The sequence below is a fragment of the Dromiciops gliroides genome, chromosome 3 (genome assembly GCF_019393635.1).
Source record: "Dromiciops gliroides isolate mDroGli1 chromosome 3, mDroGli1.pri, whole genome shotgun sequence".
Taxonomy (NCBI): domain Eukaryota; kingdom Metazoa; phylum Chordata; class Mammalia; order Microbiotheria; family Microbiotheriidae; genus Dromiciops; species Dromiciops gliroides.
This window is the reverse complement of record NC_057863.1, coordinates 477601942-477674030: the sequence shown is the minus strand read 5'-3', so window position 1 is coordinate 477674030 and position 72089 is coordinate 477601942. Positions and strand designations below refer to the sequence as shown.

The 72089-nt window shown below is 37.9% G+C and overlaps 1 protein-coding gene across 2 annotated transcripts; it reads left to right on the top strand.

Moving 5' to 3' along the window:
* Positions 1–32536: 32536 nt before the first annotated feature.
* USPL1 (ubiquitin specific peptidase like 1) lies at positions 32537–61661 on the top strand. 2 transcript variants are annotated; one of them, XM_043995896.1, is made up of 9 exons: positions 32538–32752; positions 34670–34843; positions 35358–35486; positions 36272–36920; positions 49451–49564; positions 50901–51030; positions 54755–54880; positions 56356–56516; positions 59240–61660. In XM_043995896.1, the coding sequence occupies exons 2-9, from the start codon at positions 34745–34747 to the stop codon at positions 61159–61161; spliced, it is 3330 nt and encodes a 1109-aa protein (XP_043851831.1). In that variant the 5' UTR covers positions 32538–32752; positions 34670–34744; the 3' UTR covers positions 61162–61660. The 2 variants fall into 2 exon arrangements, with proteins under 2 accessions (XP_043851832.1, XP_043851831.1); XM_043995897.1 differs by lacking the exon at positions 49451–49564 and having other exon boundaries at positions 32537–32752; positions 59240–61661.
* The last annotated feature ends 10428 nt before the right edge of the window (positions 61662–72089 follow it).

The following is a 72089-nucleotide window of genomic DNA, read 5'->3' as shown; positions in this document are numbered from 1 at the left end:
GCGAACATAAAAGCATACCTGTAAATACAAAGTAGTGCTGGTTGGAGAGTTGTGGACATCACAGAGTGTTTTATAGATATATTAGCTTTATAATAACTATTTCAATAGACTAGTAAATGGCCAGTGGATTTTGGGAAATGCTGGTTAGTGCAGCTTCCCAGTGGTATGGTTCTAGCTATACTGCTACCTTCCTGTGTGATCCTGGGCAAGGTACTTTGTTTGTAATAAAATGCTACTGTATTTTATTTTTTCCAATCACATGTAAAGGCAATTTTTAACATTCTTTTTTTTTAAATAAAATTTTGAGTTCTAAATTTTTTCTCTCTCTCCCTTCCTCACTCCCTCCCTAGGATGGTAAGCAATTTGATATAGATTATATATGTGCAATCATGTAAAACATACATCCATATTAGTCATGTTGTGAAAGAAGAAACATTTTGTAAAAAAATTTACAGTTTGTAAAAGGAAAATACTATGAAAAAAATAAAGTGAAAGTATGCTTTGATTTGCATTCTGACTCCATCAGTTCTTTCTCTGGATGTGGAGAACATTTTCCATCATAAGTCTTTTTGAATTGTCTTGGATCATTGTATTGCTGAGAAGAGCTAAGTGAATCATAGTTGATCATTGCACAATGTTACTGTTACTATGTACAATGTTCTGGTTCTGTTTACTTCACTTTGCATCAGTTCATGTAAGTCTTTCCAGGTTTTCCTAAAATCTGCCTGCCTGGGGGCAGCTAGGTGGTACAGTGGATAAAGCACCAGCCCTGTATTCAGGAGGACCTCAGTTCAAATCTGGCTTCAGACACTTGACACTTACTAGCTGTGTGACCCTGGGCAAGTCATTTAACCCTCATTGCCCCACCCAAAAAACAAAAACAAACAAAACCTGCTTGCCGTTTCTTATAGCACAATAGTATGCCATTACATTCATATACTACAACTTGTTCAGCTATTCCCCAATTGATGAGCATCCCCTCAACTTCCAATTCTTGGGCAAGGTACTTTGTGAAGACTGAGACTTTTCACTTTAGAGAAGAGATCAAAGGGAATAATAATAATTAAAATGATAATGATAACTAGGATTTACATAACACATTGAGGTTTGTAAAGGGCATTACTAATATTATCACATCTTTACCACAGCCCTGTAAAGTAGGCACTGTTATTATCCCAATTTTACAGATAAGGAAACTGAGGCAGCAATCAGGTGACATGTTCAGAGTCACATGACTAAGGCTAGAGTTGGAGTCAAAACAAATAAACTAATTTACTAAATTTACTAAAGGTAAATTACATAACAGAATCTAGGAAATGTCAAAGAGGATGGGCTTTTTTTCATTTAGAAAAGAGAACTTGACTAAATGACTTTTTGTTTTATTTTATTTTATTGCAGGGCATTGAGGGTTAAGTGACTTGCCCAGGGTCACACAGCTAGTAAGTGTCAGATGTCTGAAGCTAGATTTGAACTCAGGTCCTCCTGAATCCAGGGTTGGTGCTTTATCCACTATACCACCTAGCTGCCTTTAAATGACTTTTTCATGATAAAATCATGAAGGACAGTTTACTTTCTTTATCACATATAGACTGAAAAGCAACAAGTTAACTTATAATAAAAGTGGTTCATGCTTGACATAAAATTGGAGTGGGAAACCAAGCAAAATTATGTAACTGTTTTCTTAGGTCTTTACAATAGGACAAACTCTAATTTGTGAGTGATTAAGTAAAAGTTGGGATGTCATTTGGCATCTGGGTAACCCTTCCATAGGTAGCTGAGAGGTGGTTCTCATCACTGGTGAAATGGTGACTATAACACTCAGAAAAACACATCTTTAGTTTCCCTACCTCCAGTTTTTCTCCCTACCAATGTATTCTATTTATCTATCCATTTATTTATTTGTTTGTTTGTTTTGTTTTTTTGCTGGTAAGTGAGGGTTAAGTGACTTGCCCAGGGTCACACAGCTAGTAAGTGTTAAGTGTCTGAGGCATGATTTGAACTCAGGTGCTTCTGAATCCAGGGCTGGTGCTTTATCCACTGTGCCACTTGGCTGCCCCCACCAATGTATTTTAAACATTGATTCCAGCTTAGCCTAAAGCAGCTCTGAGAGGCAGTGTGATCTAATAGAAAGAATCCTGGTCTAGGATCCAGTTTGACAAGCATTATTTGTGTACCTACTATGTGCCTGACTGTAAATGTCAGTGACAGAAAGACAAAAATGAAAATAGTTCCTGCCCTCAAGGAGCCTTACTGTTTACTGGGGGTGAGGGGTGGGAGTGGGTAGAAGAAATCAATACAATTATGAGAATGCTTTTGCATAGGACAAAAAGTATTCTCTATGAAATCATGAGACATAAATAGATAGCCTTTTACAGGAAAAGTTCCATAATCCACTATACCTTAATGATAAAAAACTGAAAGGGAAGGAGAATATGGTTTTACTAATATGGTCTACTTAATTTAACTGATTCCAGTCAAGATGGTAGAGAAAGCCCAAGTCTCACATATATATTACTGAAAAGGTTTCTTTTTAAAAAAGAGTGCCAGGATGAATTATGATTAGGAAATAGATGTTTTACATGACTATACATATATTTGTAATGGTTTTTGTTTTTCTTGTCTTTTCAATGAGTGGAGGAGGAGAGAAAGGAGAGGGAGAGAATTCAGAACTGAAAATTAAAACTGAATTTAAAAAAAGAAATAGGGAAACTCTAGCAAATACCACCATTAAGTCTATGTTAGCAAAACAAAACACCTAAAAACCTTCAAGCTTAATGCTTAAAGGGTCCTAGCCAGAAGAACTGGGAGAGATGAGGCAAATTCAGTGGTAGGAGGTCTCCTAGCTAGGACAGCCAGGTAGCCCAGGGACAGAGAAGCAAGCTTTTCTCTTAGTAGAAAGACCCGAGTGCTCCATCAAGGAGGCCCCAGGGTGGGTAGGTATTTTCAGAGCTTTGGGCCCCAGAGAGGGGGATGGGAATCAGAAAAGTGGTAAAGTTCCTACCAACATGGAAGCAAATAGTCCAAATGCCCTACAGACTCTGAAAATTTGTAATGAGATGGCATGAGCCATCATTGATAGTCTTAAAGAACTTTGTACCTGGAGAATACATGTAAACGTGGTCCCTGCCAGCACTTTGTACATAGCAGACACCAGTGGAAGGGGATGGCAAAGGGGAGACAACAAACAGTATATATTGGGGCCTACCATCCCATTTAAACATTTAGAACCTGTTGAAGCCCGGACTTGAAAAAAAAATCCCAATTCAAGAAGTAAAGGTGGAAATTGGGATATGGAGAAGATACAAACAATAAAGAAATGTTATAGATCCAAGGATGTCTAGATTATAAGCCTGAGCTATAGTTTTGTATCTCCAACTATATCTTGGACATCTTGAACTGGATATCCCATAGGAATCTCAACAAGTCAGAAATAGAACTTTCCCTTCAAACCCTCCTTTCCTTCTTCTGATGTTTCATATTATGATCCAGTGTGACATCATCTTCCCAGTCACCTAGATATTATTCTTGATTCATTCTCATTTGCTCCATATCTCCAGTCGATTGATAGATCTTGTTTCTACCTTCACAATATCTCTTGTATGTCCCCTTCTCTCCACTCACACGGCCACAACCCTAGTTCAAGCACTCATCACCTCTCACCTGGATTACTTCAAATAGCTTTTCTGTGCCTTAAGTCTCTTCCCACTCCAATCCATCCTCCTCTTAACAGCAAAGCTGGTTTTTCAAAAGCACAGGTCTGACCATGTTACCTTATCCCTCAATTCCCAGCTCAGAGAGCTCCAATGGCTTCCTGTGACCTCAAGGATCATATATAAAGTTCTCTGTAAAACTCTTCATAATCTAGGACTCTCTAGTCTTCTCACAATGTCATTCCACACACAGAGCTATGGTCAAGCTATCTTGTTCTACTTAGTTTCCTAAAAACAACATTCTATCGCCTATCTCCTTACCTTTGCATAGGTTTTCTCATCCCTAGAATGTCCTTCTTCCTCACCTCATGGCTTCCTTCAAGACTCAGCTCAAATCCTACTTTTTTTTCAGGAGGCCTTTTTTTCACTGTATCATACTATATTTAAAATTTTTTTTAATTATTTTTTTCCAAATACATGTAAAAATAATTTTCACCATCCTTTTTTAAAAATTTGAGTTTCAAATTCTCTCCCTCCCTCCTGCCCCCTCATTGAGAAGGCAAGCAATTTGATATAGGCTCTATATGTATAGTCATGTAAAACATTTCGATATTGTCATGTTGTGAAAAAACACACAGACCAAAAAATAAAACCATGGAAAAAAAGATAAAATAGTATTCTTTGATCTGCATTCAGACTCCATCAATTTTTCTCTGGAGGGAGATAGCATCTTTCATCATAAGTCCTTTGGAATTGTCTCGGGTCATTGTATTGCTGGGAAGAGCTAAGTCATTCATAGTTGATCATCGTACGATATTACTGTTACTTTGTTCAGTGTTCTTCAGGAGGCCTTTTTAGTACCCCCATCTGCTAATGCCTTCCTCTTTCACATTAAGTTCATCTCATCTCTTTACAGGAATATTCCAAATGGCTTAGTGCCATTAAAACTATTAAAGCTGAAAACTGCACTGAGATTTTTGGGATATTCTCTATATCTTGCATGTAGAAAATTATTTACACATTGTCTAACCCACTAGAATGTAGATTCCATGAGGATATGGGATATTTTTTGCCTTTTCTTGCATCCCATCATTTTGTGTGGTGCCTGTCACATAGTAAGTGACCAATAAAGGCTTGTTGTATGATTAGTTGACACAGATTTACAATAAGGAGTTGGAGTAGAATTTATTAAGCTTCAGATGAACTCAAAAAAGCAAGTGTCCCTAGTTATGATCCTGACAAGGCAATAATAAAAATGTACATGATTAAAAGAGATAATTAGGGAAACTGTTGTACTTAAAGGTACTGAAGACATCAGAACATCATCAAAACAGAACAAAATTACCTCCCTGGGCCCTCTATTTTTCTTATTTAACTCCCTCTATGAAAGGAGGTGAAACTCCGCAGACCCCCTCAGTGGTTCTTATTGTTACATTTCTTTTTTTTCTAATAATAAACATTTTTATTTATAATTTTGAGTTCCAAATTTTATCCCTCCTTCCCTCCCTCCCCTTCCCCCTCTCTGAGGTGCTAAATAATCAGCTATTGGTTATACATATGCAATTATATAAAACATTACCATATTAGTAATTTTGTATAAGAAAACTTGAATAAATGAAAAAAATGAAAGTGTATTGTTACCTTTCTAATAATGTGTTCTAGAATTTGCCCAGAAATAAAAGTCAAGTTGGCCTACAGTATGAAGTCTATAATCTCTTTCCTCTTTTGAAAATTGGGCAATTTGCCTTTCTCCAATATTGCAGCACTTTTCCTATTCTTTAAGATCTTTAAAAAAATCACCAACATCTGAGTTGATTCTTCTGAGTCTGGTGGCTTTAAATGGAGAGGTAACTTGATGTCGTAGTGAGATTGCTAGATTGGGAGGTGAGAGAGATCTGGATCAAACCCACCTCCTTTTCCTCCTAGTTGGGTGACCATGGACAGGTTACTTAATCTCATTTATCCATAGTTTCCTCACTTGTAAAATGAAGATAATAATGCCTTTACTACTTCATAAGTGATATGAGTTTGGGGTAACTCTCCTTGAGAAGCTAAAGGACTGGTACACCTAAGAAATAGGGGAGATAAGCCCATTAGGCATGGCTACTGCCTGATTGGTGCCAGGAACAGAGATAACTCCAGAAGTCAGGACCATCACCGCTCATTCAAGCCTTTCCTATCCCACTCCTCATTAAAGCTTTCCCCACTCCCAAAAAGAACTTTCCATTGTCAGGTGGTCACCCCATCTATCTATAAAAGCTTTGGCCTTTCATTCATTATTCGAGGAAGAAGACGTCTCCAAGCCATTTTCCCTCTTGGTCACTTTCTCTAAGTGTCCAAATAAAACACCACTTTACTTTAATTAGATTGTATGCGAGAGTTATAATTCTTTAAAGAGGAATACCTAAGGATCCCTGCCACCTATTTTCCCCATGACAATAAGGTTGTTATAAAGATCAAAGGAGATAATGCACTTTCAAGACCCTGATGTTTTTTTGAAAACCATAAAAAGATAGGTAAATGTCAGTTGTGGTTATCATTGGATAAAAGGCAGCTAGATTCTGTCTTAGTATCTCCTTATTTATTTCTGCTAATCAAAGATAAGTCTTAATATACAATACTACTCTGCCACATCTTCTATCTTTTCCATAAGGTATACCCTAATTTGAGAATTGTATTCTAGTAATGAGTAACATCCCACTAATTTTCAGTACTATGTAGAAGTTCAAATTTACAACATAACAGGAACTTTAGTTCCTCCTGCTTATTGTCCCTGTTTTATGCATTTATGTGTTTATCCTTTGTTTGGAAGAGGATCAGTGATATCATGGAATGACCTCTTGATTGCACGTGAATTACATTTAAGTGAGGCCTAGTTGCACGGAGCTGTCAGCCTCACTCTCTTCCAGAGTCACTGAAGCAGTGGCTTCAAGAGTTAAGATGATTGCCGAAGGCTCAGGGTGCAGCGGATGACCATGGCGTTTTTGAGCTCCAACCAAGCTCAAAGTGCTCCACAGCACCTACTTCAGCCACCTTCGTGGCCTTTGGAACAAAGTATTCTCATCCACCCATTCCACCAGGGGAAGTCTTTACCTGCTTGGGGTAGACATTCCCCTAACTCACCTATGGGTTTGAGGCCTGTCAGTTACCCTCAATCTGCTTTAGCTCATCTGCTGAGACAGTTTTACTTGGGTGTGACTGCTGCTCATGCTATAGCTTCTTGGAGCCACAAGGATGAGTGGCCCTGAAAAGGGCTTGGCAAGCCCTTATAGCAGAGGTGCTAGTCCTCCCTGAATACCCCCTATACCCCATAGACATCTGAAGCTGTACTTTCTCTTTCTCTCTTCTGATCTGTGAATTATGAATGTTTCTACTGCTACTCTCTATGATTCTAGGCATGACAGATTTATGTGGGCAGTTTTCTTCCTTTCCTTCCTTTTTCAAGTTCTCTTGATAAGATTAGTGAAATTCCAGGCTAATGTATTTTTTTTACTGTACCTTATTAAGAATATTCCATCTGGGGCAGCTAGGTGGCACAGTGGATAAAGCACTGGTCCTAGATTCAGGAGGTCCTGAGTTCAAATCCAGCCTCAGACACTTGACACTTACTAGTTATGTGACGCTGGGCAAGTCACTTAACCTGCATTGCTCCATAAAACAAAAACAAAAACAGAATATTCCATCCATCATCAAAAACCCTTTATTATCATATTTTAAGTTGTGGCATTGGCAGAAACACACACATAGTGTACACATTGTATGTCAGTACAAAATTCTCTTTCCTATGTACTTCATTGAAGCCAGATCATCGTCTCTTTTTTTGGTAGCTTTCTTGGCTAACCCATGTGGTTAACTGCTGTAGCCAATTGCCTGTTCCTAATGCCTGTTGCCTGGGCTGAAATCTTCATGTAGGTTGACTTATGTAATTAAGGTATTGATTTTTACTATTACCGTTCATTTTCAGGTTTGGTAATATAGGGTCTGCCTACTATAGAAGGCATAGCATTAGCTCATCTCGATGCTAGGATGCTATCATGACACCTACGCTAAGGGTTCTTCTTCCCCTAGGGAAGACAGGAAGGTGCTACTTTCCAAGCTCCTAGTAATACAGGTATTAAAATAATTTCCACTCTGGGCAGTGGAGGTAATGATGAAAGATCCAGTTTTCTGGGAGTAGAAGGTAAAAATATTAGGATGGAAAAAGTAGAGGGGACATGGGGTTACAACCACAATAACATTTAACTAAGAAAAAAGATTCCTCAATCTGTTCATTTTAAATATGAGGTGCCGTGACTTAACTTGACAATTCTGAAAAATATAATTCAGTTTTTACTTGTTTTCATTTTGAAACATTTTTGTTGTGAAAAAAAATTAAACACCATGTGTAAGGGTAGAAAATGGGCCCAAACCTGAACTTGCCAGTTTGCATTTACAGTACAGTAATTGCATGTGTATTTGTTACAATGTTGTCACATATGTCTAAAAACATATATTGTACCACGCTGACCTGAATTTAAATTAACTTTAAATAAATTATGCTTCCTTGTGGGTTTTTGTGCAACAGTAACTAGAATCTAAAAATGTAATCATATAAGAATAGTGGTCATTTGACCTGATCATTTGGTGGGGCTAGCCTTTAGAGGTAGAGTAGGCAGTTACCTGCATGTCATAATTTAGGGGACACAGCATGATTTGAAGAATCTAAAAGACCTCCTTCCTTAAAGTATCCTCCTTTCAATGGTAAGCCACAATTCTTGAAATTATACCATTACAGATTCATATTTTGGAACTAAGGCAGTTTTAAATTTAGGAAATCCCTATTAAAATGCAACTTCTCAAGAAAAGAATCCTCTTGTTTGTTATTATTTATTAACACCTGAGGTTCCAGGGAAAAGGGGCAATTTAAAGGCTCTGAATGATATGTAAAAGTTGCACCAATTAAGAGGACAGAGTAGTACAGAAATCATTTCATCTAGCATACACTGAAAAATAGCAGGGGTCTTTTGCAAACTGAAGTGTGTGACAGGTATTTATACTGGTCAAAATAAGTCTGGAAGACTTTTCTATTTACCATCTTTGCATATACAGATCAGACTGTATTCTACCCAAAGGTTCTAAACATTATAAGGGAAGACAACAAAAGATTAGAGATAGTATTACCTCATAGATGGTGGATAGAGTTGGGCCAAGAGTCAGGAAATCCTGAATTCAAATCTGGCCTCAGACACTATGTGACCCTGGGCAACTTACTTAACCTCTGTTTGCCTCAGTTTCCTCAACTGTAAAATGAGGGTAATAAGAGCACCTAATTCCCAGGGTTGTTGTGAGAACCAAAAGAGATGGTACTTGTAAAGCACTTTGCACAGAGCTTGGCCCATAGTAAGTGCTATAGGAATTCTGGCTATTATTATTATTATTGTAACAGTGAAAAACAGGAAGCTTCCTGTTGGGCCACAGAATTGCCAGTTTTGGAATACTTGCTAATTCTCATTGCCACTTTCAGAGTCTCCCTCTATGACTTGTCCTCTTTTGAGTTTTATAGTATTCAAATTTATCACTACCCAGATCCTAGTGATTATCTATTGATTCCCTATGACATTCTCCTTCCTTTCTCAATGAGTTCATTGCCCGGTTCACAGTCTTTCTTTCTTTTTTGTCTGGTCCTCATTGTAGGGGCTTTCAACATATTTATTGATGGTTCCTAATATGCCCTGATTTCATGTTTTTTCAATCTATTCAGTTCCATTGACCTACTCCTTCTCAGATATACAGAGGTGATCATAGCCTTGATCCTGCAATCACCCAGAAATTTTTCACTTCTTTGTTCACAAAGTCCAAAATTCCTTTATCTGGTAATAATAATCTTGTATTATTCCAACTTTCCCTAGATCTTATAACCTTCAACCCTGTTCTTCATCTTCATTCTGACCTCCATCCCTTCAGTTCTTTTGAGGCCATCACCCCTGCACTAGCCACCTTCTCCTTCTTTCCTATCTTGATCCCTTGGTGAATCACCTCAGCTCTACATTGTCCTCCATTTTTGAATCCTTTGCCACCTTTCCAAACCCAATCCTGGATTACTCCCACCACCCCTCTTCTTTGCTTCTATTTGTGCTGCTGATCAAAGCTGAAGAAAATCACAAAACTGCTTACTGAGTTCACTACAATTCATGCTATTTAATCTAAATTGAGTACTTCTAAGCATAATCTTAATTGAGTACATCTAAACATTTTGTTCTTCACAAACCAACCGGCTGTACAACTCCTCACAAGTCTCAACCTTGTCTCTCCTCAAGACTCTCAACAGAACTCTCTTCCTCCACCCTCTGAGCTCAGAATCTTGTTTCCTACGTTACTGAAAAGAATTGAGGTCACTTGTGGGAAGCTTCCTTTTCTTTCCTCATCACCTCATCTCATTCAGTCATCTTCCTCCACTTTCTTCTCCTTCACTCTGATCTCAGGTGAAAAAGTGGACTGCCTCTCTGTCAAAGCCAACCTCTAGACATCCACACTTGATCCTATCTTCTCCTGACTTCTCTGGCAGGCTATCCCCACATCATCCTCATTCTCTCTATCTTCAATCTCTCCTCATCCACTGGCTTCTTCCCTGCTGCCTACAAACATGCCCATGTATCTCCCTCACTTGATCATCATCCCTGCTAGTTATCATATCTCTCCTCCCCTTTACAGCTAAATTTGCTCAAGAAGTGAGTTAACAGTTGGTTCTCCCACTTCTACTCTTTTCTAAACCCTCTACAATCTGCTTCTGCTCTCTTCAAAATTAGCAGTGATCTCTTAACCACCAGATTTGGTGGCATTTTTCTCCAGTCTTCATTCTTCTTGACCTCTATAGCACTTGCCATCTTTTTATGGATATTCTCTCCTTACTAGGTTTTTGGGACCCTGTTCTCTCTTTTTCAATCTTTCTGACTACTCCTTTTCCATCCCCTTTGCTGGTTCTTCATCCGTGTCATATCCACTAACCACGTGAGTTCTGTAAAGGTCTTGTCTTCTCCCTGTTATCTTGTTTTGTGATATCATCAGCTCCCAAAGGTTCAATGATTATTTCTGTGCAGATGATTTCCTGACCTGTATTTCGAGGCCTAACCTTTTCCCTGATCTTCAGTCTCTCATCACCAAACTGCCTTTCGGGTTTTTCCATCCAAATGTCCCATAGTAATCACATAATTCACACATCCACAAGAGAAGTCATTAATTTGTTCCCCAAACCCTCTCCTCTCCCCAACATCCCTGTTACTATGATGGGCACCACCATTCTCCTGGCTACCTAGGCTTGTAACTAGTTTCACTTTCAATTCCTCACTTTCGGTTCTCCACATATAACCAATACATTGCCAAATCTTGTCAATTCTACTTTCACAGTATCTCCTGTGTGTCCCCCTCTCTCCATTAATAGAACCATAGTCCTAAGTGAGGCCCTCACCACCTTTTATACAGACTATTGCAAGAGCCTTCTAATTGGTCTCCTTGTTTCAAGTCTCTTCCCATTCCTATCCATCCTTCTCAGCTGCCAAGGTGATCATTCTAAAAAGGCCAGGATAGGTGTCTTCTATCTGCACAAGGAGTCCAGTTGCTGCCTCACAGCCAGCTTCCTCAGGCAAGAAGACCTAAGACCCTGGGCGTAGTAGTTCTGTGAGCCTTCCATCTCCTGCTTGGCCCAACATGTTCCCTGAGAAAAAGCTGCTTGGGGCCAGGCTGAGAATCCTCCATCTGCCCCAAAGCAACCATTTCCATTTGTTCTAGCTCAAGGCATCTTTCACTCTTGCCAGCCCAGTCTCCAAAATGGGATGTAGAAAACCTCTTGTACAAAGAATAGCCACGCTCCCTTTGACTCTGGCCTTCCAACTTCTGTTGTGCTTTTCCTTTGAGGGTAAGAAGAGTAGCACCCTCTACCCCATGATGAACCTTCTCACATCTGGTCATATCCTTCACATCCCATTGACTCTGAACTCCTGTAGATCATCATCCAAAGCCACTCCATACCTCCTACCACCTGATTCCTCATTCCCATCCTCCTCAACCCTCTCCCACCCCAAAGCTTCATCCTAGCTCCACCCAGCCCTTCCACTGTGCCCTCTGGAATGCTCCCATAGGCATCAAACTTCCCTTTATCTTAAATCTATTCCTCTCCTAGTCCTTCTATCTACTTTCTTTTAAAAAATAATAAAAATTTTAATTATAGTTTTGAGCTCCAAATTTTATCCCTCCTTTCCCTCCTCCTCTCCCCCCTCCCCAGGGTGGCAAACAATCAGATACAGGTCATACATGTGCAATTATGTAAAACATTGCCATATTAATAATTTTGTACAAATCAAACAATGAAAGAAAGTGAAAAAGAGCATGTATTGAATCAATATCAGTTCTTTCTTTGGAGGTGGAGAGTGTGCTTCATCATTAGTCCTTTGGGATTGACTTGGATCATTATATTGCTGAGAATAGTTAAGTCATTCACAGTTCTTCATCAAACAATACTGCTGTCTCTGTGCACAACATTCTCTTGGTTCTGCTCACTTCATTATACATCAGTTCATACAAGTCTTTCTAGGCCCTTCTGAAATTATCCTGCTTGTCATTTCTTATAGCACAATAATAGTCCATCAACCATCATTTTTATCTACTTTCAATCACTGAATCTTGGCTTTGCCCTGATGACACAGCCTCCCTTGTCACCCTTTTAGTTCCAGTTAGAGCTTCACCCATTCTCTATGGCTCACTCATCAAGGCAAGGGAGTTGGAATACTTCTTGCTCCCCACTGCCACTTCCAGGTTTTCCCCTTCCTCCATCACTCAGTAACCTCTTTCCCTTTCAAGTTCATATTATTTATATGTACCACCCAATCAAAGTCCTGGCAGCTGTTGTTTATAGACCGCCTAGGTCACTCCCCTTCCTCAATGGATTTGATACCTGGCTTACAATTTTTCTCTCCTTCCCTCTTGCCCTCATGGTAGGGGACTTCAACATACCTGATTCTCCCTCAAATACCCTAACCATTCAGTTCCTCCATCTACTCACTTCCCATGAACTACTTCTATTCTACCCCCCTCAGCTACACACAAAGACGTTCATAACCTTGATCACCCACAAATGTGCCATCTCTGTATTCAAGAATTCTGAAATCTCCTTATCTGGCCATAATTTACTGGCTTTTCACCTGTCCCTCTGTCTTCCCTTACAAAACCCTACTCTTCATCTGCACTGTGACCTCCATTCACTTGACCCATGTGATAAAATAATGGGATTTAGCAGATACTCAAAGACCCACCTGGAGATTAATCTAAACTGATTGTATCAAGTGAGAGTGATTGACTGCTGATTAGCCTACTTCAAAGTTAACTAGATTGTAATCACACCTGGCTAGCCCTTAAATGGATTTGGAGGACACCAACCAATCAGCTTGAAGCAGTGTGTAAGGAACGCCTCTGTTCCAAACCTATAAAAAGCTTCCACAATCAGTTTGCTAGTGAGTTTGTGGTTGAAGCAGGCTGGTGGTGGAGGACTTGAGGAGGAACCAGACCAGGCTGGAACTCTACACTAGGTAGGCTTTCTTTTTCTTAACTTTCTGAACTCCATGTGAATACCTGTATGCTTTTAATAAATGTTTAATGGTACTGAAGCTTTTTAATTTAAGGTGATCACACAATTTAGATTTTAAACATCACACCCCTCAATTCTCTCCCTGGCCATCTCCTTGAAAAGGTCACCTACAATTGATGCCTCCACTTTCTCTTTCATTCTTTTTAAAACTCCTTACAATTTGGCTTCCAACCTCATCATTCCACCCAAACTGCTCTCTCCAAATCACTAATGATCTCCTAGTTGCCAAATCCAATGGCCTTTTCTCAATCCTTATTTTCTTTGACCTCTCTTCAGCCTTTGACACTGCTGATGACTCTTCCTTGGTACTCTTTTCTCTCTACATTTTCAGGATACTACTCTTCCCTGGTTTTCCTACTACCTATCTAGGGCAGCTAGGTGGCACAGTTGATAAAGGCCTGCAGTCTGGAATACCTGAGTTTAAATCTGACCTCAGATACATACTAGCTATGTGACCCTGGGCAAGTCACTTAACCCTGTTTGCCTCAGTTTCCTCATCTCTAAAAAAGAATTGGAGAAGGAAATGGCAAATTATTCCAATATTTTTGCCAAGAAAATACCAAATGGAGTTGTGATACAAAGAGTTGAACATAACTGAAATGACCGAACAACATCATCTATTTGTTCCTTTGTCTCCTTTGACGGCTCCTCTTCCATGTCACTTTCTAATTTTAGGTATCCCTCAGTTCTAGGCCCTCTTCTCCTTCTTTACTATTTGACTTGGTGATCTCATCAGCTTTCATGGATTTAATTACTATCTCTCTGCTGATGATTCTCAAATCTACCTTTCCTGCTGTAGGGACCAATTTTTAATTGGGGAGTGTTAGCTATGTGGCTCGCTGCAATATTGGGGCAAGGAAGGAGACTGACAGCCTCCCTCAAAAAGAGAACAGGATTTATTAACAAGAACGAACTTAAAAACACAAGAAAGACCAATAGAATTAAGGGAAAGGAAATAAAATGGGGGAAGGGAAATGATACGACCTGAATAACACCACCGCCCAGGAATCAGCTAAGGACACAGGGCTGCATCCTGGTGCCTTCCAGCTTTAAGCTAGAATGGTGAAACTCCTCCATTCTTCTTCCCAGCAGACCCCAGGCTGACCACACACAGCCCCAAGCCAATTGGCTGGCAGCTCTGACTGACAGTCACATGACTGCCCTTACTGGGCTTCCAGTCATTATAATTTTGCCAGGCCCATGTAGGCGTCAGTGAGTGGTGATGATGTGAAGTGTCAGCACCATGGAGACAGCTACAACCAGTGGGTGGAGCACTGTGCCATTTGCAGAGGCGCTGTGCCTGAGCCCCAGGCCAGTGTGCATGCTGGGGTTTTTTAAAATTCTAGCCAAAAGATGGGGTCATAAAAACCTCAAATAACAATAAATTCTTTACACTGCCCCAATCTCTCTGCTGACCTCCAATCATGCCTCTCTAATTGCCTTTCAGACATCTCATACTGAATATGCAGTATACATCTTAAACTCAAAGTATGCAAAACAGAACTCATTAGCTTTCCCCCTAAATGCTCCTCTTCCCTCCTCCTTCCTTTCCTGAGAGCTTAATAAATGTATATGGACTAATGGATTGGTCTCAAGGATCAAATAGAAACTCCTCTGTTTAGCATTTACATTTCTTCATAACCTGGCCCTTTCCTGCCTTTCTCCTCTTTTTATACCTTCTTAGATTCTCTTTCCATGTTTGAACCACTCTGGCTTTTTTTCTACTTTCTCAAACATGACAATCTATCTCTCATCTCCATGCCTTTGCACAAGCTGTCTCCTGAGTGCTCTTCCCCCTCACTTATCTTAGTCTTCTCTGACTTTTTTTCAAGGATCAGTTCAGATCCCTTATAGTTCATATTCTTCATACTAGAGGTCTTTCCTGATCTCTTTAAGCTGCTAATGCCTGCCCCTCTTTGAATGTCTTCCATCTGTTCTACTTATCTTGTATATATCTAGTCATTTACATATTGTTTTCTCCATTACAATGTAAATTCCTTGAAGGCAGGGATTATATTTTTCCCCTTTATTTGTAGCTCCAAAGGTTAGTACAATAATTTGTACATAGTAAGAGCTTAATGAGTGCTTCTTGTTGTTGAAGCCATAACAGCTAATGGATCTAGTACACAGAACTGTAACTCTGGGAGTTCTTCCACCCACTCAGTGCAAGAATCTGGACAACTCACTATCTTGTTGGTAGGAAAGGTTCCATTCCCTTCTTGAGCCAATCAACTGCTTTCTGCAAAGCTCTAAAAACTTCCTGGAATGTAATGTTATTAAGTGTCTAAATGTCACTGCAGAGCTGTGAGCTGCCTTCTCAGGTTTATCAGGTGACAGGTGACTGGGTTATTCATTCCTTGGGTGTAAGAAGGAGGTTGATTGTGGATTACAGTTTGAGATAAGGCTGTGGGAGCTCTAAGTCCTCCTGGGACAGGAACAATTAATTTAGGGGCAATTAGGAAACCCTGAGGGGAGGAACATCCCAAAGGAAATGGGGAGGGGGGGGATGATCTGGGACAAAACTCTTATAAATGGAATGTTGTAGTAAGCCCGTAGTCATAGAGGGAAGGGAACAAGTATTTACTAAAAGTTAGAGATTGATTTAGAAAACCGCAAATTAACGGCATCTGTGTCATATTGTATTTTTTACTTATTTCATTAAACATCTGGTTGTAGTAGCCCATGGGTAGTCTGTACAGCGCATGGGTGGGCTGTGAGTCTGACACCTTTGCACTCAGACCAGTAGGCTATGAAGAGTATCTCATTTGATCTTTATTATGGCCCTGGGGGGTAGGTTCTATCATTATCCCCATTTTACAGCTGATTAAAATGAGGCAGAAGGCTCAGTGACTTGCCCAGGGTCGCACAGTTAATAAAGGTCTGAAGTCACGTTTGAACTCGGGTCTTCCTGACTCCAGGCCCAGCATTCTATCTCCTGTACAAGAAATTCAAAGACAATCAGCTCAGGCGACTAGTCACTGAATGGATTCTGAATAAAGTGGTGCAAAGATAGTGGTAGTGATGGCTGGAGGCTAGAGGTAGCTCTACAGAGAAAAAAGCCAGAAAGATCCCACTGGGAGAGAAGCACAAGACATCAACAAGTATCTGCTTCCTGTTAATGCTCATCCAGAGTCAGTGATCCTTTAGAGCAGTGGTGCCAGACATACATATCCCCTCTATATGTTCCTGCTTCATGTTTTTCATGGACCTGGACATATTAGGCCTTAGACAAGAGACTTAGAAATATCTAATCCTGTGAGAATGCTACACCAAAAAGGAATGGTCATCACAATCTTCATTTCATAATAATTTTTAGGCTATGTAATTCAAGATTTGCTTTTATAGCCTGTGAGTTCAAACAACTAATGTAAAACATTTACCCATTTCAGTTTTCTTCATCATAAATTTAGCTAAATTACTGCTTTGCTCCTATGTTGAAATAAATTTTAATCTGATTAGTCCTTATAAAATGCAGAGTACAGATAAGAGAAAAAAGTCATGAAGAAAAACTCCTCATAGGCTTTTTGTCTAAAAAAAACCTCTAGTATAAAAAATGAATTTAAAAGACTTTTAAAAATATTAAAATGCTGCCAGAGTTGTATATAAGATGGCAAAATCATCTTCTAATAAGCTACCACATCCATTAGTTTCCATTTTTCTAATGAAATGAGCAATGAAAACCACTTGCATTTCTAAAGCATAACAATCCTATGGGTTGTTATTATAAATATTATTACTCCCATTTGACAGATGGAGAAATTGAGGCTCAGAGGGATTTGTGACTTTTCTATGGTCACGTAACTCATAAGTGCCAGAACCAAGACCGAAATTTAGGTCTTTTGACTTCGAAGTCAGAGTTCTTTCTCCTACACCATGATATTAAAGATTAGGTGTGGTCCTATGCCCTATTAATTCAGTAAACATTTGTTCAGCACTTACTATGTTCAGGATACTGTACTTGACCTAGAGGGGATAAGAAGTTTGGACAAGAATGGACTTAGCCCCGATGGAACTTAGTAGGGTCTGTGCTATGTAATATGAAGAAAGAGGATGAGCTAGTTTCAGAGATACTGTGGCCCACAGAATTGACAGCAACAGATGTTATAATAACAATATGCAAATAACAGTATTTTCTTTTCAACAACCTTATCAGGTATATAGTACAAGTATTATCATCTCTCTCCTACATTTAAGGAAGTTGGAGCCCAGAGAGATTCAGTTATTGTTTACAGAACTAGTAAGTATTGGAGCTAGGATTTGGGCCTAAGTCCCCAGGTTCCAAGTCGAATACTTTTTTGAAAATATCAAAGAATCCCAAAGACATTATCTTCAATTGTATTTGTTCTCTGTTTACTCAAGGACAATTAATTTACCTGTTAATATGCCACTTTTTGACACATATTGACCAAGTAATGCCAGATAATTTGCATGCCCCAGGCAATGCTCTAAATTAGTGATGTTAAATAGGAGGATTCCTATGCCACATATTGACTTAGAAAACCACAAATTAATATTATCTGTTATATTGTATTTTTATTTATTAAATATTTCCCAAATATGTATGTTTTATTCTGGTTCTAGGAGCACATAGGTGGCAGTGGGCTGTGAATTTGATACCTTTGCTCTCAGACTAAAAAAAATTGCAGAACAGTTCCTTAACTGCATTAAAAGAAGGAGTTCCTTTACCTAGCTCCCAAGACCCAGTGAAAACACAGGTCCAGTCCAAAGATAAAGGAAAAAAGAAAAGTCATTACCTACTTCGTTGCTCATTTTTTAGAGTGCTAAGCACTTTTTTTTGGTGTTTGACTATGGTTATATGACTACATTTTAATGATTTCCTTTCAATTGTGATCTGTGTGTATATATCAGTCAAGCAATAAAAAGTGACTACTACATGTGTGTCTATATATAGATACAGACATGCATACAAACATATGTAATACCTTGTTATAATCATTAGTTCATTTTAAGTCTATAAGGTAACATAATGTTCCCTAAGATCTACTTGGTTTCATTGTTTCAGCTATAGGGAACTTATTTTTTTGCGGGGGAGATTTATTTTAGATGAACAGTTCTGAGTTCAGTCACAATTTCTCTGAGTCTTTAGTTAGGAAAATTTTTTTTTTTTTAGGAAAAATTCTTAAAACTTAGAAGTTAGGCTCTTTGTCTAACCTTACATTTATAATAATCTCTAGTTAACCCATGGTCTCTGTGGCTAAAGCATATTTCAGTTTATTGGAAACATTTGGGTAGCAAAACAGCAGATTATATTTTTTGTGTCTGTGGATAGATGAGGATGGGTGGGTGGGGAGGTTGGGGAAAGAGCTGGTCTTTGCTGCTTCCCTTAACCTAGATCATTTTCTGAGAGGATACAGCCATATACTATTCTTGTTATCTCCCTTCTCTACCATAGCTTGTTCCTCCCTTTTACTCCATGTTTGCTCCAACCTTTAGAGCAGACTCAGAATATTTTCTTTCCCCACTTTGAGAGAGCTCCTTCCTTTTATATAAAGTGCTTAGGGTTGACCCAATCTCTCTTACAGTGGCTGTGACTAATTCAAGGAGGCACATAGACCCTATTCATACTTAGTTGTGATTGCTTGATTCATTAATAAAACAAAAGAAAAGGATTTTTACCTAGTCAAGGCAACCAGAGCCAAATACCACACACACACACACACACACACACACACACACACACACACACACACACACACGTAAACACATATGTATATACACGTTCAGGAGTCCCCCAAGTCTAATTTTAAACCACACTAAGACTTTTGGGATATTATATATATATATATATGTATATGTATATATATATGTATATATATCCCCTTTCATTATGCACAATTAATGTTTCTAGTATTTATAGGTTCCCCACTCTTTTTCTATATATCTTTCAGAAATAGCAACCAGTGACTATTCTTTCCTCTTCTAAAAATTTACAACCTGATCTTTTTTTTTTTTGGTGTCATTTAGTAATGTCTAATTGCACACATGACCTGTGAAAAGGAACTTCAAGGATCCTGTGCCCCTCTATGGGAACACTGTGATTCTATCTCTCATAATATGAATTCATAGGAGAACTCATCTTAAAAGCTAATCAGAACCCAGGTCAGAAATGATTTTATTGATTAATCATAACAGATTGCATTTGGAAGCTAAAATAAATTTCCCAAAATCACCCTCCTGATTAAGAAAAGATAGCAGAAGATGAAGGCTGCTGTCAAAAACACTGATGAGTCTCTGAAAAGGGCAGGCACACTGACTTTCTGACTGCTAAATGAGTTACCTGTGTGGTGGTGGTGGCTATGATTGTATCCTTTATCCTGCCACAAAGTAAATCAGGTTTTGCTGTGATGTACTAGACTTGATTATATTAATACTTCTGCTTATATAACTAAATATACATAGTTCTTAAAGCAATTTAAATATTCACTTACTAAATGCTCTTCATGTGCAAAATTCTACAAGATACTTGAATACTATGTCAATTTACTTAAAATAAATCTGCCATTAAATTGAAATTACTCCCTTTACAATATTTATAATGGGGGAAAAGCATTAAAATACAGGTCAAATAAATTTTAATATTTTAAAATTCTATTACTATCTCAGTTAAGTCCTCTTTAACCTTGAATATTCATAAAACCTAAAATTATTTAGCTTTTAGAATATCATATGTAAATTCCACTATACTCTTAACCAGTTTTGGTTCACTTGCTTGGCTTTCTTAAATCTCTACTTAGATTTTAAATATTTAAGTAAACCATTTTCACCTAAGTGAGAATATTGATTCTTTTTTTTTTTTTGGTGAGGCAATTGGGGTTAAGTGACTTCCCCAGGGTCACACAGCTAGTAAGCATTAAGTGAGGCTGGATTTGAACTCAGGTCCTCCTGACTCCAAGGTCGGTGCTCTATCCACTGTGCCACCTAGCCACCCAAGAATACTGATTCTTTTTTTTTTCTTTTTTTCTTTTTTTTTGCTGGGCAATGGGGGTTAAGTGACTTGTCCAGGGCCACACAGCTAGTAAGTCAAGTGTCTGAGGCCGGATTTGAACTCGGGTACTCCTGAATCCAAGGCCGGTGCTCTATCCACTGCACCACCCAGTCACCCCGAGAATACTGATTCTTAAAGTTAAATTCTTAAACTTTCATCAAGAGGCCTTGATGGAAGAATCAAAAAGTAATTGAAAACTAAATTATATAAAGGATGGGTACATTAAAAGAACAAATTACCAAAAAATAGAAAATTTTATCAAAGAAAACAATGAGACAATATACCAAAAATTATGGGATGTGTACCTAAAGAAGTTCTTAAGGGAAATTTTATATTTCTAAATACTTTTACCAATAAAAAAGAAAAAGGGCAAATCAATAAATTGGACATGTAACTAAAAAAACTCTTTAATAAGAATAACTCAAAACACTCCAACTAAGCAGCAAAGTAGAAATTATGAAAATTAAAGAGATTAGTAGAATTTCAAGCAAAAAATACCTAAACCCCAAAACTAAACAAATAGACAACCTATAGTATTAAACTGATAAGGTCTAAAGATTGTTTTTTGGGGGCGGATTAGTTCAGAAGCTAATAAAATAGGTAAACCATCTGATTGAATGAAAGAAAAACCAAACTGTATCAAAAATGAAAAAAGGAGAATTCACAACAATTGGAGAGAAAATAAAGAACAGAAATGTTCTTTCACAATAACATACTAACAAAACTAATAGTAATGGATGAATACTTATAAAAATACCCAGATAAACAAAAGAAATAAATTGTTAAAATAATCTGCTATCATAAAGTTTGACAAGCCATAAATGAACTCCCAAAGGAAAATAAATCTCTAGGACCAAATGGATTTGCAAGTAAATTCTGTCAAACATTCAAAGAATAATTAATTCCAACATTACCTCAATTGATTTCAATAAATCATTCTAAGATACAAACATGTCCTTGATACCCCAAACCAGGGAGAGACAAAACAGAGAAGGACACCTATAATCCAGTATCCCTAATGAACACTGACACACAAAGTTTAAATTACATTTTAGCAAACAGACTATAAGAATCTATTAGAAGATTATATGCTAAGATCAGATTCAATTTATATCAGGAATCCAGAGTTCTTTCAACATAAGAAAGACTATAAATACAATCAATTATGTTAATATAAATAATAAAAACACTTGTTAATATCAATAGAGGCTTTTGACAAAATTCAATACCTGTTTCTGCTATAAACACTATAAAGCTTAGGGGAAAAGGGGGGCCTTTCCTTCATATAATAAACCTTTCCTATCTAAAACCAAGAACATACATATGTAATGGAGAAAAGTTAAAGGCCTTTAAAATAAAGACTCAGTAGGGGGGGAAAAGCCCATTATCGCTACTTATATTCAGTACAGTTTTAGAAATGTTAACATAGATATAAGACAAGAAAGTAAAATCAAGAAAATAAGCATAAGAGGAAAGAATTATGGCTTTTTGTATGACGATTTACTTAGATCATCCACAAGACTCAATATAAATTAATTGATACAATTAATAAATTTAGCAAAGTTTTAGGATAAAGTCCACATAAATCATTAGCATTACTATATATTACCAAGGAAATCTAGAAAGAGAGATCCCATTCCAAATAAATATAGAAGGGGCAGCTGGGCACTACAGTGGATAAAGCACTGGTTCTGGATTCAGGAGGAACTGAGTTCAAATCCAGCCTAAGACACTTGACACTTACTAGCTGTGTACCTTGGGCAAGTCACTTAACCCTCATTGCCCTGCAGCGGGGAGGGGGAAGAATTTGGAACAGAATAAATATAGAAGGTATAAAATATAGCCAGGAATTAAACTATCAAAGTATTATTTTATAAAGCTCAAAAAATAATAATGAAAATCATATGGAAGAACAAAGAGGGAAGAACATAAATAGTAACAACGAAAGAATGGTAAGCAATGGAGAGTGCTAGATATCAAACTATACTATAAAGCAGTTATTAAAATATTTAGTATTAGTTTAAAAACAGAGAGGTCAGTGAGTAGAACAGATTAGGTATTGAGAAATTTTAACTGATTCTGTATCTTTTTTTATTGATCCTATTTACAATTAATTGATTTGTCCTGTAACTGCCCAAGTCAGGGTTTTTTGTCTCTGAACTTAGTTCAGAATTCAGCTGACCTATAATGAGTTAAGTTTAGAAATCCAGTTCTCTGGCTAATCACTGTTCTATTCTTGTCTCAAGGAATTTAGATAACCTTGGGAGATGCCACTTGCCATAATGGAGTTGGGTTTAATATCTTTATACCACCAAGCTCTCCTTCAAGAATGTCTGATTTGCTGTTCAAAAAAATCTGGTCTATTATCTTTAGACATTGCAGTTGTACTCAATGAACACTTCTTAGTCGTGGGTGCAGGGCAAGAGGAGGTGGTTGCTAACCCCTCATCATCAAACTCCTAATCAATCATGTTGTTTCCATTACCTCAGCTATGTAGCCAATCATGTTGTCCTCAACTTCATGATGTCACCTATCTTATACTATTCTTTATGCTTTAAGCTGCATTTTCTTTTTTTTTTTTTTTAAGTGAGGCAATTGGGGTTAAGTGACTTGCCCACGGTCACACAGCTAGTTAAATGTTAAGTGTCTAAGGCCGGATTTGAACTCAGGTCCTCCTGACTCCAGGGCCAATGCTCTATCCACTGTGCCACCTAGCTGCCCCTAAGCTGCATTTTCAATTTGGGGTCTTTGACAAAACTTGAGGCAAGCCACTGACCCATCTGATTCTCAGATGACCAACTCTAATAACAAAATGTTATCTTGCTCAGAGATACATGTCTCATTTTACCTTTTTATTAAATTTCACTTGTGACATTATGCAACATAGAGAAGCTAGAGAACATAGTAACACAGTATCCAATAAACCCTCAAATCCTAATTACTCAGGAAATGATTCACTAGTTGATAAAAACTTCTGGGAAAATTAATAAGCAATTCTGCAGAAATTGAGTAGAGACTAACACCTCACACTATATACTGAAATACATATATGAAACTAAAAAGGTTTTGGACAAACAAAACTAATGTAGTTAAAATTGGAAAGGAAACTGATAATGGGGAAAAATCTTGTCAGTAAGTTACTTTCATATAGGTCCAATAACTAAGACTGATAAGGAATTGATTTAAATGTATATGACTAAGAACCATTCCCTAAAAGCTAAACAAATTATGAATAGGTAGTCTTCAAAGGAAGAAATCTATAACCATATAATCAATAACCATATAGAAAAAATGCTCCAGTCACTAACAGAGAAACTCAAATTAAAGCAACTCTGAGGTTATACCTCATGCCCACCAGATTAGCAAAGATAAAAATAGTGGAAAATGATAAATGTCGGGAGGACTGTGGGTGCACTGTTTGTAGAGCTGTGAATTTTGATCCAGTCATTCTAGAAATATGCCCTCTGGGGGCAGCTAGGTGACACAGTGGATAAAGCATGGACCCTGGATTCAGGAGGAACTGAGTTCAAATCCGGCCTCAGATACTTGACACTTATTAGCTGTGTGACCCTGGGCAAGTAACTTAACCCTTATTGCCCTGCCCCCCCCCCAAGAAATATGCCCTCACTCACATTGCACAAAGTGCATTTTTTGACCTCTGAACCTCACATATTCATTCAGCTGCTGAATCCTCCTATTTCAACCTCTACATTTCCTGTATCCCCTTCTTTCTTCTCTTAGTTACCATTCTAGTTTCAACTCTCATTACCTATCCCCTGGAATATTAGAATAGCCTGTAATTGGCCCTCCCTGCCTCAAGTCCCTCCTTTTTCCAATCTATCCTCCGCACAGCTGCCAAAATTGTTCCTAAGGCACAACTATTTTATCCTTCTTAATGTCTAGTTTTTATATATTTTATAATGTACACAATTATTAATGCATATATACATACAATTTACAAATAAGTTATACCTACATTGGGAAGACATATGAAAAATATTTTACTGATGGAGAAGGTATATCTTCAAATGATGTGGAGATAACAACTGTAAGAGATGGGATCAAGGGCACAGGGAAAGTTCTTGGTTTTGGCAAGCAGGACCACATCCCTTCTTAGATACAGGAGTATAGGAGAGGCTAAGTGATGGACAGAGATTTTGAGGTTTGGGGTAAGATTGGAGAGGAGGACATATATGGTAGATGGCTTTTGTTTTCTAAGGCAGGTAGGAGGCAGAAGCATCTGCAGAAGAAGGACTGGAGGAAGCATATGGAGCCTCAGGTAAGAGAAGTTTGAAACAGCTGCTGGAACTGTCCTTAACATGGCTTTGACATTAACACTCCATTACCAGACTCATCTTCCTTATTACAATATCGTTGGAAGTACAACTATGGAGGGAAGTGAGTCAGAGTTGGATTGGGAAGAATTTACCCCATAGGTAAGGCTTGTGTCATCAACATAAAGGTCCCATGGGCAGATAGCCCATCTGAGAAACTTCTGGCCATAACTGTATTTATCAATAATAACATTAATATTATTGTATTATTATTTATGTAATTTTAATATGGGAACAGAAATTGATCCCATGTAATGCTATGATATAGGACCACTGCTCTCTAAATAAAGTTCTGGTACAAAGATACTATGATCTGGGAAGAAAAAATACTGCAAAGATGTTGCTAGTGGTTCTTAATACATTCTGAGATCCTTGTGAGTAGAAATTTTTTTTTTCTTTGCAGTTGAATCCTTAGTGGCTAGCATAGTGCCTGACACATAGTAGGTGCTTAACAAATGTTTATTGATTGGGTAAATACATGAACACATTGATGGCTGCTTGTAACTTTGTGAGAGGAAAACCTATACTTCACCTATTTAAGGAGGCTGAGCTACAAATCTCAATTTATTGACTGCTTCAGTATTCTCTTTCAGGTTGCACAGTTCTTCTCAATATCATAATGACAAGGGGACTACGAATTATAAGGAGGAGGTCAGGAAGACCCAATATCCAAGATGGTATATAGTTAGTGTGAATCTGGACAGGGAAAGAATAGATTTATGTAGGAATCACTGATTCTTAGGAGTTGGAAGGGATCTAAGCCAATACCCTGTACAACACCCTAAACAAGTAGTCACTGAGCTTCTGTTTGAATGCCTGCAGTGGCAGAAAACACATATTCCAGCTTATTAGTATATCTTCTAAAAAACAGCATATAGGTCTGATGAGTATTCCAGACGTGGTTGGAACTGAGCATAGTATAGTGAAACTACCACCTTTCTCACTTATATACTCTCTGAGCCAATAATGAATTCACAGACAATATAAAAATATGTGGAACTGGGCTACTGAGAATGCAACTAATCTTAGGAGCAGGTTTAACAGGCATGTAGTCAGAGTCCTAGAAAAAAGCCACCATAATTACATAATTTATTGCTCACCTCAGAGTATAACAGCTACCATAGCATGTAAACTAGCTCTGTATTTCTACCACTGTCCCACCAAGATCTGTCCGTTTCTGATGAGAGGAGGCAAGTTGCCTGAAGACTTGGTGTTTTAGATTTTCACATCTAGCAAAATGACAGGCTATAAACTCTGTGGAATGGAAAATTACTTCCTTACAAATAATTCTAAATTCCCTCTAGACCTTGTGACTAATAATCAAACTCATCTTGAAAAGGCAGCTATACCACAATTACAAAATAGTGTTTCTCTATGTCAGTTCCAGTTTTTGATTTGGAGGTATCTTGATTGCTAATCAGCATGTTACATGATTACCTGCTCAAAATTGCTAGAGATGTTTCTACTTTTGCCATTCTCTGTGTATAGTGTTTTCTCAACTGAAATGGTGGTTCTAGCAAGGGAAAATACAGCTAAGCACATTCAGCTCTGCCATTAGATTGGCATATGAATTGAGGGGCAGTGTGGCATAATGGAACAAACACTGGATTAGGAATATATGAGATTTAATAATTTCAGTTCTGCTATTTATTGGCTCTGTGACCCTGAATAATCTAGTTAATTTTTCTGGATATGATTCCTCATCTGTAAATTAGGAATAACACCTCTCCTCTCGAGCTTATAGGGCTACTGTGAGGAAAAATTGAGTTTATGTTGCTTTTCCAAAAGTACAGAATAAATGTAAGGAATGACTATTATATATTATTTAAAGTGTGAATTCCCTTTCATATTTTGTCAACAGGAAAAGGGGAAAAACCATGAGTGAGAAAAGGTAACAACTGAATTTAATCAACAAATTACATTTGTAAAGGACCAGGATATTGCAGAGAATGAAGGCTTACTGAAAGTACATGGGCCCTAGGTAAACATTTACAGATTATATTTAAGGTTATTATTTGCTGAAGTTGTTTTTTTTTTAAATCAAGTTCATGTGTGTTGAACTCTACCCACTGGTCAGTGCCCATCTCCCAAATGAAGCTGTCAATTTCAAAACTTAGGAGATCATGAATATCAAGTTATTCAATACAATAATGCAAAGTGAATACATGTGGATAAAATAAAAAATAGTCCTAAAGTGAAAAGTAGCAGGTATAACTTTACACATTTGGTGACAACAAAAGTGAGATGTATGTTTTGGATAAATTAAAGGTAGTTATATTTCCTCTACATATTATTTAAACAGTACCTTCAAGAGCTCTAGTGCTGACTTTTAATTTTGATTTAGAGTTAGTATGTGTACAGAACAGCCAAAAAATGTGCAATCCAACTTTCATATCATTAGGTGTGTTTAAAATTCATATCAGGTTAATTTGTATGTTGAGTCCTAATACATCATGATTATCAATCAAAAGGTATTTACTAAGCACCCATATGTGGCAGGTTGTTCTGTGTTAGTTATTTGGGACACATATACAATAAATAAAACAATAAATCATTGAAAAACTGAGGTACTTTGTGGGACATTGAATAATTGAGACTTTAATTCTCTAAGAGATTTGATTGGCCCTACCAAAGCAACCTTTGAAGGATACTGGAACCAAATTGAAAGTGGGTCACTCTGACCTAGAAAGTCAGGATATTTTCAAGGTCCAAGATAACAAAGCATTCAGAGGGAAGAGATTGTTTCTAATACAGCAGCCTCTCCTGGTGAACTTTGGTACTATGGCATATCAGAAGTATTAAAAGTGATTGGCCAATGAAGTTTAATCAGATGTGATGTGGATACTACAATGATTTTGTTAGCTCAAATGATCTGTTTCTTGAGAAGTACTTGGTTGGAGAGATACAATGTAGGGTGGCAGGAGTATTTTAAAATGACTCCACCTACCTGAGGTTAGAATAGGAACTAGGGTACGAATTACAGAGATTAGAGCCAAACTGAGCTCTCAATCTGGATTAAAGGAAAGCTAAGGGAATATTTTAAAGATGTAATCTCTGAACCCTTCCATTAATCATCTGCCATTACCGGAATGCACGGCCTCCCTACCACTGCCTCAAAGAATTCTTGTTTCAAGACTGAGCTGAAGCACAACCCTCACCATCATCACCACATAAAACCTTCCCTGAGCTCTCCTACTGCTGATGAAGTTGCATGTAATAGTCTGTATTTATTTGCAATTATTCTCTTTATATTTCACATGCATATATTTTATAGGTAAAGAAATAAGTAAATCTGAGGGGGAGATAGGAGATAGGAGATAGTGTGTGCCAGGTATATCAAACTGCTGCTAATACATCTGTTTAAGCCCTCCATGCCTTTAAGAGTGCCAGGAATAGCAATGACCTCTCTCCTGCTTCTAGGTGGTACCGAAAGTCATAGTCCAAGGGAAGCAACCTTTGAGGAGATTCAACCTTGCAAAGGCCCCCACCAGGTGCTACAGCCACAGATATTGAGGCTGAAAAGTTCTTACCACTAAAGTCACCGACACTGACAAATGGTCCTATATCAGAAACAGATAGAGTGTTATCAATGAGACTGACATTAAAGATGCATTACCGGGGCAACTAGGTGGCAGCTAGGTGGCAGCTAGGTGGCAGCTAGATGGTGCAGTGGTTAAAGCACTGGTCCTGGATTCAGGAGTACTTGAGTTCAAATCCAGCCTCAGACACTTGACACTTACTAGCTGTGTGACCCTGGGCAAGTCACTTAACCCCAATTGCCTCACCAAAAAAAAAAAAAGAAAGAAAAAAAAAGAAAATAAGCTCCTCCAGAGCAAGGGCCTTTTTTTAGTTTGTTTGTTTAATGTGCTCTTACTGAAGCACTTCGCACCTAGTAAGTACTTAATACTTTAAAATTCATTGATATGCTTGTAGTTTCCTGATTAGCTCCCTGAGAGCAGGTATGGTGCCATTCTTATTTACATCCCTGTACTTAGCACCATACCTGGCACACAGTAGATGCTTAACAAATGTTTAATAGACAAGAAAAAGGAAGCATGCAGTAAGCGAAAATGAGACTCTACTTGCGTTTCAATGGGTTCCTCCTTTAGTTTCTATTGAATAAAAACATCATTTTGTTGTTCTTTCAACTAGGAACATGCTAAAAAAAAATTTATCAAACGAAATGGCAGAAGCAGTAATGGTGATGGTGCTTGGCAATTCAGGGTATACTTGTGCCCTGGGTTCTGGGCTATCTTCACAACTCTAACCAGTGACCCTCATGTTGCCTTTGATTTTCTTTTGTGGTTACTTAGTTACTTTTCGGTTGTGTCTGGCTCTTTGTGATCCCATTTGGAATTTTCTTAGCAAAGATACTAGAGTAGTTTGCCATTTTCTTCTCCAGGTCATTTTACAGATGAGGAAACTAAGGCAAACGGGGTTACGCGACTTGCCCAGAGTCACACAGCTAGGGCCTGAGATCCTATTTGAACTCGGGTCTTCCTGACTCCAGGCTTGGTGCTCTATCCATGGTGCCATCTAACTATCCTTATTTCCATACAATATTATAAATGAGTGATTGCAAATGAACTACAATAGACTTATTAACCAATCAAATAGACATTTATTAAAGCTACTACTATGTGTCAGGCCTTGGGCTAAGCATTGGTCATATAAAGGCAAACCCCCCCCCCCCCCAAGCTTCTGCCTTCAAGGAGTTATTGATATTGCATACCAACAGAAGAGACAGCACTTAAATAAATAGATACAAGTACAATAGAGTAAAAGAAAGGTGATCTGAGTAGAGGTACTTTTGTAGAAGGTGATCTTTGAACTGAGTCTTAAAAGTTCAAGTCAGGGATATGAAGAGGCAGAAGGGTAAGGACTCCTGCAATTTTATAATGGAAGTGTGGCTAAAACATATCAATGATATTATAAAATGTTGATTTTTCGACCTCCTGGTAAAGGAAGAAAAATGGAACCTGCTAAATAATGGGATTTGAAGCATTTATATTATCAGTCAAAGGAATTTTCCAACAGGAATTGGCTATACCAATGAAATAGAGTCAAAAGAGGGAAGCTTTAGAGTTGGAAGAGACTTCTGAGTGTGAGAAATTAAATGACTTGCTAAGGTCACACAAGGAATGAAGAGCAAAACTGGGATTAGAATTCAGTTTTCTAACTCTAAATCCAAAACTTTAAGGACCACAATTGGATATTTTGCTACAATTCATTTTGCAGTTTTTTCTCGTTTTAAAGAACTATAGTGTAACTTAATTAGTAAACCAATGAGTAGGAAAGATTTTTTTCTATTTTGTTGTTTATTTCAAGTTGGTACTCAGTTAATGTTTATTGTGATAGTGTGTAGGATAGTAATATCAGTAATGAATATAGATCCTCTAAATATTTAGAGGTGGACATTTAAACATAAAAAAGGACTGATATAATCCCGTGTGAATAGAGCATTGGGTAGACTCCTAGCACTCTGGAAAGGCATTCCTTTTACTTCATGGAAGGACATAGATATGGAGGAGTGTAACACAAGATGGACAGACATGTATGGATTGTGATTTGCATCTTTGTAAGGAAAATACGCACCATGAAATCCCAGATCCAACAGAGTAATGATAATTCAATATGGCCTACCCAATTTTCTCCCACCTGGAGAATTTAGACTGATTCTTAACTGAAAATTAAGTAAAACAGTAAATTAGTGAATCAATCTACCACTAATGCAGATAAACAACTTTTACTTTGGGGGCTGGGGAAATTCCCTGATTATTTCTTGTTCATAAATATTAAATACATTTTTAGCAAAGAATAACTGTTAAGTCTATATCCCAAGGAGATCAAAGAGAGGGAAAAGGACCTAAATGTACAAAAATATTGACAGTGGCTCTTTTCAAAGTGACAAAGAATTAGAAACCTGAGAAGTGCCCATCAACAAAATATGATAAACATGTGATGGAATACCACTGTGCTGTAAGAAATGATGAAGGGGATGGTTTCAGAGAAATCTGGGAAGTCTTACTTGTATGAATTGATGCACTGAGAACTGAGCAGAACCAGAACAGTTAATATAACAACAATGTTGTAAAGAAACAATTTTGAAAGTAACACAATGACTAACTTCAGTATAGGATGAAACATACTAAGCACCTCCATGTGGAAAGATGCTCAGAGTGCAGATTAAAGCATACAAATATACGTGTGTGTGCAGACAATGGTAATGTAATTTATTTTGCTTAACTATACATATTTATGATGTTTTGTTTTCCTTACTTTCACAATGGGTGGGGGAAAGAATTCAGAACTGAAAATAAAACTGAATTAAAATAAAATGTCTAATAAAAACATGAAATCACAAGATCTATTGGAATAATAAAAATACAACCTAACCAATTTTTTCTCACCTGGAGAAGTTATACTGAGTTTTAACTGGAAACTAAGCAGTGAATTAATAAATATATCGACTTATAGAGTGGGTAAAAAAAAAACTAACCACTTTTTGGGTGGTGAGGGGAGAGAATGACTCCCTGATGGTTTCTTGTTCATCAATATCAGGGACATTTTTTGACAAAAAGATTAGTTTAATGTAAAATTAGCTTAACTGAAACTGGAGGTCCCCCCCTTTTGTTAAACAGAATAGATAAAAGTAGAGAGCAACCCTTTTCCTCTAACTCAGGAATTCTTAGTGAACTTGATTTTAAAATATTTTGGTTAATTGTAGTCAATCAACGGTTATTTCCTAAATGCCTACAGTATACCAAGATATTGTGATAAGTGCTGTGGACACCCCTTGCTCTAAAGGAGCTTAGTCTAATGGGGGAGAAAACATGCCCGTGCCAACTATGTATAAAGAAGCTATAAAAATAGGAAAAGTTGGAAATTTTTTAAAAAGAAGGAAGGCCCTCCACCTGAGGGAGATGAAAAATCAATACTTCTGGCCCTAAAAATCATACATTTAAAAGCAATACTCTGAAAAGGGTCTATAGGCTTCACCAGACAACTGGGTCCACGAGACTTTACAATCCACAGAGAGCTAACATAAATTGATTTTGGAGCAAACAAAAAACCAATCCCCAAGGACGATAGAGATAGTTTCTAGGCTCTGCTAAAACCGCCACAAAGACAGGAATGGGCTGAATGCCCAACTTGTTCTCCCACGGAGGGCACGAGGGCGATCCTGCAGGGGGACTAGTGGACCAGGCCGCCCTCGTGATGGGTACTGCGGGACCCCAAAGGCCAAGGGGCCATCCGGATCCGCCTGGGCCCGGGGCCCTTCCGCGGGAGGGGCTGCACACGAACAAAGCCCGGCAGCCTCCGGCGAATCCTGGGCGGCTGATACCTTCTCGCGGACCCAGTCCTCCCCGGCCTCGGTGCCGGGACGCCGGGGTTCTGGGCTTACCGGGCGCGCCGCAAAGCCCGCCGGGAAGGAAGGAGGACGGGGGGGGGGGGGCAGGGTCTCTAGGACCTCGAGGTCTCCGTCCATGGCACGCTTCGGTATGTGCCCAGCCAAGCCCAAGGCGTCAGCACTATGCTCACACTAGGCCCGAGTTCCCCGGAACCCGGTTCCCTCGCGTCCCTGTGGGGTCAAGGGTCACCAGGAAAAAAACAAAACTCGAGGCCCTAAGGCGGAGGGCTAAGCGCCGGCCTCTTTCCAAGGACTACATAATCCCTCCGCCGCTGGCTGCGCAGCGGCTGTAATCACCCTCTGCGCCACGCGCCTTCTCGGCCGCTTTATCGTTATTTCCAGCGGATTCCCGAGACGTGACTCTCTCCTAGCCGGAACGCCCACAGAGGGCGTCGGACTCTTCCACCGCCGGCTCCACCCCCCCCCCCCCAGGCGCAGTCCCGCCGGAAGTGCTCTAGTGATCTCTCCATGCTTCTGCCCCGCCCTCCCCTCCCCCTGCAGCTAGACTGGCTGGGGCCGGAACGAGATTCCATGAGCGTGGCGGGGCCGAGAGGGAAGCATTTGAGGGGAACACGAGCAGGAAGACGCTCTCCTCCGCGAGGAGGAGCGGCCCAGGGGGACAAACGTGAGTTGAACGTTTCATGAGGCCGCGCGACGCTCGAGCTGGAGGCCGAGCCGGGGCGGGAGCCGGCGTGGGAATGGTCCCGGTGCTCGCGAGGCGGGCGCGAGCATCAGGTGAGGGAACTGGAGGGGACTGTTTGCCCCTGTTTGAATGGGTGGGGAGGGGAAGGCGGGGAGTGGGGGGGGGCGGGGGAGACCTCCCGAGCGGATGGTTGTGCGCGTGACCGGCTGGAGGCTGGGATGAGGAGGGGCCGAGGGAGACTCAGGTGGGGCGCGGGGATTGGTCTGGGATTCGAGAGAGGTAAATCCTGAAGAGAAACCAGAGTGGTGTCCCTCCCCGAGGCGGGGAGTGCAGCCGCCCCCTCCCCCAGTCAGGCTCCCCGGGGGCTGCTTCTCAGCCGTGTCGGGTGGGGTGTGTTCTTGGGCTTGGGGCTCGGTTCTGCACTCACCTCCGTTCTGTGGCGGCCCCAACCAAATCGTACCGGGAGACGAAGCATCCCCGGTGCCCCGCGGTGCTGGTCTGTGGGACCAGATGGCATGACCTTACGTGCAGCTGGGTCTTGTCAGCTTATCCTGGAGGTTGGGGGGGGGGACTCAGCTCGGGGGCCGCTTAGTACACCCCTTCCTTATGAATATAAGTCACTGATCTTTGGTTTGATGATTCGACAATTTGCATTAAGTGATGCAGCCTATGTTTGCACAGGAATAAAAACCAACCGACGCGATGCTTCTTAAGATGATAAATAAACTACTTGCCCCAACTCTACCAAGTTTGTTGCTTAAAAATATTTTAAGGGCTATTAAGCCCTCATTGTTCAGAGATGCTGGGTTCTCCATTTCAGGATGTGCACAAGACTGGATTTTTAGTAATTTAGCCTATTAGTTTAACTTACTTTTATAAGGGGGAGAAGGATCTTCAAGAAAAAAAAGGAGCACCTGCTTAATTTAGCTGATAAATTGACGTTTACATCAAGGAAGGCATTCTTTCAAGTTGGGCAAAGTAATTCTTCCTTAAGATAGGTCTCTTTTGTGAATTGTAATTCATTTTAGGTACCTTCTAGAATTTTACTTTTTCTCCATAAGTTTAGGATTTGAATTATGTATATAGGGAATATAGAAACATAGCAAGGAAATACATTAAACTGATCTGGCTTGTCTAATATTGAGATGAGTGGAGGGAGGTGTCATTTAGACTTGGATTAAGGCAAAGGTAATTTCCTTAAATCTTCAAGATGTCAAAGAGATGGGTTGAAATTCACTTTGACACTGAATTATTTTAGCACCTATACTTTTTAAATCTTTTCTACCCGTGGGATTTTGAGGATACCACTGGAACAGTGCTTTGCAGAGTTTGAGAACCACTAAGGACACTCCTTAGGGTTCTCTGCCTTGTAACCTGCATAAAATCTGTATTATATGTATTTCTGTTTCTCATATAACTTACATAGATTACTGAACAACAACAAAACCCCTAAATATTTCATTTATGTCTTAGAAAAAGTGCTATTAAGCCTGAGGAAGTCTTATGACAAGCAAGGGGGTGCTCTATACACCCCCACCCCCTAATCCAAAAATTGAAACCCCTTAAGGCTAGTTTTAAAACATGTTCCCAGCATAGTTGTAGCATACTTGTTTCAGTTTGTTATCTATCTATCTAATGTTACTACCTATCTTAAAAGTCCATTTGGTATAGCTTGCTTTTTTTGCTAAATGATAAAGCTCTTTTATAGGTTGAGTACTATTTAAGATGTATGCTTTTGGAGATGAGCCTGAAATGCAGGGGAGAAGAATTTGCCTGTTCCCCAACAAAACAATTGTATAACTAATGTGACAAGTGAATATAAAAGATATGTTAGTTTTAATAAAAAAATTCTCTCAAATTGTCATTTGGATAATAATTTCACAGAATTTTATCTCGATATTACTTAATTTTCAACATATACTTAACACAATCTTTTTCTAAAATAAAATGGCTTTTCTAAAAAGTTATTTGGATTCTGACTTACCTGCCTGTTGACTTTTTTTTTCCAGGGTTCATTGAAAAATCTTTAGTGATATTGACTAAGGACATATTGACAAGTTACATAAATTAGCCAATGACTCGGAATGATGGATTCCCAGAAGATTGGAAATGGTTTGCCAGTGATTGGACAAGACACTGGTATAGGGATATCTTCACTCCACATGGTGGGGTATTTGGGAAAAGTCAGTGAGCTTGTTTTCCACTCTGTGCAAAGTTGTTTTTTTCTTCTGTTTTTGATCCATTAACTAATTTGGTTTTTATTTTTACCAAATAATTTTTTTATATAAATTATGCTTTCCACGGAAATCTTATGGCAATGGCGAAAGATTATTTTCATATATTTACCTCTGTCTTACTGACATAAGAAAGTGTTTAGTTTAACCTCACAAAACTTATGGTTTACCTTACAAATCATGGAATCTGTTTGTTATTGATATTACTTTTTCTTTGCAAATAAAAATGATGAAATTTTAATACAGAAATGTTTTAAAACTACAATGACATTCTTTTTTGACCAAAAACTTAAATCTTAAATCTTTATATGAATTTCTTTTATTTGCCATGTTTTTTAAAAAAACCTTTTTCTAGTATAACTGCTAATATGATAATTGAAAAGATTTTCTAATGTATTTCCACTTCTTTCTTTGATACTAAGCATGAATACATACATTTTACATTATTTTATTTCTTTCTCAGAAGTGTGATTCAGCTAAAGTTATATCGGATGGGTACTGTCCAGCCTGTAGAGAGAAGGGAAAGATCAAAACTTTAAAGTCTTATCGAATCAGTTTTCAAGAATCTATCTCATTGTGTGAAGATCCACAGGTAATGATTTAATTTTTAGAATTTTGCTAAGTAGATCTCTTATGTTTGGAAGCAATAGGTAACCTATTTATTTGAACTTTTCTGATAACATTATTAAGGCCTACTGTGTCCCAGTAAGTATACTGGGGATACAAATGAAATAACTTTTATGAGTAATTTTGATAGTAACCCAAAAGTTTGTGAATGACCTTCAGGAACATCCATGAGATTATGTTATAATAATTTATTCCTGTGTGGTTCACCAAGTCATGGTGAAAAAAACCCACAACGAACATGTTTTTTGTTAACTGATAGTAATAGTATACACTTATATATACCTCTACCAATAAACTGGGTGAAAGAGGACTCCTGAGATAGTGAACCTATAAAAGACAAAAACCTTTTCATTTTTTTGCAAACAAATATATTAGTTTTTCATTCTATTTTAATTTTATTATGAACTCTTCATCAGTGTAAGTACTCACATTGACGAAATCAGGGATTAACTTTTCATTTCCTTTTTCTGGAGTATTCTTGATCTTCAGATTTTTTTGTTTTTTACCCCTCTCCTCTGTCCCCCAAGAGCATAAGACTATCATATATGGTTTTTAAAGAATAAAAACCATTGATTGCTTTTTGTATTATGTATCTATTATTATTTAATCTGTATTATTTTAGCTATTTAAGGCAGGAAAGTATGCACTTTTTCTTTTTTGTATTCCTGATAAGACTAGAGTTAAGACCATTAAGCTTTATAACTGTTTGCTCTGCAGTTTTACCTTTTTTGATTCTTTTTTCCCTCTTAGTGCATCTATCCATTGGGCTATAAATCACTAGATAATATTATAGTTTCTGTTGATTTGGAAAATTATCAGCCTCCCCGTAAACAGCCAAAGAGGAAGAGCTTGGAAAGCAGCAGTGTTGCTTCATCTTTGGAACCAAATTCAAAGAAAGATGGCAGCAACACTTTGTTTGACAGTGAACATACTGTGAACAGTGAGCTTGCTCACAGACCTGATGGATATAATTTGTATAGAACTTCATCAGATTTACCTGTTGTGTTACAAGACTGGCAGCAGAACTCAAGCAGGGCAGCTGAATCTTTGCAGCAGAGTGGGATTTTGGAAGCTGAAATTGCGGACCAGACAACTGAAGAATATCCTTTGATTGTTGGCTCCCAGACTGAGAGTGTTCCAAAACCTAAAGTGGATGCTACTAAATTAGAAATCCTGGAGAATAGATGCCAGCCATTTACTGAATCTATATGTCTTCAGTGGAGAAATGCCTATGCTCTCTGTTGGTTAGACTGTATTCTCTCAGCATTAGTGCACTTGGAAGGGTTAAAGAAAGCTGTCACTGAACTGTGTCCTAAAGAAGAATCTATGTTCCAGCAGTTGTATACAAAGTATAATCAAGCAAGCCTGCTTTTGACTGCCCATTTGAATGGAGCTAAAGGTTGGTAACTATTCTTTTGTTTTTAAGTTATCAGAATATTGATGATGGTTGCACAGTCTATGGAGAAGAATAAGTACTTATAACATTGATAGGTGCTTTCTTTTTCTTGGACATCAATTGTCTTTTCACAATATTTGTTCTGTCCTCAAAATGTGTGTTTTTCTTGGTGATAATGGTAGAAGGAAAAAATAGGAGTTGAGTGATTCTGACTTTTTTGTCTTCTGTTAATATTATACCATCTTTCCTAATCACTGATCCTGGTTTTTCCTTTCATTTTCACGTTTTGAATGTTGTTTTTAAGCCCTTTTTGTTACTAACTTTTGATTATCCTATGCCAGTTTTGATGACATTGTTATTAATTTTTTTGGTATTTGTCTTCAGTTATATGTCCTTTCTCCAGTTTTGGTGATAATTGACATTTATATGGTATTTCAATCAATGCTTTCCCCACAAGAACCATGGGAAACAGATAGGGCAAGTATTCTTGGCATTTTACGTAAGAGTAAACTAAAGTTTTGAGAAGTTGTGATTCATCTGTGTTCATATGGTTAATAAGTGGCAAAAGCCACTCTTCTAACTGCAAAAGGCCAGGATTCAGTATTCTTTCCTTTGCACCAAAATGCGTGGCTTTAAAAAATCTTGAGTTCATCATTGAACTTCCCTAACATGTCAGTTGATTTTAGATTCCTCCTTCATTTCTTCCTGATTGGCATTATTTGAAATTGTTACAGTCAGAATTGCATTGTTTTGTTTTGGTTTGGTTTGGTTTTTTGCAGGGCAATGGGGGTTAAGTGACTTGTCCAGGGTCACGCAGCTAGTAAGTGTCAAGTGTCTGAGGCTGGATTTGAACTCAGGTCCTCCTAAATCCAGGGCTGATGCTTTATCCACTGTGCCACCTAGCCGACCCTAGAATTGCATTTTTAAGAGCATTTATACTCCTTCCCCCAAAAAGGATTCTGTTGGGATCTTTGTTCGTGTGATCCTTAACTTTTATCTGAATTTAAAGAAAAATCTTCTTTTTCTGAATCTACCAATGTCATGCATCTCTTCCTGTTAGAAGCATTAACAGTATTCCTTCCCTTTGCCCTAGAACTACTCTATTTTAGTCTTTTCCTTGAGAGTGGGTGGCAGCTGCTTCTTCAGAAGGTTTGGCTGCTGCGTGCAGTAACAGTATTCCTCATTTTTACTCTAATACTGTTCTGTTTTTTTTTAGTGTTTCTTGAGTGTAAATGGCAGCTCTTTCTTTTTTTTTTTACATATAAGGTATTTTATTTTTTCTGTTACATGTAAAGATGGTTCTCAACTTTTGTTTATACAAGCTTTACAATTTCAGATTTTTCTCTCTCCCTCCCCCCTCCCCTAGACAGCAGGTAATCTTATATAGGTTATATCTATATACATATACATATATATATATATATATATATATATATATATACACACACACACACACACATATATATATACACACATAATAGCATTAATCCTATTTCTGCATTAATCCTGTTGCAAGAGAAAAAATCGGAGCAGTGATGCAAAACCTCAAAATAGGAAAAAAAAAACAACCAGCTCTTTCTTTAGAATATAGCTTCTTCCCTCTTCATGGAAATAATGTCACGCCTGTTGCATAGTTATACTGGAACCAACTTTCTTTATAGTTACATTCTTTCATTCTTTCATTCACCTACCTCTTTATTTTCCCTTTGACCCTTTGGAATCTTTCCTTGGCTTTCTTCGTGTCTTCCATTCTGTCTAGTCACTATTAATCTTCTGCAACAAGGGATAGTATAAAGAGACATTTCTCAAGCTATTTCACCTTGTACCATTACCAGGAAAGCCAGCTTGCATTTGCAGCCTGAGTTAATCACTCAGGCAGGAAATATGCATAGCACATTCCCTAGAAGTCTCCAGTACAAATCCCTCAATATCCATATTTCTCATGCCTCAAAATGAAGGTAGTTCCTTTGGGATTTCCCTAAGAAACTCGATCTATAAACTGTCATACAGGCATAAACATTGTAATATTGTAATTTCTGTTCTTGAAAAGTTCTGCTTTTTTTATAAAATCTTAAGAATTGGAAAGGACTTCAGTGATCTAGTTTAGTCCCTACTCAAATCCATTTAACTTTCCTGATAAAGTTAAACATCTTTGGATGCTCCCTCCAGTGAGAAGGAATTTACCACTTCCTTGGGTAGCCCTAATAAAAGCAGTCCCCAAATGGAAGCTATTCTTCATGTTAAACTAAAACCTGGCTGTCTTTAACTTCTCATACATTGGCATTAATTCTGTCTTCTTGAGCCAGACAGACTAATCCTATTTCAAATATTTAAAGAGTTATTTCCCTTTATCTCTAGTAGTCTTATGTTTAGACTGAATGTGTCCTGTTTCATTCAGTCATGTTCTGTGGCTTTGTTACCTCTCACTATCCCTGTCACCTAGAAATGAATGAAGGTGCATTCTAGGTGCATTCTGACCAGATCATGGCATGCTACTTTTGTTAATGCATCCTGGTATTTTCATCAGGGTTTGGGGTGCTTTTTAAAAAAAATCTGTAATTTCATAAGTATTGGGAACTCTTGAGGAGGTAGCTCCAACTACCAATATAACTTAGTACTTGCTCTGCACAATATAGTCTAATGATTAAGCAATTTGCCTTGGTCCCACAACCAGATTATGTCTAGGGTAGTACTTGAACCCAGGTCTTTCTGACTCCAATGATGACTTGTCCATCTTCTATTCCACATTGCTTCTTTTTTAGCTCAGACCAGTCTATATCCAGGGAGGAAGACCCAAAGGTTGCAAGTATGTTTAAAGTGTCTGTAATCAATATGTTTTATAGTTCACAGAATTCACAAAAGTTATTGTTCTTCATCAAGGAATGAGCCTTTGTAAACTCAGACCAGTAAACCTACCTGCAGCTTTAGTATAAGGACAGGAGTTGGGATTAAAGGGAATACAGTGAGCCAGGTACTGAACCCCTTGAGAGAAAAGGGAGAATAATGTGGGAGTCTGTAAATAACTGCCACCATTATCTGGATGAGGTGTTATATTTGGATAGAATGATTTAATGAGGGACTTGTACAATTTAACAACTGTTCATTAATTCATTTTATCAAACATTTACTGAAGGCCTATTGCGTGCAGAGTAGGTGTTGTGTACTGGGTATGCTAGGACAAAAATGAGGCAGTCAGTCTATGCTCTACATTGTTGAAGGGGTTGTAGTCAGGAAATATAGCATGTTCTCACAGCTAAATAAATACATAATCATTTGAGGAGGGAGAGAACACAAATAGCTGCTGGGATCAGGGAAGTCTTCAAGAGGGGATTATTGCACCTTAAGCCTTAAAGATGAGGATTTTGAAAAGCAGAGATGAATGAATGAATGAATGAATGAATGAATGAATGAATGAATGAATGAACGAACGAACCATTTATTAATTAAGCCTTCTGTGCCAAGCATTGTGCTTGGTGCTGGATATACCAGTAAAAAAGTAAAGAAAGTTTCTCTCCTTGGGGAATATGTTCTGATAGGGAGAAGCAACATGTAGCAAAGTGGTGTCCAGGAAAAGGGTAGGTTATTTTGGTTTGGAAAGTTAAAGGAATTGGGAGATTGACACACCCTTAGGAGTGATGACGGTTGATCTGGTTATGGTTCAAGAATTAGAAGGAGAATGGGAATCTGGGGATATGCTTGCATAGTGGCATAGCCACTATTGAAGAGATGCAGTTAGCGAGAAGGTGGCCAGAGGGTGAAAAGAAGCATGGCTGGAGCTGAACCTAGATGAAGTAGGTGACTGAGAGAGCAACAATCTGCAGAGAAGGCCACAGGGTAGGAGTTTCAGGCATAAAAGAATTAAGTTTCCAGTGTTTGGTTTCCATTGTGGTCCTGGTAAAGAGGGAATGTATTCTAGGTATGGAAAACAGCTTGTACAAAGTACACAGAGACAGAAGATGAAATGCCAAATACGGGAAACAGCTAATAGTGCAGTTTAGCTGGAATTTAGAGTGCAAAAAGGGGAATAATGTGAAATATGGTTGGAAGGTAACTATAATCAGGCCTTAAAAGCTAGTGCCAAGGTGTTCATAATTTTTAAAATGTTTTGTTTATGCCTTTTACTTTTATTTCTTAGTCAAATCTGGATTGACTCTCCCTTGTAACAAAGAAAACAGTAAGCAAAACTAACAGAATGACTGACTATATATAGTCATTCTACACTCAGTCCCCCACTGGAATGAAAGGAGAGAGATTTATTTACCTTTCTCCAGGGCCAGGATTAGTTGTGACAATTATTCATCCTTTGGTTTTATTTTAATGTTTTTGGTTTATATGATTATAGTCATTGCATAAGCTATCTTTATTGGTTTTGCTCACTGCAGTCTGCATCAGTTCATATAAGTGTTCTGCTGTTTCTTTGATTTCTTTATAGTCCTTATTGTGTAACACTTTCATGACATTCATATGCCACAATTTGTTTCCTGATTGATGGGAACCCACTTGTTAGCACTTTTTGCTTTTACTCCAAAAAAGTGTCACTGCACATATTTAAATATATAGGGGACCTTTTTTTTTTTTCTGTCTTTGCCCTTCTTGGGATAAATGCCCAGTAGAAAGATCTTTGGATCAAAGGGTGTGAACAGTCTTGCATAATTCCAAATGGTTTTCCTGAATAGTTTGGACTAGTTCACAGTTCCATGAACTGAATGTTACTGTACCTGTTTTAGGTATTCATAATTTATTTATAGTAGAGACAACTGCTATTGAACGTTTTTGAATATGGAAGTGACAGGTTTTTTAACTTAGGATATAGAGCAGTACTTCTCAAACTTTTTGGTCACAGAACCCCTTTTTCCTCTTTAATTATTGCAGGCCTTCTCAAGAGTTTTTGCTTATATCGATATTTAATTAATCGTCTTAGTAATTATTAAATTTGTTTTTATTAAATGTATTCATGTTATGCTTATTATTACATTAAATTATTAAATCATTAGTAATTATTCAATTAAAATATCTTAGCATTTTGAAAATAATTTGGGCCTCATGAAAAGAGATATCAGGAACCCTCAGGGATCCTTGTACCTCACTTTGAGAACCTTTGGGGTATGTAGGATAGATTGGAAAAAGGAGATTGGAGAAGTCAGTGATAGTTCTGCAAAGATGATGAGAGTTTGAGCTAGGGCAGTAACAGTGTGAATAGAGAGAGGGGGACAAGTGGGAAAGATGTGGAAATAAAATAGTCAGGATTTAGCAATGGATTGGATATAATGGGTCAAGAAAGAGGGAAAATCAAAGATGATTTGAGGGTGATTCAATAGGAAGAGGAGCAAATTTCAGGGAAAGATGAAGAGTTCTGTTTTGTCTGTGGATATCTGGGATGGTAATGTTCAGTAAGCATTTGGCAGTACAATACTAAGACATTAGAGGATAGTTCAAATCCAGTCACAGACACGTACTAGCTGTGTGACCCTGGGCAAGTCACATAACCCTGTTTGCCTTGGTTTCCTCATCTGCAAAATGACCTGGAGAAGAAAATAGCAAGCCACTGCATTATCTTTGCTAAGAAAACCCCAAATGGGGTCCCAAAGAGTCATACAGGGTTGAAATCACTGAACAAACACTACTAAGATATTAGAGCTAGATATATAGATTCAGGAGTTGTCTGTGTAGAGATGTTCACTGAACCCTTGGCAGTTGGTGAGATCACTAAGGGAGGATAGAGAAGAGAAGAGGGCCCAGGACAATGACTTAAAGAACACATATGTTTGAGTAAGAGATGGGTAATAGTCTAACATTGGACACTGATAAGGAGCAGCCATACAAGTAGCTTGAGAACCAGGAGAAAGCAGTGTCATGAAAACTTAGGGAAAAGAGAATCTAGGAGGAGTCGTCAGCAGTGTCAAAACCTGTCCAGAAGATGCACAGAGGATTTGACCATTGGGTTTTATCAGTGATCTGAGTGGTAAAATAAGAAGCCAAATTGCAGGGGTTTGGTAAGTGAGAGGGTGACCGGGAAGCAGATGGAGACAGTTTGAGTCTTTCTAGGAGTTGGTAGTAAAAGGGAAAAGAAATGCAGGGTGATCACAGGAGAGGATAACAGTCAAATGAAGTGGTTTTTTTAAAGCGGGGGCAGAGGGGGCCTTAGAGTTTTATGGGCAGCACAAAAAGGAATCGTTAGATAGGAAGATATTGAAAGTGTGTGTGAGAGAGACAGACAGATAGATACACGGGGAGGGGAGAGGAGCAGATGTGTGTCAAGCTTCTGGAGGACATAAGAAAGGATAAAGGTCATGGGCACAAATAGGCATTGAGTGGAGAAGAGGATTGATTGGCTTTGGAGTTATAGGATCTAGCAAGTCACAATGTTCTGGAGCCTCAGTTTCCTCATCTGTAAAATGAGGGCAAGTAGGATGAGTTAGCTTCTGATGACCCTTCCGGTTCTAGATCTGTTCTCTTAAGAGGGAAAAGTAGTCATCTTCCTCAGACTGGACAAAGGAAGAGAGAGCACAGCTGAACCTCTAGAGAGAGGGATTGAGAGAGAGGAGAGGAGAGGAGAAAAAAAGGAGTCTCCAGCAGATGGCCTCCTTTTTTATTTTTGTGAAGTAGGAGGTGAGGTGGCCTGAGAATGAGAGATATGGGTAGTATAGAGGGACTTAAAAGAGGAAAAGGTTTGAAACCAAATATTTCAATCAATAAGCATTAAAAAATATTTTTCCTAATTACATGTAAAAACAATTTTTAGCATTTAAAAAAAAATTCTGAGTTCTCCCTTTTGTGAGACAGTAAGCAATTTGATATAGGTTATACAAGTGCAATCATGCAAAACATTTCCATATTAGTCATGTTGTGTAAGAGAACAGATTAAAAAAAAAACTATGAAGAAATGGTATGTTTTGAATTGCATTCAGATTCCGTCAGTTTTTTTCTCTGGAAGTAGATAGCATTTTTCATGACAAGTCCTTTGGAATTGTCTTTGGATCATTGTATTGCTGAGAATTCATTCACAGTTGATCATCGTACAATATTACTTTTACTATGTACAGTGTTTTCCTCACTTCACTTTGGATCAGTTCATGTAAATCTTTCCAGCTTTTTCTGAAAGCATTCTTCTCATAGTTTCTTATAGCACAATAGTATTCCATTACAGGGATATATCACAGGTTGTTCAGCCATTCCCTGATTGATGGATATCCCCTCAGTTTCCAGTTCTTTGTCACCACAAAAAAAGAGCAGTTGTAAATATTTTTTGCATATACAGATCCTTTTCTTTTTTAAAAAATCTCTTTGTGATATAAACCTAGTAGTGGTATTTCTGGGTCAAAGGACATGCACAGATTTATATCCTTTTGTGCATAGTTCCAAATCTTGCCCCAGAATGGATCAGTTCACAACTCCCAACAGTGCATTTGTATCCCAATTTTCCCACATCCCCTCCAACATTTATCATTTTTCTTTTCTGTCATATGAGCCAATCTGATAGGTGTGAGGTGGTACCTAAGAGTTGTTTTACTTTTTTATTTCTCTACTATTAGTGGTTTGTGATGAGTAAAATCTATTGTGTGTACCCTTACCTGCCCCCTAATGTTGGTGGGAAACTAGCTAGGATTTACTTATAAATTAGAAACTTCATCAACAGTGTTTGGGCATTAAGAATTTACTAAAATATATTTGAAGTTAGTAAAGATAGAACAAGTGGAGTTCAGAATGTTAAGAAGGAGCCTGTCTATCCTAGGTTTCAAAATGGACTCCTCCTCCTTCCCTCCACCCTGAACCCGAGGTTCAGGAATGAAAGAGACCAGAGCCTGGGAGCCAGCCTCATTTCCTACTCCCTGTCCCCCTCCCCCAGAAGGGGAGGTCCTTCAGGCTGATTGGTTGAGGGTGGTCTTGTGTTGATGTTGTAGTCAACAGCCTCTGAGAACACTCCTTCTTGGGAGTCAGGCAGGTGTGGTTTTAATCAAGTCAACTTTAAGTGAGTTAGTCAGTAGAGTCAGTCTCACTTAATTCAATCAGTCTAGATTAATCTCCTCTGGTTGGGGCCTTTGGGCATTGACAAAAAGCCCATTACAGGTTTAGAGGATTTTTTCATATGACTATAGATAGCTTTGATGTCTTCATCTGAAAACCGTCTGTTCCTCTCCTTTAACCATTTATCAGTTGGGGAATGACTTAGAAATTTGACTCAGTTCTCTAAATATTTGAGAAATGAAGCCTTTAATGGAAACATTTGCTGTATAAATCCCCCCCCCCCAGCTTTCTTCTTTTCTTCTAATCTTGTTTGCATTGGTTTTGTTTGTGCAAACCTTTTTAATTTAACATAATCAAAATTATCCATTTTATCTCTTGTTTGGTTCTTCCCTTATCCATAGATCTGACAGATAAACTATTCCATGTTTCCCTAATTTGCTTATGGTATCACCCTTTATGTCTAAATCATATACCCACTTTGACCTTATCTTGGTATATGGTATGAGATGTTTAATAAACATTTATTATGAACCTACTCTGTTAGATTGTTGAAATGTGAAAATGAAAAATGAAATGATCCCTGCTCTCAAGGTTGTATTCTTTCAAGGGAGACATGTAATCATGTGAATTAGATTCAAAATAAACATGAGGAAAGGCAATAGTATTTGGGGAATCAGGAAAGGCTATCTGTAGAAGATGTTGCTTAAGTTGCATCTTGAAGGAAGTGAGGGATTCTATGTTGTTATTAGGAGGGACTGCATTCCAGGCATGGGGATGGGCAATGCAATAACATGGAAATGGAGGGTGGTGTATGAGGAACAGCTAGAAAGTCAATTTGACTAGACCATGGAGTTCAAGAGAGGGAGTAATATGTAATGAGGCTGGAAAGATAGGTTGGGACCATGTTGTAAAAGAGTTGTTGGTATTTTATCCTAGATACAATAGAGAACCACTGGAGTTTGAGTAGGGGAGTGACATGGTCAGATCTTAAAGAAAATTGCTTTTGACAGTTGTATATAGGATGGACTAGAGTAGGCAAGATTTGAGGTAAGGAGAGAAATTGGTAAGCCATTCCACAATCCAGGTGATAGGTAATGAGAGCCAGAACTAAGGCTTTTAAGATGGTGGCTGTATGAGTAGTGAGGAAGACATGGATGCCAGAGATGTTATAGAGGTAAAAAAGGAAAGATTGGGCGATTGGATGTGTGGGGTGAGGGAAAGTGAGAAGTCAAGAGAAATACAGAGATTATGAACATGGGATATTGGATTGATGTTGCCTTCATCAGAAATAGGAAGGAAAGAGAACAAGCATTTGCTAAGTATCTATTATGTGCCAGGTGCTGTATTAGAAGGGACTATATTCAAGACATGGGAATATACAATGCAAAAGCATGGAAAAGGGACAGTTTTACTGGATCATGGAATTCAAAAGAGGGAACAAATAGCTTTACAGATATCTCATTGGATCCTCACAGTAATCATGGGAGATAATGTTGTCATTATACCCATTTTAAGGCTGGAGAAACTGAGGCAGGAAGAGGTTAAGTGACTTGCTCAAGGTCACATATCTGCTAAATGTCTGAGGTCAAATTTGAACTCAGGTCTTCTTGACTCCAGGCCAGCAGTTATATCCACTGTGCCACCTTGCTGCTCCTAAAGTCAAGTTATCTCTGACTTAAGTTAAGCAAAATAAACAAGGTCATCAAGGCAAAGTTTTTGTGAACTTTGAGTACTTTTGAATTCTCACTTACTTTATTTAGAGAAGTGATATAGAAAGTTAAAAATTAGGGGAAGGTTGAGGAAGGAGAGGTCAGAGAGGGATAGGAATTGAGATGTTGTGGGCCTTAGCTGGATAGAATTGAAAGCCTTAGGGTAAGGATTAATCACTATCTTTGGTTTCTAAGGTCCATGTCTTGGGACTCTGACCACTCTTAGGCTTTCTGAGGGGTGCCCTCTATTTTCACTGCCTCTGGACCCAGAGAATCTTTGCAGGCTGCACGTTTCCTGTCTTTGGATGCCCTAGCTCTGCCTTTGCTTGAGAGCTTCCCCTTTCCTATTGCTGGTAGGCTTTTGACTGACTTTTTGTGGAGTGGAAGAAGTCAACCACTATGGTTAGTTGTTGGATTTCTTGATCATTATTTAGTCTGGTGTGAATTTAAGGGTTTTGCTGGCCTGCTTCAGGCACTGATTGTGAGAACCTGGACGTTTAACATCTCGTTGCCTCAGTTTACTGATCTGTAAAATAAGGATAACAATAGCATCTACTTCTTATGGTTGTTGTGAGGATCAAATGAAATATTTGTAAAGCACTTTGTAAATCTTAACATTCTACATAAACACGTCATCATTAGTATTAATTAGTGGTCTGGGTGGCCTGCTTTATTGTTTCAAGTAGCCATCTTGGCAGGAAACTCAAAATTCAGCCAAAATTGATTAAACATTTGTTCTCCAGGCACTGAGCCTTAACACTGGGGTTACAGAGAAAAGCAAAAATTGTCCCTGCTTTTAAGGAGCTTGCTTTTTTAACCAAGAAGACACTGTAACTAGATGCATACAAGAAACATGCACAGAAGATGGCAGATAGTAGTATCTGAGGGGATTGGGAAGGGCCTTCTGAAGAAAATGGGATTTAACCTCAGTCTTCAGGAAAGTTGGAAAAACAAAAAGGAGAGGAAGAAGAGTATTCCAGGAGTCATGGACTTGGAGTATCTTGTGTGGAACAGCAAATAGGCCAGTGTGAGTTGGGTTTGTAGAGTGAGAAAGGGAGTAAGACATAAGAAGACCGTAAAAGTAAGAAGGGCTTGGGTGGAGAAGAGCTTAAAATGGCCAACATATCTGATCCTGGAGGTTAATAGGGAACTCCTTGAATTTTTATTTATTTATTTTTGGGGTTAGGCAATTGGGGTTAAGTGACTTGCCCAGGGTCACACAGCTACTAAATGTCAAGTGTCTGAGGCCAGATTTGAACTCAGGTCCTTCTGACTCCAGAGCCAGTGCTCTATCCACTGCGCCACCTAGCTGCCCCACTCCTCGAGTTGATTAAAAGGCAGGGGTAAAAAGTGGGGGTGGGGGGTGAGTTGTGGAAGAATTGGTCATACTTGTACTTTAGGAAGATGGATTGGAATGGAGAGAGACTTGAGGCAGGGAGTCCAGTTAGAAGGCTGTTGAAATAGTCCAAGTGAAACATAATTAGAACCTGAATTAGAGTGGTGGCTATGTAAGTGAAGAGGACATATATGAGTAGAAACAAGATTTGGAAACCAATTGGATATGTGGATATTGAGACTTAGGAGTCAAGGATGACACAAAAAAGATTGCCAGCCTAGGTGACTGGGAGGTTCCTTGATGCCTTTGAAAGTAATAGGGAAATTCAGAAGAGGAGAGGGGTCTGAGGGGAAAGATAGAGTTCTGGAATATCAGTCAGTCAACCAGTATTTAAGTGTGTACTTAGATATTATTAAACTACTTTAGTGTATACTAGCACCTGTCAAGAAATGGACATATAAATAAAAAGAATGAAGCAATCCCTATTCACAGTGAGCTTATAATCTAATGAGGGAAGATAACAAGTGCATGTGTATATATGTGTGCATATGTATTTATAGCATAAATATAAATACAAAAATGCAGATAACTATATAAAGGAGTTAAATGCAGATAAGTTTTTTTGAGGGAGGCACTGGCACTTGGGGGGCATGAGGAAAGGCTTCATGTAGAAGATGTTGCTTGAGGTGCCTTTTAAAAGAAGAAATGGATCTCTAAGGTGGACATAAGGAGAGAGTGCAATCTAGGCACAAGGGAATGATCTGTATAGAGGCACAAGGAAAGGAGATGGTGTTGTCTATGAAGAAGAGAGAAAAGGCCAATTTGGTCATAGTACAGAATGTAAGAAGGAGAATAATGTCCAGTGAGGCTGGAAATAGAGGTTGGGGCCAGGTTGTGTAGAGTTTTAAAAGCTAAACTGGAGTTGATATTTTATCATAGAGGTGTTAAGCACAGTCTGCTGATTTCCCTCATATAGAACTGGCAGCACATGAGTATAGAATAAAGGAGGTAGATGACAGGAGTAATCCAGAATTGGAGTTTTGGTAATGGAATATGGGAGCAAGAGAAATGTAGGTTACTGAATGGTATATAAGGATCCCTTCAGGCTGTATATTGTGGAAACTACATATTAACAATATGTTTCATTGTACTCTGATTTAATTATTTATTTTCTTAGCTATTTCCCAATTAACCAGATTCAGGTCTGGTTCAGGGTGCACTCAGAAGTGTTGTGGACCATATGTGCCTGTGACTAATGCAGGTGGCACTTGTTCAGCAACTTAGTTAGTCTTGGAGGGTTATTTTAGGGTACCAGGGAAATTAGCGTCACCTGGAGTCACACAGCCAGTTTGTTTCTGAGACATGCCTTGTACTGAGATATTTCTGACTCTTAAGGCTCTGTTCACTATAAAATGTCTCTTCAGAATGTGGCTAATATTTCTAAAATGTTGATTGGCAAGAAAGAGATTAATAAGACTTACAAAATACTAATGTGTATATTTTGTATTTCATTTTATTTTTAGATGAAAGTTGTATAAAGAATGTTTCAGATAGACTTCGAAAGGCTGAGACTCATCTCAATGAAGTCAGAAACAAAATTTTTGCTAAGCTTCAACCAAAACTTCATTGTAAGTTAGGTAAGTAATTCGCAGTGATGGATTATTTACCAGAAACTTTCAATGTCCTGGTTTTTTTAGTTGAAGAATTTCTTTAGAAGAATGGTCTCCAAATTTTTAAAATCACAAACCTCTAGCAGTTAAAAATTTTGAGCATACACTCTAATATTTATTTATAAATTTTGTTTATATATTTATATAACATTTAAAAATAAACACAAAAATTGAAATTAAAATGGATGACATAAATATGAAATTTTATCAATGGTACAAACCCCTTTTTGCTTTCAATAAAATTGGGTGAAAAGCAGTTGTGAGTGGAAAAAGTTTAAGAAGCCCTGCTCTAAATTACAGCAATCAATGATGCCTAATTCAAGGGGTTCCCCAACCTCCAGACTACTATCTCCTACTGGATGTCCCATAAACACTTTCAACTCAACATGTCTAAAACTGAACTCCTTGTATTTTCCTCTCAAGTCTTCTTTCTTCCTAAATTCCCTATTACTATTGAGGGCACCACCATACTTCCAACGATCCAGGTGCAAAACTTAGGTTTCATCTTTGCCTCCTCATCTCCTGTCCCACTTTTCCATTGTGTTGTCATGCCCTGTTGAGTCGACCTTCATAACATCTCTCCTCTCCTGACACTGGCATTACCTCATGCCTGGATTACTGTAGTAGCCTACTGCTCAGTCTCCCTGTCTCAAGTCTTTTCCCACACCAGTCTTTCCTATACTCAGCTGTCAAATTGATCTTCTTAAAGCTCAGGTTTGACTGTCACCCCTGCTCAATAAACTACAGTGATTCCCTTTCACCTTCGAGATCAAATATAAAATCTTTCTTTGGTGTTCACACCCCTTGTCAAATTCCCCCTCCTTCCTCCCCTCCCCCAATCTTCCAGGCTTTCCTCATGGCCACCCTTAGGACACTCATCTCCAAATAGCAGGTATGTCCCTCATGCCTGGAATTCTCTCCCTCCATCTCTGGAATCTTTATCTCTTAGGTTTTCCTTAATTAATCAGAAAAATAATCCCTTCCCTTTGCTTTCTCTTCTCTTCCCTGCTTTCCTTTTTCTTGTCCCCTTACTTGATGTACCCTTTTAAAGTAAGTTGTCATAATAGCCTTCCACTGGGGGAGGGGGGGCATAGTAAGTTTTGGAACCTTTAACCAAGAAATGGTGGGAATAGGTGGAGAAGTGGGGTAACTTTTTTTCCCCTACTCTAAAATTAGGTGTACAACCATTATTTAGTAGGATGACAGTTATATTAGTAAATAAAATAAGACTAATGTTTTTGAATGTTTCTTGATTGTTTTTAAAAATCTGTTCCTCAAAAGCACTTCTTTTTTTTTTTTAAAGGTAATATGGAAAGTCCTGTGTTTGCATTTCCCTTGCTTCTACAAATGGAACCTCTCATTGAAACACTCTTTATGTCATCTTTTTCTTGGAACTTTGAGTGTTCTCAGTGTGGAAACAAATATCAGCAAAGGTTAGATATTTTTATTGAAATGCTTTTAAAAAGTATTATAGGGGGCGGCTAGGTGGCGCAGTGGATAAAGCACCGGCCCTGGATTCAGGAGTACCTGAGTTCAAATATGGCCTCAGACACTTGACACTTACTAGCTGTGTGACCCTAGGCACTTAACCCCCATTGCCCCGCAAAAAAAAAAAAAAAGTATTATAGCTTTGTAAGTTTGTCAGGCACACAAAATTTGAATAGTCTTTGCTTGTACACTACTACTGTGATTCCCAAACACCTAAGGCACAATTCCTTAGTCTTACAGTTACATAGTGATTCAGATTGTGTGCTTGTTTCTTTAAATCTGGTCTCTGGAAATTGGACAATCAAGAAATACCCTGTGGGTTGGGGGGGGGGGGGAAGGGAGGGAGGTGCAGTGTAGTGGGGGTGGGTTGTACTAGGTTGGTAAATATTTAAGAAGGGAAACAGAGAATATCCAGTGCTTATAGTCGCCCTGGTTTTTCTGCTCAATGAAAATAAGAACCCTTACAACACACACACTTGGTTATTTCACTTTTGCTTAGGACAAGCCCATTTAATAATAATAATTGACATTTACTTAGTACTTTGTCTTCCGGAAAGACTTTTATGTACATTATCTCATTTGAGTCTAATGGCAGGTAAGGCCCTTTAGTTATTACTACAGGTGGTGTTAATCCCTGTAATCAGATGAGGGAATGAAGGCCCAGAGAAGTTGACTGACTTGCCCGTGTAGCAGGTGGTGTGGGACTTTTCCTCATTCCTCCACCATGCTAATGAGGTCTCCTAACTGCCCATTATTGCCTCTGAGAGGAGGGAGATCAATTTCAGGGTCATAGGATTTGACATGTTCTCAAAGAAAAGTTACTTCTATTTTCTCGTTCCTTCCCTCAGTCCCATGGAAGACTTACCATCCACCATGGCCATCTTCTTTTCTTTCTCCTGACAGAAGTGGTAAACTGAGCTATGAGCTGCCCCAGCTTTGAAACCCCTCGGTGAGATGGTCACGTTGTAACCCTGAGTCTGGCACCTGTGGGGGGTGAGCATGGGAAAAGGCAATTCCATCATTTTTGAACCCTAGAAAATCACCACAAACATCTTTTTACCTATTTAATCAGGATTGGGGAAGGAAGGGATTCAACTAGTATTAAGCCTGTGCCTTCTCCCTCTCTGGAAGGAGAGAGAAGCTGATGAGCAGTTTAGAAGTCTAAAGTTAGAAACAATCCACTTTTTGCTCTCCAGACAATGTCTTATAAGCAAGGAGGACTAGACTTGGATACACAAGATCAGAGTGCTTTATTTTGACCTGTGTGACCTTGGGGCAAATGACTTAATCCCTATCTGTAAAAGGAAAAGTTTGGATAGAGTAGCCTCTTAAGGGTCTAGTTTTAATAATTCAGGTTACAGGTGAAAATGTATTTTTGCTTTGATCCTTACGTTCACTGATAAACTAGAAAATGTTGATCTTGGTTGGTGTATAATTTTTCTAGCAGGTGTTCAGGTATAAACAAAGCAAGTATCTTTGTAGTTAGAAAATAGTTTGCTTACCTTTTTTATTAAGGAAAAAAAATCAAGAAGGGGCTGTAGCTTTGAGGTTGAAAATTGTAGTTGTGGACAAAGCCAGACAACATTAACTCCTTATATCACATAACTCCCAAAGTGACTAAACGGTTCAAGGAAAAATAAAAATATCACTAACATGGTAGGACTGAAATTATTTTGTTTAAACAAGCAAATTAAATTATCTAAATACTTTGGCATTCTGTCTGTTGCTTTGAGACTTTTTTCTGTTCTAAGGTAGTTTGATTTAAAAATCACAATGATGGTTATCTTATGCTGTGGCATTTATAGAATCATTTAAACTGATGACCTTATTACTGAAAACTTGAGAGACTTCTGTCTTTCTGTTAAAGTCTCCTAAAGTATCCACCTAGATTTGGTGCCAAATAAATTTGCTTCTTTTTCCCTCCTCCTCCTTTTTTTTTTAAAGGAGCAAAACTAATACATAAGAAAGGAAAAAAGGCAAAGGGTCAAAAAGCTAAAAGTGAAATTAGCAGGTCATCAAACTTTTCTTAGCATATTTGTTATAGCTAAAAGCTAAAAGCTGAAATAACTAATATCCACTGTAGGGAAAAACAGCAAGCGAATTCATTTATTTGTGGTTTCTGTTGAATATTCTATTTTCAACATTAATTCTCTAAATTAAGCTTTACTTAGGAACTACCAGTGCATCAAAGTGATTTTCAGTTGACACTATGGTGTGAAATGCAAAAAGAAAAAGCCATATTTTATCAATTTGCTTTCAGAATTTAGAGACTAAGACAACCATAGTTCATATACTTGCTGATTTCTCTTGCTCAAGACATCCATTATGATCTTCATGATTTACATTCTAAGTGTTTTCTAGAGTTTTCTATTTTCAATATTTTAGAGCTTAGCATATTTCTGATGCTCGATCACTGTTATAAATTCACCCCTTCCCCCTAGTTTTTAAGGTCTATTTTTGTTTTTGTTTGTTTTTTGTTTTTAGTGAGGCAATTGGGGTTAAGTGACTTGCCCAGGGTCACACAGCTAGTAAGTGTTAAGTGTCTGAGGTCGGATTTGAACTCAGGTCCTCCTGACTCTAGGGCTGGTGCCCTATCCACTGCGCCACCTAGCTGCCCCAAGGTCTATTTTTTTTAAGAGGATATGTTTTGGAGAGGGACTTCAGTGTCCTATTGAAGTCTTATTGAGACAGCTAGGTGGCTCAGTGGATAGAGCGCTGGGCCTGGAGTCAGGAAGACATGAGTTTAAATCCAGCTTCTGACACTAGCTATTTGCCCCTGGGCAATTGATCTCTGTCTGCCTCGGTTTCCTCAACTGTAAAGTGAGGGTCAGTCATAACTAACACCATCTACCTCTCAGGGTTGTCTGAAGGTCAAATGAGATAATTGTAAAATGCTTAGTATAGTGCCTGGCACACAGTAGGTGCTTAAGAAATGCTTGTTCCTAATGCAGTAATGTATCAAACAACATACAGTTTTTAAAAATATTTTTTTTTCAGAAGCCCATTAATGTAGCATATTATTTTGATTAGTTTCAATTTAAATAAATTTCCATGCAACCTTGCTCAGTGAAGTTCTCAGATAACATACATTCTGTTTTAATTATAAAAATGTGATTAAGGAAATGGAATAACTTGTATATTTTTACTAATACTTAATTTCAGCTAATTTTTTCTTAAGTGCTAACCATATGTGTGTATATATATTTAAAATTTTTGACCTTTTCCATTTCTGACATGTGCCAAATCACCCCTCCTTTGGCAGCCTGGTTGTTTCCTGCTCTTTGGAGCTCACTTTTAGTGCAGAATTGAGTTTGGATGCTTTGATTGACTTAACCCTCTACAGCTCAAAACTCCAGAGCCCAAGAGATCTTCTAGCTTCAGCTTCCCTCAATAGTAGGGGTTACAGGCATGTGTCACCACCCCTGACTAATTGTAATTTTTAAACTATTAAAAACTATTGTATCTAAAGGTAATGTGAATCCAGACATGCTTGCCACATGTATGATTGACTAAAGATTTTAATCATTTTGAAATAAAAAAAGCCAAAATCCTGTAATGGTCTTTTTTTTAAAAGTAGTTTTCAGCTTTCAAAAATGAATTAAAGTGTATAAATAAAATAATAGCAATAGCCTAATGAGCACAAAAATTTGTATATCTCCTTTTATCTAGGTGTTCAAAGAATCTGGTTACCTTCACAAATGTAATACCTGAGTGGCATCCACTTGAGGCTGTCCATTTTGGTCCATGTAACAATTGTAAAAGCAAATTACAAAGAAGAAGGATGGTCTTGGAAAAGTAAGTCCAATTTACTTCAAATTTCTAGTATAAAGGTATGTAGATATAGGTATTTTAAATTGTGAAAGGTTAGGCAACTCTTAAACATGGAACTACTATTTCTCATAAAATTTTGTTTTCATTAACTTAATTGCAATATTATTATAGGGTAAAGTATAGTTTGTAGTGGTCATTGAAAGAACCTGGATCTGATAGGTCTGCCCAGACCCAGTGGCCCTTCTCAGAGCATTTGATGGGGAGGGAGCATCTCAGGTGTGGAAGAGCAGACCATCACAAATCCTAGGTATAACCAGGTGATTTACCTAGTTTGTGTTAGCTGGCAGCAAGAGGAAGGACTCAGAGCCACAGGAGACCTAGTTTGAGCTCCTGTTTGACAGACCTTCCTCTTAAGAGGAATTAGAGCCAATATGATACTTTATTTATCTAATAAAAATCCTAATGCAATAGGTTTAATTTTGAAACTGGAACCTTTACATTTGTGTTTTGCTATCAACTCTGATTTACAGAATGGATCTTCATAAAGACCTTAGGCTATTTTATAACTTTTAATAACCAGATTTGTAGATATGGTAGATAAAAATCTAATTGTCACTAACATGACCTAGCTGCCCTTGACCTGGGTACTCTTCTTCTCTTAATGCAGCCTAAGATTACATCAAATTGGCATATTTTTTAAAGGTTTTCTTTTTTCTTTTTTATATCACCCTTCATTTGTTGACTACAGATATCCTTTCTCCTTCACTCTTAAGCAGTCAACCTTACCTTGTAACAAAAACTATTAAACAGAACCAGGTAGTGCAATGATCTGTTGTATGACAGTCTGCTTGTATTATCCCCACTTCTTTACCAGGAGAAGGGAAGTATATTTCATAATCTGTTTGCCAAAAGATCAGTAATTATAGGAACTCAGGGTTTGCTTCTTTTTAGTATTTTTCCTTTATGTCATTGTTTTATATTGTTCTCCTTATTCTACTTGCTTCACTCTGCATCAGTTCATGACGTTCTTCCCATTTTTGTCAGGATTCCTTACAATTTAAAACAATGACTCCTATTTTTTTTTTAAACTACCACTTAGAACCACTAATTTGGGGAAACTTCAGAGAAAGATTTTTGAGGGTCTGTGATTGTGCAAGATGGCTATGGCTACTTAGAGATTTCCTTATAAGACATAATGGGTATATTTTGCAAAGCAATTTTTGCTTAATGGACTGTGATAGAACCTTATTGCATGATAGTTTCCAACTGTGAGTGATAACCTTTCTGAGAAGGGTTTTGTGTTAGAGACTTTTTAAAGAGTTCCTCAGTTCTAATTAAGAAACACATCTGGAGGGTTTTAAGAAAAAAATTACTGCTTCAATATGTTAGCAGTCAGCCCTGCAAATGAATTGTATGTGACTTGTTAGCTTCAGACTATCTTTTGTATAACAAGACATATGGTATTATTTGTTTGACTTCTTTTTTCTGTTTCCTTCTAGAGTGTCTTCAGTATTTATGCTGCACTTTGTAGAAGGCTTACCATGTAATGACTTGCAGTTCTATTCATTTCATTTTGAAGGCTTTTTCTATCAAATAACTTGTGTGATTCAATATCAAGTGAAAGAAAAACATTTTATAACTTGGACTTTGAATTCTGATGGTAAGTATTTTAACTTGATTTTTGCAATTCATGATTAAAAATGAAGTTTTAGCATATTTGTCAAAATAGATAATAAGTCCTTTCTTTTGATACAGCTGACTAATTCCAGAATATAGTTAAAAGTTCAGATTATCCAGTTTGCAATCTTTTTTTATCCTTACCTTTAAATAGGAAAAAGCTTTAATAACTTAGTTGTGTGATGTGTGTGTTTATATGCAGATATACATGCATAAACACACACACACACACATATATATATATATCAGTTTCACATGTAAAGGAACAAACAGGAATTTCTTCATTCCACTAAAGGTTTTAAATATAGAAATAGCTAAAGAAAAATTTTGTTAATCTCTTAACAAATTTTTGTTGCTGTTTATCTGTTGTCAGATGTAATTGTTAAGTAAAGGCATTCTCCTTTAGTTAGACTAAGCTCATGAAAATGTTAAGCCTGACTCCCAGAAGAAATTCAGATTGACATTTGTGGATTCAAAATTGTCTTTCCTTTTGCTCTCCTCAAAGGTCATGTATATAATGTGAATCTATGTTTTAGTTTTAACAGTGGTGTTGGGATAACAGTAACTCAACTGGGTTCTTGCTCCAGCAAGGCTTTTTACTTCTCCCTTAATTGGGTTTTTTTCACTCTGCACAGCCAATGTTATAAACCTTATATTTTCTCAAGTCTCATACCACCCGCTGCCCCAACCCTTTAGCTGAAGAATTTGTGTTGTATTTTACTGAGAAAACAGAAATCGTTTTTCTATAAGCTCCACTTCAAAATCCCTTCATGTCACCCGCTCGCCGCCCCCCCCCCCCAATCTTTCCTCCTTTTCTCTGATGAAGTAACCCTTCTTGTTAAGGCTAACACCTCTACTTATATCCTTGATTTCACCTTCCCCAAACCTCTCTCTTCTCTCCCTCTTCCTTAGATAGCATAATGTGAGTTATCTTAGTGTTACATGTGCCAGGGACATAACATGTATTCTTCACTATAAGTTATTGTTTCTGTGAAGTTGTACCTCCCCCCTCCTTCCTCAGGTTGTTGGAGTTCAGTATATTTATTTGTGGTGATTGTGATATATGCAGTGGAAGTATTGGATTGTTTTGAAAAGTAAAGCTTTTTTCAAAGTGGGGGCAGGTTAGCTGTGGGCATGTCATTCCCAGGCTGTTGCCTTGATGCTCAGCTTCTCCTCTCTTGCTGTATTCTTTCCTGTATTAGCACAGTACCTGACATATAGTAGGGGCATTATAAATGCTTGTTGACTTGACTTGGTTTATCATAAGCCTTTGTTTTCACTAGAAAATGAAGTCTTCAACAAACATTTATTTTCTTGGAAATGTTTTACTTTTACATTCCCTAAATTTCTCTCAGAATCTCTCCTCTCCCCCTCTCAGAGAGCTATCCCATATAACAAAGAACATTTTAAAAAGGAAAACAAGATAGAGAAAGAGAAAAAAATTAATTGGTTTTAATTGATACATCAAAAAAAGTCTGGAAAATATATACGGTGTTCCACACTTAGGGACATCCCACCTCTGCAAAGTAATGGGGAAATGGTCTAATATCTCTTCTTTGTGGCCATGCTTTCAATAAAAATTTATTAAGTGATTCCTATGTACTTATGGAGGTCCAAAGACAAAAATGAAAAACAGTATCCACCTTCCGGGAACTGATATTTTTGTTACCTGATGAGTCCCATCATCATCATTCACCCAGTTTACTGTTCATCATTGTTTCAACTTCCCACTCTTTTCAGCAAGTTGTAGAATTGTGAAAGGTTGAAAAAGAGATGGGGCAAAAAGAAGGCCATGATTTCTTTATATTGCTCACTCTCTGATACAGATTGTAGTCTAGTTAATCGAAACAACTCACAGGGAGCATAAAGAATCATATTTGTTGTTCAGTGCCTGTCCTTGAGCTCAGCTAATAAATAAGTCATTGGCTCTAGCTTATTTCTTCCTATGCAAAAATGCTTTTTTGTTTGTCAGAAAAATGGTATTTTCTTTTTATGTGCTGAATGGTAGAAGATAAAGAATTGAAAAGGAGTTCAGTAATCAAAAAGGTTAAAAGAATGCATATGACTTGAAACACTTTCTGCCTCTAGGTATCAGAGACCATAGATTTATAGAGACTATAGATAGCTTGCAGCTATCTGAAAGGAACTATTGAAATTCTGTTAGAATTTTGTTATATTGAAAATGTCTTGACACAAACAGGGCATTTTGTTACATTCTAACAGGATTTAAAACCTATGCCGCAGCCATTTATATCTATATGTTCATTCTTTTAGCACAGTTAACCAAAAATTGTCTAACAGAATTGTTTTTGAGCTCTAATTTTTGGGGGTGGTAATTTAATTTTAGATATTATTTGCAATACACATTTATTTCCTAATAATTCTTAACAGGACCCTTTCAATATTGAGTGGGTGAGAAGGTGGGGAGAGACAGGGTACAACTGAACCATCCAAATAAGTGCTTAAGTTCTTCAGAATTGACATACAAGAACACTGCCTTTGTTATTAAAGGGAAGGACCTTCAGCATTTGGCTGAGACAGATGCTGCCATAAAGATAGGCTCACTGTTGTGAAGGATTAGGCAGTAGTCAAATATAGAAGCTGAAGGACAAGGAAGTAGTTACTCTTTAAGCTTAGGGAGGTAGTTTACACATACAGAGACTTCGTAGCCTTTGAGAGTTTAAATTGTTCACTTTATTTTTTCAGGAACTTGGCTAGAATGTGATGATTTAAAAGGACCGTACTGTAAGAGACATCAGAGTTTTGAAGTTCCTGCTTCAGAGGTTCACATTGTTATCTGGGAACGGAACATTTCCAAAACAATAGATCAATCCATGGTAGAGTTTCCAGTTGAAAAGACCGAAAATTTCAGCCCCAGTGATTCCAAACCAGAATCTCTGGCATTGTGTTCTGGTGGGGATGCTGCCACTGAAATGTTTTCAACATTTGATCAAGAGAATATTCTAAGTGCTACAACTACTGATCCACAATATACAGTAGCCACAGATCATGAGTACAGTTTACTTTCTGGTCTAGAAGATTTGGTAGACAATGATATTATAACTTTGACGCTTACAGAAATTCATGTTGATTCTGAGGGCAATCCAATTGAAAATCAGTCTGTGATAAGAGATGAGGCAGTTGCTGAAGTGGACACTTTGCAAAAGCAAGAATTAATATTACCTTCTTCACAGTTGACTCCATGTGGGGAAATGCCTGTCCAACCTCAAGCTCTGCCTACAAGTATCCTAACTCAAAATGCTAGTATTGATTTGAAATCGGATCAGCAGAATCAAGAAAATACTTCAGATACTATCTGCATGAATAGTATAGTACATGTGACTACTCTTTCAGAGGGAGAGAAACCATTACAAATTCAAGAGATAAAAGTTACATTTTCTCCTACTGCCTTAGAGAAGGATGCTGTATCAAGTCCAGTTCCTTCACCCAAGGTTGAAAAACTTGTATCAAAACAAAGTGGCTTATCTCAAGTATCTAATTTGAAAATAACAAATAATATTGCAGGAGATTCCCAAAGTGTAGTCCTGGGTTCAACAAATAATTCTTCACAGTCACAGAAAAAAAAATTTGTAGGTAGTTGGGTAAAAGGATTACTAAACAAGGGAGTTTCTTTTATGCCATCTTGTGCCTCAGCTAATGAAAGAAAGGTCCATTTGCAAAAGACAACGGACTTGAACTCTCTGGTTAAAAGGGCGAATAATTTTCGGGGCTTTAAACCTAAAGGTATAATAAATCAAACAAGTCCTCAAGCACCCAAGAAAACATCAAGGTCTGCATGCAACTCACTTCCAGTTCTTAACTCTTCACCATCAAATATCAGCACATCTTTAATATCTGATGAAGTTCCTGAGGGTACAAAAATTCTGACTAAATCCTTATATAAAAATGCTCAGCCCCTCTCTAGTGGGATACCTCCTAAGCAGAGTTTTAATGGAAATGAAAATCACATCTCTTCAGGGACATATGAGAGTCAGACTCACAAACTTCGTCTAAAACTTCTTAAAAAACTTAAGGCAAAAAAGCAAAAACTGGCCACTCTTCAGGCTCTCCAAATAAATGGAAAGCCTCCAAAGAAAAGTACAAAACACTTGCCCCAGGATGCATCTCAGAATGAATGTGATTCACTGCAAGGCTTGTTAATGGAACTCCAGGATCACATCAACGCTACAGATAATAAACCTAAGGGTACCACTCATTCCAGTATTTCCCTGCATAGTAGCCCAACTCATGAAGACTTTTTAGCAGAATTACTGTCTTCTACTACTACTGTTGCCTCATCAGAACTCCCAAGAGATAGAGAAAATGATTGTGAGTATTTGGAGATGGTAAATAACCATAACACAACACCAACACTTAGCGACTTTGTCAGTGGATTCTCTTCTGCATATCCTAGCAAAGACCATAATTATAATAGTCCTGTAAAACAAAGTCAGTATGAAGTTCAAATGGACTCATTAACGAATAATTCTTGTGCTAAAACATTAAATTTGGAAAATCCACTAAAGACAGATATTATTGATGAATTTTTTTCCACTTCAGTATTAAGTTCTTCAGCAGATGACATAGAATATTTACCTCATTTTGATGAATATATGTTTGACAGTTGAATGTTTGTCAGTGTTTTTAGAATTTAATATTTGTATTATTGCTTTAGAAAAAATATTAAATTATGTTTTCAAATAAACTGCACGCTGGCTGTGCTCAAAAGGTAAATCAGAAACACTGGTTTGTGAAATGTGTTGTTTATTTGAACAAAATATTACATTTTAAGGTCCTTTTTATTTCCCAGAAAGCACTTCTGAAACTCTGAATTAAAATGACCAAAATTCTGTTTTTAACATTTGGGGGTTAATTTTTTATTTTGTGGGATTAATTGTTGTGTTGTACAGTTTTAGACAATTAGAAATATAATTAACGGTCAACTTTTTGATCCCTATTGTTTTAAAATTACAGGTAATGATAATATTAGTTTATGAATCCCAGGACTTTAAATAAAATGCTAGACAGGTCTTATTGATGGATTTTCATATAGGGATTCTGTACTGAAAATGTAATGCTTTTTTAAAAAGCCTTTGAATGGCATAGATGACAGTAAATTCTCAATAAATATTTGGAAACAAAATACCACTTCTGTACACTGGTAGGAGAGAACTTTACACACCTATATATCATGTTGGGTAGCTAGGTGGCACAGTGGATAGAATGCTGTTACTGGAGTCAGGAAGACATCATCCTGAGTTCAAATCTAGTCTTGCCACACTAGTTGTGTGACCCTGTTTGCCTCAGTTTTCTCATCTGTAAAATAAGCTGGAGAAGAAAAAAACAAACCAATCCAGTATCTTTGCTAAGAAAACCCCAAATAAGATCATGAAGAGTCAAGCACAACTGAAAACCGACTAAACAACAAAATATTATGTTAGCCCTTTCCTAAACTTGTATCTTTCCACAGTAGAGTGAGGATAGGGTTGGTATGTCTCAGTTGTTTGCACCTGGAAGAAACAATTTTGGCTTCCCATATGCTACTTCAGGTTGCCAGTATGTAGGGGAATGAAGTGAATTGTCAATGTCAACATACTTTACATCTCCTCTGTCCCATTAAATAAATGTTTGAATGTCATGGCTGCTGAAATGATTGTAAAGGTGGTGGCCCTGGTTACCAAGAAAGAATAGTTAGGATTATGAGGGTGAAAATGAGAGGGTATTTCATCAGATTGTGAGGGAAAATGATAGAAATGTAACCTAATTATACTATTGAAAACCACTCTGGGCCTCTAATACTATATTGAGAACTGTAGGTTCTTAGCTGTGCCAGTAGAAAGTTCCAGGGCTGGTTGGTTGGATGTCTCCTCCAAGAAACAGGATAGTAGTAGTTTTGTTTGTTTGTTTTTTGCATGGGGCAGTGAGGGTTAAGTGACTTGCCCAGGATCACACAGCTAGTAAGTGTCAAGTGTCTGAGGCTGGATTTGAACTCGGGTACTCCTGAATCCAGGGCTAGTGCTTTATCACCACGCCACGGAAAGTAGCTCTTAAAGGCTGGCTAAAGGATGATATTCTTTTCCTCAAGACATCCTTTCCACGTAAAACACATGAACACACTTGAAAATGCCTGTCTTATAGTATATTAATGTCCCGGGAAAAGACTTCTGAATAACCTTGCAACACAGGCTACAAACGTACTGTGATCCAGTGAACGTTGTATGGTCAAATATATTGGCAACTTAAAAAAAATTGATAACTTTTAATATAATTAATTTTCTTTGTAATCCTATGTATTTTATGCATTTGGAAACTTTTTTTTTTTGGGTGAGGCAATTGGGGTTAAGTGACTAGCCCAGGGTCACACAGCTAGTAAGTGTTAAGTGTCTGAGGCCGGATTTGAACTCAGGTCCTCCTGAATCCAGTGTCGGTGCTCTATCCACGGAAACATTCTTAAGAAGGGGTTGTTCATAGGCTCCACCAGACTGCATGAAGGGCCTGTGACATGCAGAAAAGTTTAGAATCTATTTTAAAGTATACTACTCAAAACATCCTTTCCACATAAAACACATGAACACACTTGAAATGCCTGTCTTATAGTATATTATTGCCCTGGGAAAAGACTTCTGAATAACCTTGCAACACAGGCTACAAATGTACTGTGATCCAGTGAACATTGCATATAGTCAGATATATTGGCCAGCCTTCCTTCTAGCAGATGTATTTAGTACCTACTGTGAAATGTGTACAGTACTGTGTACAATGGAGGCAATAACCCAGGAAGAGGCTGTCAGTCCTGGCCTTTAAGGAGCTTCCCAATGGAATAAGGAAGATAGCAGACAGATGAAACACAAATGAAAGTATATTAATAAAATGCCTAATGATGTAAGTAAGTTTAAAAAATTGTAGCACTTTCTACAGGTGCTAAAGGGATGCAGGGGAAATCTCAAATAGACCAGAAGAGTGTTATAGAATTGAATTCTTAAGACATGCCCACAGGAGAGATTGTGGAGAAAGAGACTGTGTAACATTGCACTTTTCAAGTAGAAAAGGGGGGAAAAACCCTTATCGAGAGGGAGTAAGCACTGTATAGTTTAGTGAAGTGTTCCTCTTTGAATTAACCTGACATCACTTAGGGAAGGAGTTACCTACATGTACCCAGTGCTTTAGAGTATTGCTACCGCAGCTGGCATTTATATCAGTTTATAAGGTACTGTAACCAAGTCCTACTTAATAGCAGGTGACAACTAAAAATTCACTGTAAAACCAGAGATGCGATCTTTTGTTAGTTTTGCAAAAAATTGCTGTTCAGATGTTACAAAGAATTTCAGAACATAGTCAACTTTGGTATTGGGTGCCAATGCCTTGCTTACAGTGAATCAGCAGCATCTCTGATCCACTTAATTACTTTGTTGATTAATAGCACCTAGTTGCTCCCTGGCATTTCAATCTCTACTTAATTTTACTTTGCTTGAGGTATGAAAGACTTAAAATTAAAGCACTTAACCATATCTCTGATTTACAAAATAGTTGAGGGTGACGACCCTTGTTTAGCCTGGTGAAATAAAGAATTAATCTTGTTCAAAAGATGTCAACAGTTTTCCAAGTTTGAAATGCTATCAATCACATGTGAAAAAATTCTCCTAATCAGTACTAATGAGAAATGCAATAAGACAACCGAGATGCCTTATCCATCAAATTGGAAATAAAATTTGAAGGCTTTGAGGAATAAGCCATTGGGTGGAACTGTACCAACTGTTTGAGGACTTGCCAAACAGTGGAAAAACTCATTTGGAATTAAGATAGAAAAGTTAACAGTGCGGATCCCTTTGCCCAGAAATCCCACTATGAAGCATGCACCCCACAAGCTCATATTAGAAGAAAGATCTCAAAATACTCAGAAGTGTGTGGTAGTTAAGAACTGGAATGGAAAAAGGCTGAACAAATGGTAGTATACAAATATAATGGAAGCCGATGAACATAAAGAATTTAGAGAAATGTAAAGATGTAAAAATGGATATAAGGCAAAGAAAGCAGAACGAGGGGAATAATAGACGATTTATAGGAATGTAAATGAAAACAAGTTTAAAAGATACTTAAGTACAATGACTAATATTAGTTCCAAGTAATGTGTTAATTTAAAATTAGACTGTGAAGAAAGAGTAAGTTATAAATGTAGAATGTCACATGACCTGTCAGTTGTAACCATTATTAGATGGTTTTGCTTAAACTAAAAAACAAACAAGTGGGATGGGAAGGAATATTGGAAAATGGTAAGTCAAAAAGTATCAATAAAATACCATTTTAACAACCCATCTTTAAATAGTTAACCTAGTTCTTCTTGGGTTAACTGTCACATTGTTAATTCATTCTTTACTCCAGTGAATCTGGACTCATTGATCAGGATCTTCTTCTGGTGATGCAAATTGCAATCTATCCATGCTTGTCCATCCTGTGCAACTCTTGTCTATGTTCCAAAAGTGCTGGAGCCAAAGTGCTGGAAGACTTCCTTGATTTCTTCTGACTTTATGGGGTATCAGAGAAGCACTCAAAACTGCCTATCATCTCTCACCTAGCTACATGACCAAGATTTAATTTCTCTTTAATTCTTACTGTGTGTGTGTGTGTGTGTGTGTGTGTGTGTGTTTGTATTTCTAGAACCTAGCACAATGCCTGGTATGTCCGTGTACAATTTAATGCTTAGTCCATTAATAGGAACTGATTGAAGACCACAGTTTTAGTTGTTTGTTTTAAATTGTTTAGTTTCACAGAACTTAGAGCTGGATGAGAATTTAGAGACAATCCAACTTATTCATTTTATAGATGAAGAAGTTGAAGTCCTGGGAGTTGAAGTCACTTGCCCAAGGTTACATAGGTTCTAAGTAGCAAAGCTTGAACTTGGGTCCTTGGACTTCCAAATTCAGTGCTCTTAAAAAAACAAACAAACAAACAACAAAAACAGTCATTTTTCAAATGATACAGAACTCTTCTTGTAACAGAATTGGGCAAAACAACAACCATATTCCAATGGTCTTTTCGTTTTATCTCTTCCTATTTTTAATTCTGTTCTAGTAGCTAGGTGACTTAGTGAATAGTGCTAGGCCTGGAGTTGGAAAGATCTGAGTTCAAATCCAGCCCCAGAAACTTCTTAGCTGTGTAATCCTGGACAAGTCACAACCTCCATATACCCCAGTTTGTTCATATATAAAATGAGGGTAATAATAGCACCAATGTTAGTGTTGTTTGGAATATCAAATGAGGTAATAATAGTAAAGCGCTTAGCACTGTGCCTGCCACATAATAAGCACTTTAAAATATTAACCATTGTTATTGTATGGACATTCCCTCCAATACTGCCAATCATAACCTGTCCATACACAATACTCATCTTCTTTAGCCTTTTTTTTTTTTTAAGCACAGTAATTGACTGTGTTTCTCCATTTTATCCTACCAACTAACATACTGCAGATCTTCCTTTAGGTCTTTTAAACATTCTGTAATGCAGAACTTTAGTTGTCCATTTGATATCCTTTAGTTAGTATATACCAATTCTTTGTCCAGTTGTTTATTTTGGGGGTGATATATTTTACATCAATTATTTTGCATGTCATTGGTAGTATATTGCAGCCTACTTACACCCATTTTGTGTCTCACTTGCCTCTTGGGTGACCCATAATTTTAAATGACAGATTGTGGTGTTCCGTGGTCCATTACTGGTGCATAACTGGTATTTTAAAAGCAGGTTTTCGTGTCAAGAAGCAAAGTGGGATAATTGAAATTAAGTTCAAGGACTTAATAGGCATTATTATGTACCAGCCACTGTTCTGGGCACTAGGGATACAAAGATACTCTGCAAAATCAATCTTCAGTCCTCCCTGCCCTCTAGGAGTTTAAATTCTACTGGGGAAAGAACATATTCAAAACAAATACAATGTATTGGGTTGGGGTAGGGAGCAAACTAAAAGTAATTTGGGAGAGAACTAAATAGGAAATCAGGAAAGACCTTATAGCAGATATTTGAACTGACTCCTTGAAAGGAGTTAGGGATTGGAGGGAAAGCCCTTGTAATGATTGGAATGACGCCACCTGCTGGAGACTTACTGTAGCAAAGCTCCGCCATGAGGAGAAGGTGTCTGAGGGCAAGACGTGGCTCTTTGGCATCAGGAAGTGATGTTTGCTTGTGGGAGGAAGAGGGGGCGAGGCTGGTGCTCTCACTCTCTTTTTCACCAGGACTCTCATGGAGAGCAGAGCAGAAGAACTGTAGTTCCCTGAGATGGATAGCTGAATCTAGGCCTTTCTCTCTTCACCAAATTCTTATTCTCCTTAATAAATGCTTAAAAGTTTAAACTATTGCAAAAGCTTATAATTTATTTGCGACCACTCATTAGATATTTTAGACAGACTAGCTAGAATTTTAGCCGTTACACCCTCCAATCTACCTGTGCAAAGGCAGGAGATGAAATGTCATGTGGGAGAGGTATTAAGTAAGCCAGTTTGACTGGAAGAAAGTATATGAGGTTAAATAATGGATAATCATCTTTGAAAGTTAGATTATAAGGATGTCTAACTTCAAGAATAGTTTGTATTTCATCTTGTAGGCAATTAAGAACCACTGAAACTTCTGGCCAGAGAGATTTAGTCAGACCTATATTTGGCAGCCCAATAAAGAAAGAATTAAAGAAAGGAGATTTGAGGGAGGTAAGACCAATTAGGAGGCTATTTCAGTCAAGGCCTGAGGTGATGTGGGCCTGAATTAAGTACTAGTGATGGTGTGAGTGAAGAGAAGGTGAAATGTGAGGAATGTAGTAGAGATAAAACTGACACAATTTAGAAAGAAAATGGACTTGGCTAATTGAGAAGAAAGAAACAAGGATGATATAGATTATAAACTTAGGTGACTGAAAGTATAATGTTCTTTTTTATGGAAATTAAAAAGAAGGATGGATTTAAGGGAAAAGATTTCTTTTTTGGACATAGTGAATTTGAGATGCCTATGGGACATCCAAGTGGAGATGGACAGCAGGCAATTAGTCATATAGGACTGGAGCATAGGAGAGCTGAGAACTGAGTATGTAAATATGGACAACACCTGGAGTCAGGGGGGTGAAACATAATATGAAGATCATTGAAAGGAGACTGAGAAGGACCAATAAGAGAAGCATGAGAAAGAAGCATCATGGAAACCTAGAATAGAAAGACTATCCGGAAAAGTGTTCAGCAGTGTCAAAAAGTTGAAAGACATCGGGGCAGCTAGGTGGTGTAGTGGATAGAGCACCGGCCCTGGATTCAGGAGGACCTGAGTTCAAATCTGACCTCAGACACTTAACACTTACTAGCTGTGTGACCCTGAGCAAGTCACTTAATCCCAATTGTCTCACCAAAACAAAACAAAAAAACTTGAAAGAAATCAAGAAGAATAAGGAATGAGAAAAGGTCACTGGGTTTAGCAAGAAAAAGAGATCACTAGTAATCTTGGGGAGAATAATTTCAGTCTAGTGATGGAACAGAAACCACATTGTAAAGGTCTGAGAAGTGAGTGGAGAGTGGAAGCCACAATGAGTATAAAAAGCTTTTTCTACAGGTTTGGACCTGAAGATAGAAATGAATGGTGATAGCTTGAGTGAATGGCAGGGTCAAACGAAGGTTTTTTTTGTTTTTGTTTTTTGTTGTTGGTTTGTTTTGTTTTGTTTTTAAGAATGGGGGAGATAAGGAATTGTTTGTGGTCAGGAAAGAAGGAGCTGGGGAATACGAAGAAAAATACAGATAATTGAAGGGCCAAATTTCTGAAAGAGAGGGGAAGGCATAGGATGGACTGAAGGGTGCAAATTGAGGAATTAATGTTGACAAGAAGGGCCACTCTTCAGTTTTCAAATGAAGAAATTAAAGATATCTACAGCCATATGAAAAAATGTTCTCAATCACTATTGATCAGAGAAATGCAAATTAAAAACTATTCTGATGGATAGAGCACCAGCCCTGGAGTCAGGAGTACCTGAGTTCAAATCCAGCTTCAGACACTTAACACTTACTAGCTGTGTGACCCTGGGCAAGTCACTTAACCCCAATTGCCTCACTAAAAACAAAACAAAACAAAAACAAAAACAAAAAACAAAAAACTATTCTGAGGTACTACCTCACACCTATCAGATTGTCTAATATGACAAAAAAGGAAAATGATAAATGTTGGAGATGTGGGAAAATTGGAACATTAATACATTGTTGGTGAGTTGTGAATTGATCCACCCATTCTGCAGAGCAATTTAGAACTATGCCCAAAGGGCTATGAAACTGTGCATACCTTTTGACCCAGAAATACCACTATTAGGTCTATATCCCAAAGAGATCATAAAAAAGGAAAAGGACCCACATGTACAAAAATATTTGGAGCAGCTCTTTTTGTGGTGGCAAAGAATTGGAAATTGAGGGGATGCCCATCAATTGGGCAATGGCTGAACAAGTTCTGGAATATGAATGTAATGAAATATTATTGTGCTGTAAGGAATGATGAGCAGGTAGATTTCAGAAAAAAACTGGAAAGGCTTACATAAACTGATGCTAAGTGAAGTGAGCAGAACCAGGAGCACACTGTACATAGTAATAGCAGCATTGTGTGGTGACCAACTGTTATAGACTGAGCACTTCTCAGCAATACAATGATCCAAGACAATTCCAAAAGACTCATGATAGAAAATGCTCTCCACATCCAGAAAAAGAGTTATGGAGTCTGAACGCAGACTGAAGCATGCTATTTTCATGTTTGTTGTTGGGTTTTTGTTTGTTTCTTCTTTCTTGTGGTTTTCCCTTTTGTTCTGATTCTTCTCCCACAACATGACTAATATGGAAATATGTTCTACACCATTGTACTGTATAACCTATATCAGATTGCTTGCTATCGTGGGGAGGAAGGAGAAAAGGGAAGGAGGGAGAAAAATTTGGAACTCAAAATCTTATAAAAATCAATGTTGAAAACAATATTCACATGTAATTGGAAAAAAATAAAATACTATTAAATAAACAAAAGAAGGACCACTCTTCCTCCAAAACTGGAGCAAAAAAGGATGGGGAAGGGAGGAGAACACTATAGTTAGATCCACAGTATAGAAGATGCTTATGGCCTTCAATTTTTTTTCCAACAAAATTTAAGGCATCTACTTAAGAGGGGCAAGGGGAAGAAGAAGCAAACTGAAACAGATGCTACAGGGAGTATATTAAGGTCCATTAGGAAAGAATGAAAGGCTTGGCAGATAGCAAAAAAAAAGCCCAGTTGAGGTTAGATTTGTAGGTGGACATAGTATGGATATGTGATTGAAAGTGCTATACCAATTCCGAAATGCAACCCAGCCTATTCTCTTCCTTCAAGTCTGACTTATTGTCTACCTGCAGTGTCTACTGATAATGGATTCATTAATGGATCAGCTCACTGGGCTATCTATTCAGCTGCATGTCATAAGTTTGACCAACAAACATTCTTTATCCATGTTTTTATCCTATATATATTTTTAAATCACTTTTGAGTTGTTGATAGCTTTAAGCCCTCCCTATGACATTCTAGGGCTCAATGCAATCAGCACAGTGCCATCCACAAAGAGAAGCATCTTTAGAGAAAGAACCTTGACATCGACAGGAAATCCTGCATCCATTTGGACTCTGCAGACATTTTTCATACCAGTGGTGAACATCTATGTGAGCACACCTCTTTCATGCCCTACTTGACAATGTTAATCAGAGAATCATTAAAGAAAGTTATCTCTGCATGGCACCTCTCAGGGAATTTTATAAGCTCTTAGCACATGTATGGGAGACACTTATAGAAGTCTTTTAAGCTCCATTTTATGCTGCCAAGTCAAGGGCTTAAAAAAATCAACAATAAATAAGTCTTCCATTCTGTGTACTTTCAGTTCACAGAATGACAGTAGAGATGTAGTTTATTATAGAAAATGGTTTGTGAAAGTCTGTGTTTTCCTCATTTTTTGTTTTTTGCAGGGCAGTTAAGTGACTGGCCCAAGGTCACACAGCTAGTGTTAAGTGTCTGAGGCTGGATTTGAACTCACATCCTCCTGATTCCAGGACTGGGGCTTTATTCACTGTGCCACGTAGCTGCTCCTTCTCTTCTTGTTTTTATCAAGGATACATTTGACACATGTAGAGATCATTCTCTTTTTTTTTTTTTTTTTTTTTGAGATCATTCTTGTAAGGATTTTGTAGGCATTGATGACAGATTAACTACTGTGAGTTCCAAGTAATTTGTGTCTTCTCAATCACCTTTATTTTAGAGGGTGGAATTGCTTATCTGGCAGATAATTTGACGTATCCTCTCTTTCAGGTATCTTGAAAACTGATCTCTCAGTGCTTTCAAAACCACTAGGAATTTCTTTTGTGTGTTTGTATACACATACCTCTGTGTATATCTATAGATATCCTTACATGTATGTATATTAACTATATCTCTCACAGTATATAAAACCCTGCATCTGTGTTTGAAATGCTTCTTCCCTTGAAGCTACGAATAGTAATAAATAATGCCCCGGTTATGGTGCTACAGCAGAGAAGGGGGTCAATTCTTTAACATCTTATAGTCACAATGTATTTGTTTTTCTCTCCTAGTAGTCTGCCTTCCCCTTTGACAAGAGATATTGTTTCATTTTCTATTCTCCAGGACCTTCACTGGTTTTAAAAATTTACTTGAATTCAACTTTCTGTTAGTGAACTTTTCATTTATATTATTTTAGTCCTGTATATTAAATTCCACCTCATTGCTGCACTTATTTTCAGGGTGGTCTTTTTTAAGTTAAGCTCTTCATGAACACTGCAATCATCCCATGATATGTTTTCTGTCATCTCCCAGTGCACAATTAAACCTACTCTGCCAATTCTTTTATTTGCCTTTCCAAGGAGAACTTGTGAGTCATCACCCCATTGAATAGCAGCATCCTTGTTTTTTGATTTCATTTATAGTTTCCTTTCTGGTTACATATATGATGTCAATATTGATATGATTCATTTCCTCCAGGAAGAAACCAAGACATTGACTATTGAACAAGGATCTCATATTTATAATACCAACTATTAAATTAAGTAATCTTAAATGTGAGGTTCTTTGCCCTTTGCTCCCTTTTAAGAAAGACTTCATGGTTATAAAATGTATACATAGTTATTTGATGAGTATACTAAAATCAATGTAATATAGTTCTTATTATATTCCATCCCCCTTTAAATGAAGAAACAAGAGATGGTTTAGAGACAGGAAGTGACCTACCAGAGCCAGAACTAGAAGTCAGGTCTTCTGAATCCAAGTCCAGTGGTCATTCTCTCATACCATGCTGTCTCCAGGGCTGGATTTACCTACAAAGTCAATTCCCAAGGATTTGAATCTTGGCATGAGGAGAGGAAGCCAGTGAATGGGATGGTAAGAGGAAAGAGAAGAACAAGGAAGAAAGAATTCTTCTAGCCTATCATGGTGATGGGGAAACTGACCTACTCCAAATTCTCCAGGCATGCCCCACCCTTCTACCTTCTGGACTTCTGTTCATCTTGATCCTTTGGCGAGGATGGTCAACCT

Coding starts and splice junctions, on each gene's coding strand:
- USPL1 (XM_043995896.1), top strand. CDS start 34,745: ATGATGGATTCCCAGAAGATTGGAAATGGTTTGCCAGTGATTGGACAA. Junction 34,844..35,357: donor TGGTGGGGTATTTGGGAAAA/GTCAGTGAGCTT, acceptor TTTCTTTCTCAG/AAGTGTGATTCAGCTAAAGT. Junction 51,031..54,754: donor GGAAACAAATATCAGCAAAG/GTTAGATATTTT, acceptor CCTTTTATCTAG/GTGTTCAAAGAATCTGGTTA.